At 38.4% G+C, this 72,089-nt stretch overlaps 1 protein-coding gene and 1 long non-coding RNA gene across 2 annotated transcripts; one reads left to right on the forward strand and one right to left on the reverse strand.

The window, feature by feature from the left end:
- Positions 1 to 9,984: 9,984 nt before the first annotated feature.
- On the forward strand, positions 9,985 to 31,818 carry Sptssa (serine palmitoyltransferase small subunit A). Its single transcript, XM_015491623.2, has 2 exons — positions 9,985 to 10,238; positions 29,888 to 31,818. Exons 1-2 carry the CDS (start codon positions 10,127 to 10,129, stop codon positions 29,989 to 29,991), a joined length of 216 nt encoding a protein of 71 aa, XP_015347109.1. The 5' UTR covers positions 9,985 to 10,126; the 3' UTR covers positions 29,992 to 31,818.
- On the reverse strand, positions 12,959 to 38,611 carry LOC125615251. The gene is made up of 3 exons (XR_007345818.1): positions 38,602 to 38,611; positions 27,141 to 27,152; positions 12,959 to 13,128 (listed from the first exon to the last, which is right to left on the reverse strand). It is a non-coding gene; the product is annotated as an uncharacterized LOC125615251 (long non-coding RNA).
- Positions 38,612 to 72,089: the final 33,478 nt, after the last annotated feature.

Genomic DNA, 72,089 nt, shown 5'->3' on the forward strand with positions numbered 1-72,089 from the left:
GTTGCTGAGGCTGGTCTTGAACTTGTGTTCCTCTTGTCTCAACCTCCTGAGTTGCTGGGAATACAGGCATACACTACCACGCTTGGCTGTTTTCAGCTTCTTGACTTTTCTTGAGTGTTTACTGTGAGCAGAACATGGGAGGTGCTATCAGAAAAATTGGTTTTATTCTTGATAACAGTGACTTTTGGGAAACTGCTTATTTTTCTGATGCAATTCTTGCTAAAACATTCTTGGAACTCTTCATTATTTATTCATCTAACAACTATTTATTAAGGATATATTTTATTTCAGGCAATGCTGGGAACATAGAAAGGAAAGGTGTAAGCTTGTCTTCCAGGAACTTGCTGAATGGTAGGCTCAGCCTCCAACCAGACAGTGACAAACACAGGAAGTAGGTGCTGTAGGGAGGGGTATGCTAGGACTTGTGTCCTTTTTGGGGGAATTGAAGGAAGCATGAAGAAGAAACAGTGGGGCAATTCTTGAAAGATGAGCTGGGATTCATCAGGAGGAGCAGCAGAAGGAATAATAGTTCTTCTATTTAGGCACAGGGGAATGGGAAAGTACATTTCACAAAGAGTAGTAATATTTCAGTGTATGTGGGGAAGAGAGGCCAGAGTATAATCATGAAGAACCTGTCCTGTCCTGATGAGATGTGTCCTGACAAATTGTGGTAAGATTCTTGGAGGAGTCTCTTCAATAACAATGAGGAAGAATGGGTTAGGGGACAAGATAGGAAGATAAGGGAAGAGGCTAAAGCAGCTTATCTGTTCAACATGGGTAGATGCCTGAGATTGACTAGCCCCTCCCCCTCAATTTCTAGAGGGAGTCGAATAACTTTTATAGTGTTCAGAAATGTGATTAAACTATGTGACAGTATGTGTCATGGTTTGGGTCTTAAATGTCCCCCCAAATCTCACATGTTGAAGACTTAGTCCCAATGCAACAATACTTAGAGGTGGGACCTTTGGGAAGTGATTGAATAATGAGGGCTCTGAACTCACGAATAGAGTAATCCATTTACAGATCTATAGCTTAAGGGAGATTGTCATCAAAGTGAACTCATTCTTTGCTTCCTGGCCAACATGAGGTGAACAACCTCCTCTGCCAGAAATTCCTGTTGCCATTGTCTCCCTTATCATAGACACCAAAGCACCTGGTCCAAACATGAATTGAAATTGTAAGCAAAAATAAACCTTTCATCTTTTTAAGTTGTTAGTGTCAGGTATTTTGTTTCAACAATGGAAAGCTGACAAACACACTGCATATATATATGGCATAATGTAGCTATGTTAGTTTTCTGTTTCACTGATCAAATACCTGAGATAATCAACTTAAAAGAAAGAAAGGTTTATGGTTTATAATTCTGGAGTTTCAGTTTATGGTTGATTGACCCCATTACTTTGAGCCTGTGGCAAGGCAGTACCTCATGGTGGAAATGTGTGATGAAGAAAGCTGTCCACCTCATGGAGGCCAGGAAGCAAAGAGACAGGAAGAGGTCAGGATCCAAATATCTCATCCAAAGGCACACCCTGAATGACTTAACTTCCTCTCACTAGACCCTGCCTACTAAATTCTCCACCACCTCTCCATAGTGCCACAGGATAGGGACCAAGTCTTTAACATGTGGGCCTTTTTTTTTTTTTTTTTTTTGAGTGTGTGTGGGGAGGTATTCCAGATCCAAACCCTAGCAGGAGCCTATAGTCCAACATGGTCTGCAAGAGCATGATCATTGAATATTTTCCATCAAGATAGAAAATCATAATCTAGTTTCTCTCACTCTCAACCCAATCAAAGTATGTGTTTAATCACCTGCACCTGTGGTTTGTACAAGCAAGAACCCATGATCAACCTCTGATATGGACCGGGAAAGAAAGGAGGAAGGTGGCAAGGACAATGGTGTCACTCAATTGTTAGGGAAATGATTATACATCTTGGTCAGTAACGTAAGGTGAGGGTAGGGGTTTAGGGGAGAATCTAAGATAATTCCTACATTTCTGGCTTGGTGATTAACTTTCTCTCTCTTTTTACCTTCTATACTAGGGATTGAACCCAGAGGTGCTTAACCTCTGGGCCACATCCCAGTCCTTTTTAGTTTTTATTTTGAGACAGGGTCTCACTAAGTTGCTTAGGGCCTTGCTAAGTTTACTTGTGATCCTTCTGCCTCAGCCTTCTGAGCCACTAGGATTACAGGCATTTGTAACAATGCCCAGGGATGATTGACTTTTGGGGGGGCTGGGAGGATTGAACTAAGGGGCACTTGGCCACTGAGCCACATACCCAGCCCTATTTTTTATTTTATTTAGAGACAGGGTCTCACTGAGTTGCTTAGTGCCTTGCCATTGCTGAGGCTGGCTTTGAACTTGCAATCCTCCTGTCTCTGCCTCCCAGGCACTGGGATTTCAGGCGTGTGCCACCACGCCAGACTAATTAACTTTTAAAATGGTCTTTAAAGTTGTTTTATGGGGTAAAGTGGTTGGCTTCATTGCTTCATCTTTTTTACTGATTCCATACAGCATGAAACAGTTTGGTAAGCTACATGCATCATGAGATTACTCTTTAATTGACTTTGGGATATTTACAAAAAAGGACCTACTTTCAAAGGATAAATTTCGTTCCCAGTATGAATTTGCAAGACAGCATGCCTAAGTTCTGTCTTATTCAAAATGTTTTCTTCTTTCATTTGGAACTAGGAAAATATTTCATAATTGGAAAAAAATCTAGTGAAAACTCAATCTTCAACTGAGCCACTGTGCTTACCAATCTAAAGAGGTTGGGCCTCTGTGTCTTTGATGCCTCTGGCTCATGCAGTTTTCTCTGGAATGTCTCCACATGATCCCTTGCTTTCTATTTCCAACTTTCAGTTGAGAAGACATATACCTTTCAAGATTCGGGTCAAATGTCACTTTTTCTACCAGGCTGTCCTGGCACCTTCATCTCTCAGGCAGCAAAACTCACCACCTCTTCTAAACTGTTTTTCCCATTGGACCTTTTTGTTTTTGGCACCGGGGATTGAACTCAGGGGCACTCAGCCACTGAGCCACATCTCCAGCCCTGTTTTGTATTTTATTCAGAGACAAGGTCTCACTGAGTTGTTTAGTACCTCACCACTGCATTGCTGAGGCTGGCTTTGAACTCACGATCCTCCTGTCTCAGCCTCCTGAGTGCTGGGATTATAGGCATGCAGCACTGTGCCCTGCTGGACTGTGCATTCTTATGAGGAGGCCCCACATGCCTATCTTTGAATTGTCATCATTTACATACCTGCAGTCACAGCATATATTTATTTTTTGAGTTGTAGAAAATTAGAAAGAGTGGTAAATGGTGTTCCATCCTCCTAAGAAGGTTGAAACATAGAACCTACCATCAGGAGGCTAGAAGACAGTGCGCAGACCAGGGGCAGAATCTCCTTTCTGGCACCTGGCACCAGAAATAGGTGTGGGTCAGGGAGGTCTGAAATACAAACAGGATGGGCTGAGGCTCAGGGCTAGGATTACTACCCCTAGAAGGCCTGGAGGAACAGAGAAAATAGGCACCAAGAACAGGCTAGGCATAGATAAAGGAATGCTTGGATAGTTAGGAAGGGGCTTAGGGAGCAGAGATAAGGCATTACCCAAAATGTGAGGGGAAAAAAAATCATGTGTTGATCCATATTGTTGGCACAGAGCTGATGCTATTATTGCCAAGAGGTAGATCACTTTTGTTGTTAAAGGTTTAGAGAAAGCTTTATTTATTTTTTCTTGGCTTGCTTGGCTTATCTAAAGACTTTGAGACAACTCAGACATCTTCAAAATATATTGACACTGGTTGAATTTAAATATTGGTAGTCAGTTAGCACAAAGAGTTATTTTGGGATGTTATCAATGATACTGATTCCGAGAACTTGTTAGGACAATAACAGATAATCTGGCCTTTGTTGTATACATAATTTATAAAATTAGGATGAATTAGAGTGGTGTCAGATAATCCAGTTTTTTAAAAATATATTTTTTAGTTGTAGATGAACATAATAACTTTGTTTTATTTATTTATTTTTATGTGGTACTAAGGATTGAACCCAGTGCCTCACACATGCTAGGCAAGCTCTGAACCACTAAGCTGCAACCCCAGCCCTAATCCATCTTTTGTTGTACATATATCTTATTAAATTATAATGAGATTAATATATAATATGATATAATGATATTGGGCAGCTGCTCCTGAGTCCGAGGCCTGTGTGATAAACAATCTAGATGGGATTGAAATTTAGTAGTAGGAAGCTCAGCCTTTTATCATCAGTAACAGAAAACACTAATTTGCTTTAATGAGCATATGTGCAATTTAAACAAATAGTTGGAAACCACCTCTACCTTAAATTTGGGATAAGTGCTTTCAGAATCTTAATTGGATTAAATTATGTCCAGATCAAAAATTGCAATCCAAAACCTATTTGATATAACTTTTAGAATCATTTTGTTTTATTTTACCCGAGTGCTCACCTAGCACATCTGAGGCTCTGGGTTTGATCTTCAGCACCACATAAAAATAAATAAATAAAATAAAGGTATTGTGTCTAACTACAACTAAAAAAATATTTAAAAAAAGACCCAAATTGCTGGCAACAAAGTCTACTATAGCACACTGGTTGTTTACCCTCTTGATCATATGACTGAATGGGACATACAGCTTGCTGTCACTGTCCAGCCTTGTGAGAAAGTAGCACAGGATGGCCTATTGTTAGCTAGGGAAAAGATCAAAATTCAAAATTTGAAGTATGGTTATCTACTGAATATCATTGTAAAGTAAAATAATCCTAAATTGAAGCATCATAAATTGGGACTGTCTGTATAAGAAATCAGATCTCAGGGTCTACTATATGGCAGAGATTTGATAATGATTTACTAAATGTAGTATGAATGAATGTAGTGGTTAATAAACTTTCTTGTAGCACCTTTACCTTGAATTAAACGACTTGTCATGTTAGCTGTATTCAGTGGATTTACCTTTACACATAACACTGTGAGGGAAACTTCAGTTTTGATTCTGTCCCATTTTGAGGCCCGTGCATTTACTGAACTCTGTTCTTATTCCACAGTGGGAGTCTATTTGATTAAAATATGTATAAAAATTTTGATAGCAGTTCTATTATGAGTGCTTATTCTCATTTTTATGTGCCTGTCAGTATTTTCTCTAATAAAAAGTTCAACAAGTTTCATCAAGCATTTACTGTGTTTTGAGACACTGCATAATGTATTTTGAGGATTTTTTTTTAGTTTATAGTTATGTTTACTAGCCTTGCTTGATCCTTTTCTTCCTATACCAAACTATAGGATTAGCATTCTTTTTACTCAACTCTTACCCCTCTAGTCTTGTCTCTAGCCCCAGAGTTCCCCTGTGTGTCACCTTCTTTACCTTATACATTCCCTTCATTACCCCTAGAACAGCTCTGTTGTCAGTACCCTGCCCATCCCCTAAAGGGGCTCAGGCCTAGAACCCAGAGGATATTCTGACTGCCAGTCTAGGAATTTCATGAAAACCGAGTAGGCGAGAGGAATCTCATATTTTTTCCACCCTAACATCAAGGGCTGACTCTGTGTGACCTACACTACCACTCCTACAGCACCTGGCAAAGGTTGGCACTTGATGTAATTTTAAACTTAATTATGCCTTTCTGTGAGACATGTAGGCACATTTCTTTTCAGATCACACAGACTCTGAGGACAGAGGTCATGTCACATTGTTCTTTCTGTGACTTGGCACTGGCACAGCCGCCATATTTGGGGCACAGGGTAATGAGTAGTAAGTGAATGGGTTGGTGTAATAATCGGGTCATTTGAGTGGAAAAGAATTTAAGTGAGGGCTGGGGTTGTGGCTCAGAGGTAGAGCGCTTACCTTTTATGTTCAAGACCCTGGGTTTGATCCTCAGCACCACATAAAAATAAATAAATAAAATAAAGGTATTATGTCCAACTACAACTAAAAAATAATAAAAAAAATTAAGTGAAAGCTTTCAGGAGACAAAACGTGTTATTCTTTTCTTATAAACTAGAAGTGTAGTATGAGAGTTTTTATTTTTATTTTTTTAACTAAAAGTACAAAGAGATCTATGGTTAACAAACAGGAATAGCCAGTGGTAGCGGGTAAGCCAAGTTTGGGTAACAATAGCCAGCTTGTTAACTAGGTAAGAATGAGGTTGTGTGGGTAGTATAAAATGGCAGATCCTAACAAGGCAAACCTGAGACACTTGAAAGAATGACTTGGTCAGTTAGAAACAAAAATAAGAGGGAAGGTGGCAGGGGGAGAGAAGGAATTAAAACTGGTATAAGATTTCTGTCTGGAAACTTGAGATATTTTGTACCACTAAGAGAAATGAGAAAAGTGGAAATAAAATTGATTTTGGGTGCAAGATTAGTTTGGTCTTAATCAATCCTTCTTTTCTTTCTTCTTTCCTTCGTATCAGGGATTGAACCCAGGAGCGCTTAACCACTGAGCCATATCCCCACCCCCTTTTTATTTTTAATTTTAAGACAGGGTCCCAATAGGTTGCTTACAGCCTCGCTAAGTTGCTGAGGCTAGCTTTGAACCTGTGATCCTCCTGTCTCAGCCTCCTGTGCCTCTGGAATTATAATTGTGTGCCATCATGCACAGATGGTCTTGATTATTTCAACTCCAGTGTCCATAATTATTAAATCGAGGTTTTACTTGCTCTTTATGAGGAAATGAGATGATGAAAACACTTTGTTAACTGGAAAGGACTAGGCAATTGTAATGTGTTTAAAGATACCTTTATCATCAGTGTATGTGTGTGGTTTTCACATTCATCTTTAAAGTGAGCCTACACCACATTATGATATATATATGGTATAGGCTCACCTTTAAAGATATATATACACACACACACACACATCTATATATAAATATTTTCTGTAGTAGTCAGAATAAATGCCTGAAGTGATGTGTTTGGGATCCAAAGGGAAGAAAGAACAAACCGAGAAGCAGGCATGAATGGGAGAGACAGAGGAGCCAACAGATCTTTAGGAATGGGGAAGAAAATAGGCTTTATCAAAGGAATCAAAGGAGGAGAAAGTTGGATAGTACAGTGTGGCAAAAATCAAGACTGAGAGAATTTTTAGAAGATGAAAACTCTTGGTGTCAAATGCTATAAACAGGTTGAGTAACAAGAACAATTTTTTTTTTTAAATAAAATAAAAGACCTTTTTGAGACAGGGTCTCACTGTGTTGCCCAGAATGACCTTGAACTCCTGGGCTCAAGTCATCCTCTTGCGGGGCTGGGGATGCAGCTCAAGTGGTAGCGCGCTCGCCTGGCATGCCTGCGGCCTGGGTTCAATCCTCAGCACCACATACAAACAAAGATGTTGTGTCCGCCGAAAACTTAAAAAAAGTCATCCTCTTGCCTCAGCCTCCGAAGTAGCTGGGACTACAGGTGTGTCCCACCATGCACAGCTAAGAGCAATGACTAAAACTTCATGGGAGGCTGGGGGTATGGCTCATGGGTAGAACACTTTCCTAGCATGTGTAAGGCTCAGGATTTGGTTCCCAGCACCACAAAAACAACAACAAAAACAACTTTATTGAATTTGGCTTGAAGGACATTTTGGTAAATTTGAGTAAATGGTTTCAGTGCAGGGTTGAGAGAGCACTCAGAGTTTGTATATTTTGGAGGGGTGACTGGGACTGTGTCAAGATACCTGGAAAGAGGAGTGGCTATAGGTATCACCACAGCTGTTAAGTACTTAACAGCAAGAGGACGATAGCTTGGTAATTTTTTTTCTAATTCCCAAAAGGATTTGAGTCAGCAAATGGGGTGGGGAAGGGAGTGCAGGAGGAAGTTGAATGGGGACAGAAGATTGGCTGAGAGTGTTTGGAGAGTGTAGAAAGTGGAGGTGGAGGGAGGGGAGACTTTTTAGGACTTGTAACAGAAGGTGATATCTACTGTCTAAGGGAGGGAGTAACTGCCTTATAGATTAGAGATAACTCCAGAGGCTAGAAGGAAATGCAAGATGCTAAGTATAGGATCCTGATACTTGTGAATGAGGGAAGGCTCATGAAGACTCTTTGGAGGATCTCCGAGTATTGGTCCAGGAGAAGAGAGGCAGAACAGGAGGGTTTGAGAAGCTCTGAAACTGTTGTGGAACAAAGTGCTAGATATTTAACAATTGTTTCTTCTGGTATAAAAAACATACAAAAATTGGTAAATACTAGTGTTTGTTTTACCCAAATAAGAACTATTTGATTCACCCAAATGCAAAAATATATAGCAACCAGGTACTTAATAAATGCTGCTTGAATTAAGTTATATTTATTAGATGTGAGTTAGGCACTGACTTAATTTATGAATACAGCTATGTAGCTCTGTAGGTGTGTGTTTCTTTTAAGGGTATGATAGTTTGCATTCTGTTTTTTTTCTACACACAAACCCAGAACTAATTGTGCCACTAGCTTTTACCTAAGGCTCCACTTTTCAGAGGCCAGAGCATCGGGCTAATATGCTTTCCTATGCCCTTTTCCTCTCTGGGAAGAAGGCTGGAGGTTGGGTGGTCTGCATAGACTTAGGTTGCTTCCAAAATCTGCATCACTCAATCACTCAGGGCTGAACTTTGCTCAGGCACAGATTACTTCTTATTAACATGTATTTGAAAGACAAACCGAGAAACTTGAGTGAAAGTCCTGGCTTTCTTACTGGACTGCAATCAGTGGTTGCCTCAGCCCTGGACAACAAAAATTAGGCTTTCATACAGGTGTGCCACATACCTGAACTTGGAATATGGCACCCTTTTCTCTCCCACCTCATTCATTCTTCTACTTACCTTCAATGCTCAGTTCAAACACTATTTCCCAGAAATCTTTTACAATCCCAATCTGATGTTCTCTAGGCTATTCAGACAACAAAAATACCCTTTACTGTAGCTGGTTAATTTGTCTCTCTTCCCTAGTAGACTGGGTAGGTACTTAATGAAGGCAGATCTCAGTCTATCTGCCTTGTTATTCCTAACATTTAGTTCATAAACAGCACCTGATATTTCTAAGTGAATAAAGAGTTATCAATCATGAAAGTTTTAAAGTTTAAGCAGTTGACTATTGAACCTAGAAACTCTCAACGTTTAAACAGCAGTCCATTTATTGTGTCAGTCTGCATGCTAACAGTGCATGGCATTTCTGATGGAGAATGGAACGTTCCCAGTCTATTTGCCAGTAAGAAAATCAGGACATTTAAGAGTGTATCTCTAGGAGATATAACCACACACGTACTGATCTCAAACTGCCTATTAATTGCAGAACCCACTAGATCAGCGTGCTTTTCTTGATCTTGACCTACATACACTGTCCGTCCCAATAGCCGCTAAAGAGGTGGTCAGAAAAATTTTTATGACGAACTGTTGTTTTTAGGTTAAGCAGTGTATGGGTATGTTGGCCTACGTGAGTGTGTCTTCATGCCCGTGCATGGGTGGAGGAAGTAGGAGGAGGTGATCTATGCATCACTTCTAGAGAGACGCCTTTCCAGACCTCCTTGACATTGATCTCTTATTCTCCTTATTCTCCTCCTTTGCACAGATCACTGCTTTGCTTGCATTTCTGTGCTAGAACTAGATTGTAAATTGCACAAGGTAAGGAACTGAATGCATTCCCATTCAGCCCTGTAATCCTGCTGTCCAGAAAGATGTCTGAGGTATAACAAGTATTCCACAAATTCTTTTCTCTCATAAGCGCTTCTGGGAGAGTCTATAGGGACCGACCACCAGAGGGCTGGCCTCCGCTAGCTCCCGCAGCCGGATTCAAGGCCATGGCAGGCCCAGGCCTAGGAGGGGCGGGACGCGGGGCGTAGCGCTGCGCGTTGCGTGTACCGGGTGCGGTCGCGTAGACCGTTCTTCGGCTCGCGGGGGCGCGGTCTGGGGGGAGACTGGTGGGTGAGGGAGCGAAGGTAGCAACCTGGCCAATGGGCGCCAGCCGGGCGGGGCTCGCAGCGACTGCTCGGGCGCGCGCAGGGCTGGGCGTGCCATGGGTGACGCGCAGGGCGGGACAGGCCAATGGGCTCCGGATGGCGAGCGGGCGGGCCTGGAGGCCTGGGTTTTAGGACGCTGGCAAGCAGCCGGCGGGGCAGACTGACGTGTGGTTGCATCGCAGGAGGCACATGGCGGGGATGGCGCTGGCACGGGCCTGGAAGCAGATGTCCTGGTTCTACTACCAGTACCTGCTAGTCACGGCGCTTTACATGCTGGAGCCCTGGGAGCGGACTGTGTTCAGTATCCTGCCGGGGCCGCTGGAGCGGGAGCCGGGGTGGGGCGCGGGCCTCATCCTCCCGGGCCCAGGGCTTGGAGTTGGGGGCGGAGAGGCTGGATCCGCTGGGGACTCGTTTCCTCGCCGCGGGCTCGGGGTGGTGGTGGCTTGGAGGTCGGGGACGGTGCTCGCGCGGTTAAGGAAAGGCAAGAACTCTTGAGATCTGGGGTCTCCCATGAAGTCATTGGACTCTAGGTAGAATCGTCTTTATTTCTGGAGGAAATCCCCGAGGGCGATGTCTAACCCGGTCTGTCCTCGCCTCTACTTCGGCCGCGCCTGCCTTGATTCAGTCCCCAGTTCTTGTGGGAGGCAGAAACCGCGTAAGTGAAGCTGGTCGCGCCCGGCTTGGACGCATTTGACCTTTAACTGTCCCTGATTTAGCTGGCTTTGGTCCCATTAACAATTCTAATTAGTTTACCACCTTTTTAACCAGGTTGTGAATTTGTGCCTTTGGCACTCCAATACAATTTTTGGAAAGAGTTTTTAAGTTATTGTACCTTTATGGTCTTCAAGATGGCAGTTTTAAAAGTGTTGTATTCATTACTTCTCTGCACCTTAGGTAGAAGTCGTGCCCGAAAAGGAATTTGTTTAGAAAAGGATTTTGTAGTTTGAAACTGTTTTGGTGGATAGGAAATAAATTCTTATTAAGGACTATTAAGTGAAGCAACTGTGCTAAGCACTTTAGGTGTCTTACCTCATCTAATTTTCACAACCCCAGTGAGTAACTCAAGGTTGTGAAGGTAGGTTCTCTGAAGTCTGTGCTGTTTTTGTCTCCAGTTGTAAATGCTGACAGCCCTTGGTGATATTATTCTTGCAAAGTAAATACTAATAATGAGATCTGATTTTTTTTTTCCCAACTCAGGGGCTAGTATGAATTAAATATTTTACGTTACGTATTTATTTCATTCAGGCTCTTTCCTTTCCGTTGTGTTTTAGTTGGAGTAGCTTACTTCAGAACAGCTTTCAAAATGCATTCTTTCATTCCAATGATTAGCTGAGGCAATTTAATTCCAAGTCCTATAAAATGTTTTGATATTGAAATAGTATACCATTGTAGTCAAATTTGTCTTTTGTTTCAGCACTTTTGCAGAATTTTAGCTGCTTTCAGGACGGTTTGTTTATTTATTACTGTTGACATTTCTTTCTAAACCTGGAACTTCATAAACAGGATGCATATTTTGAGTTTAGACTTTGAATATAAAATCTGCTCTGATTTCTAGCACCATTTATTTCTAGCTGCAGTTTGATCTCTATCTTTAGGTTTGATCTCTAGGTTTGATCTCTATCTGTAGGTCAGGGCCTATGAGATCATGCTTGTAAAGTGTATGTTTATTCAAATGCACATTTATTTTATTTTATTTTATTTTTTTAAATATTTTTTTAGATGTTGATGGACCTTTTTTTTTTTTTATTTTTATTCATTCTTATTATTTATATGTGGTGCTGAGAATCGAACCCAGGGCCTCACACATGCTAGGCAAGTGCTCTACCACTGAGCCACAACCCCAGCCCCTCAAATGCACATTTAATTGAAATATCTCAGTAGAAGCAGGTATCTTGACTCACTTAAAATTATCTTACAGTTTAAAATTTAAGCCATGTTGGGATTAAATCAAAATTCTTTAAATTCGAGGTAGAATGTAGAACCAAGTTATAGAGTCTCGTATAGATTTTAATATGTAAAATCTTTTGTTGGCATACAGATAAATGCTACAGTATCAATGGTGTTGTTTTTTTCTGATTATGTTCCAGTAGTAATAGTGTCCCTATTACTTACCTGTGCTGTTTTGGAGATGCAGAAATAAATTATGAAGGGACATGTAGTGCTTCTGTAGATTTTTGCCTTTGATGTTTTTGACTTCTCATTGATTTATGGGGTCAAATGATTAATTTTTTAAAAAAGTAGAACTGTAGTCAGCTGGCATCTAGTACTGTAAAATGTTAGGATTTTAAAGCTAAGGTTCAAAACATTTATTTCAAAGATAATATTATTGAAGTTAACAGTGTAGAAATGCAGTCCTTTGATATAAGCCAATCTTAAATTACTGTCAGCTGTTGTATTTATTGTATTCCATGTCAACTTCTAGAGTTATTTTAGTGGGGTATTTCATTGTTTTGTAGCTTGGAACAGCAATTTGAGATTGAATCCTCATTCTAGCTCAGAGGAAGGAACAGAATGAGAAAGCTGGATTGTTTCCCCACTTATCCGAAGACTTAACTGTGAAGTGGTTTGAATTTCATAAGTTTACTAATAATTAGTAAGAACTATTTTGGGGCCACTTACATGGTTTTGGAAAAAGGCATACTTTCTATAACTTTAAAAAAAATTATTTTGGGGACTGGGGTGTAGATCAGTAACAGAGTCTATGCTTAGCATGTGTGAGGCCTTGGGTTTAATTCCCAGCACCAAAAACAAAACAAAAAATTATATGGAACATGATCATGACTACTGTGAACCTAAAATTTAATGTAGGAGAAATTTGCTTCTATCTCTCAGAAGGTTGGTGTGTGAGTTAGAAGTCCTGGACAATGGAAACTAATTTCTTAAAGAAGTTAAATGTATTTGTTTACATTTTAACTCTATAACTCCTTTAATAATTTGAAGTTGCTATTTTAGGTAAAACTGATAGTCTACTACAATTATTTCTGCATACTTTCTAGAGGCATCATAGAATATCTGCTTGGATGTTTAGAAATTATTTATATCTCTGTTTTTTCCTAAATCAAAGAGTTAGAAGTTAGTTAAAAGCTGTTATAATTTGAAAGTCAACCCCAATCAAATGTGTTTGAATTTATTTATAAAATTGTGATAAAAAAGAAGTTTAGGGGCTGGGGTTGTAGCTCAGCGGTAGAGCGCTCACCAAGCACATTGAGGTGCTGGGTTCGATCCTCAGCACTACATAAAAATAAATAAATAAAATAAAGGTATTCTGTCCAACTACAACTAAAAAAATATTTTAAAAAAGTTTAAATGTTAAAAAAAGAGAAAAAAACAACAACTTCAAAATGTAATATTTATTTATTGTGTAGCTGAGGCTCAAATCCAGGACCTCACATATATTAGGCAAGCCCTCTACTATTGTGTTGCACCCCCAGCCCTAAAAATATGTTTTCAGAAATGTATCAATTGTGTCAAGTCAGACACACTGTAAGTAGTTCTTAAAACAATAAGATTTGTAAGTGAATTTTAAAAATCCTTCCATGATAGGGACTGTATCCTAAATTTTTATTTCCTGTCTTTTGATACTACGTTTAAAATGAAAAGTTAATAAACTTTTGGCTTGTCAAAAATATTTTAACTTTTTAATGTGCAATAGTTTTTTATTTTATGAAGAAGCGGGCCATGACTCCTGCATTAAGACAGAAGATACCAATAAAAAAAATCCCAGTGCCTCTAATAGGGAGGTTGAGGCAAGTTCAAGTTTGGCTGAGGCAACTTAGCTAGACCTTGTTTCAAAATTAAAAAAAGAAAAAGAAATAAAGAAAGAAAAGATCTGGGAACTTGGCTTGGTGGTAAAGCTTTCCTGGCTTCAATCAAACAAACACACAGCCACTTTTACATATAGCAGTGACTAGTGTAGGAGTCCTGCCACAGTTCCAGAGCTACTGATCTTTCAGGAGGGAAAATTTTTAACTTTGAAACTTTTAAATGTTTCAAGCCTCCCTTCCTTCCTGGCAGCCAAAGACAGGAAGGGAAAAGACCAGGTTTTGTAACAAAGACAACTTTTTCTAACTGGTAAGAATAGAAGCCTCCTCCACATACCCCCATGTAGAGCCTCATGGAAGGAATAACATTGTAACCATGCCTGTTGAGAGAGAGGTGGACAAATTAAAAATAGCTTGTCAATATAATTTCAATCTTAAGTATGTTATTTTAACCTTGTTAAGAAATAAAGTCACATTAATCTGTAATTTATTACTGGGTTCTATTTGTCATTTCTCTGCTACTGTTTGTTTTCATGGCTTGTTTTTTCTTTTCTTTCTTTTTGTGGTGCTGGTGATTAAACTCAGGGCTTGTTTATGCAATGCAAGTGCACCACTGAGCTACAGCCCCTTCCCTTCTGTGACATTTTGTATTTCTATTTATTTTAAGCAAAACATGGTCAGCTTCTTTTTGGTTTATTGTTGAGAACTAGAAAGACAGTCCTTGTTTCTTCAAAAGATTAAAAAAAAATCACAATGTTGAGTATTTGCTTGAAAATCATTTGTTATTTATTTTGTGCTAGGAATTGAACCCAGGGCCTCATGCATGCTAGGTATTTTATTAGTTAGCTTTTTTGATGCTGTGACTAAAAAGACTTGACAAGAAAAATTAGAAGAGGAAATGTTTATTTTGGGGGTCACAGTTTCAGAGGTCTGATTTCATAGATAGCTAGCTCTATATCTTTGGGCTTGAGGTAGGCAGAACATTATAGCAGAAGGGTGTGGTGGAAACCGCAAGTCTGGACATGGCCACCAAGAAGCAGAGAGAGCTCTCTTTACCATCACAAAGTATAAACCCTAAAGGTTCACCCCCAGGGACCCACCTCCTCCAGCCACACCCTCGCCTTCTATTACCACTCAGTTGATTCCTATCTGGGGATTAATTCACTGATTATGTTAAGGCTCTCATAACCCAATCATATGAACTCTAAACCTTATATTGTCTCACACATGAACTTTTTGGGGACACATATCTAAACCATATACTAGATAAGTGCTCTACCACTGAGCTACAGTCCCCATTCTTTTTTTTTTTTTAATCTTATTTTTAGTTGTAGTTGGACACAATACTTTTATTTTATTTATTTATTTTTATGTGGTACTGAGGATCGAACCCAGTGCCTTGCACATGCTAGACGAGTGAGTGCTCTACCGCTGAGTCACAACCCCAGCCCCCCAGTCCCCATTCCTTTTTAAACTTTTATTTTGAAACAGGGTCTCACTAAAATGTCTGGACTGATCTTGAACTTTTAGTTCTCCTGGCTGAGCCTCCTGAGTAACTGGGATTGTAGATCTGAGCCACTGCACTTGCCTGAAAAACATTTGTTTATATTATTGGTTTGTCGTTTTAAAGTAATTGCAAAAGTATCTGGGGGTGGGGAAGAGACCTGATCCCCTCCCCACCCCTATCCCCCAGTCCTGAGGATTGAACCCAGAACATTGAGCATGCTAGGAAAATACTCTACCACCAAGAGACCTGATTTTGAACCACTTTTAGAATCTCTTTGGAACTTGGCTGATTAACAGAATTCGGTTCTCAGAATTCAAATTTAAAAAAACCTAGAAACTACTATGGATTAGAAAAACTTCTTTGATGTATCAAAGCTGTTAACAAAATTTGCATTGCTCTGTTTTTCATTAATAAAATAGGTATGTTTGCTGGATTTTGTATTCTACAAATATTATGTGCCTTCTCTTTGCCAGATGCTATTCTCAATCCTGGAACTATAACTGTGAATAAAACGTATTTTCTTCTACTGCTTCTAAAAAAGTAAATAAGTCTGTTAGTTGTTTGTTGTAATTATTATGGATAAAAATAAATCAGAAAGTGATGAGAAGTAAGGAAGAGGGAGTGTTTTTTAATTTTAGCTAGAATGGTTAGGAAGGGACATTTGGAAATATTTAATCAGGGAGAGAATTTCAGAGGAATGCTGAAGCATTCCAGGTAGAGGGCACAGTTAGTGCAAATACCCCAAGGCATGAGCAAGTCTGGCCTGTTTCAGGAATAGCAAGAATAATGTGGCTGGAGCCTGGTGAAGAGCTGTGTGTGTGTGTGTGTGTGTGTGTGTGTGTGTGAATGAATATAACTAAACAAGGTCCTGTTAGCTGCCACCTAATAGAGTCAAGGAATCAAGTGTGAGGGAGAAGGAAAGAACTTTATCAGCAATAATCAGCATTTTGAAAGATAGTTGGTTCTTGCCTTCCAATGATCCTATTACCCCTTAGGGAGATTCTCCTTAGGGAGAATCTTTTTTTATGATTTTTCAAGGGAAGATATATGGGTACCAGACAGGTGGGTACCTCTGTTGTTCAGTGTTTCAAAAGTAGCCTCTTCTGGAAGGTAGGCTGTGTACTTTTTATTCACTATGTCGGTGGGAGTTGCAGTACAGTAGATCCAAAGAAGGAATCAGTGATCAAACTTTCTGTGTTTTTGATTAAAGTGGCATTTGTCTGGTTTTGTTGTTGCATTTGTGGACATTTGCCCTTCCCAGGTGTGACCTGTAACTTGGGATTAGGGAGTGTTTGGGGAGGGAGGACTTTATGCATTTCTAATTGACTTTAGTGTGCAGTTAATCTGTAAGAGATCGGGCAAGAAGAAGACAAGAGAAACTTCTGAGAATTGGGTCTTGATGAGGTGGAAGACTAATGTATGCATTCAGGTACTTAATCTGGAGAAGATTTAAAGTATGCTGGAGAATGTGTGTAGATTATATGCATATAGTGTGCCATTTTGTATAAGGAATTTGAACATTCTCAGACTTTGGTATTTGAGGAGGTCCTGGAACCAGTTCCCTACATTTAGGGAGGGATGATTGTAGTTCTTTTTCTATGAGACTCAAAGCTGTTTTCATCTTAAGTGGGGAAAAAAAATACAACCAATAGACAAAGTTTTTCCCCCTTCATTTTTTGGTGTACTGTCCAGAGATTGTGGTATGTTTCCAGGAAGATACATGTTCTTAGATATGCGTTCTTAGATGGACCCTTCTGTGTTGTTGGCTAAGGGACCTGGGCAGCAGGTGCTTTGTGATGCAGGGCAGGAAGAGCATGATGTACTGGGAGTGCACAGAGAACTTGCAGTGAGGTGTGTGTGTGTGTGTGTGTGTGTGTTTTGCAGATAGGGAAGAAGGTGCAGACTGGGCTGTAGAGGTGCTTTGGGATAGCAAGAACTTCAGTCTGTGTAGCTGGAGCATGCATTCTTTAAGGCAGAATAGATGGGAAATAAGGTTGAAAAAGTAGTTTGGGCCATTCATCAATTTAACAAATACAGTTGGCCCTTTGTATCTGTGGGTCCTATAACCATGGATTCAGCCAACTACAGATTGAAGAGGTAGCTGGTGACAGTCTTTTTTCTGCCTCAATCTGAGCCACCCTGGGTTGGCTAATGATACCAGTTTTTTTGTGCATCTCTCCTGAGACACTTTGTGAATACATGGAAAATATATTCTTTTTTTAAAATTTTTTCATTTTTTTGGTTCCAGGAATTGAACCCAGGAGCACTTAACCACTGAGCCATATCCCAACCTTTTTATATTTTATTTAGAGACTGGGTCTCACTAGGTTGCTTAGGGCCTCGCTAAGTTGCTGAGACTGGCTTTGAATTCATGTTCCTCCTGCCTCAGCCTCCCGAGCTACTGGGATTACAGGCTTGTGCCATTGCACCCAGCTGTAAAATATACTTAATAGATGTTTTGGTGTATGTGGTTTGGTGAAATCAGTTTTTATAAGTCAAAAAAGAGATGTTTGAGGAATACATTTTGCTGTGCTATCATTGGAAGTACTGATAATGATTGGCATAATTTCCTACAATTAAATTAGTATCTCTGCCTATTTTCTGTTTATACGCTATTTGTAAATAGGCTCAGCAAACAAAACTGATGAAGAAAACCCCACATTCGGCTAGTGGGCACTTTTCAGTCACAATATGATGTTTCTGTCTGTATCAAAGCTTCCCTTGAGCTAGTCAATAACGGGAATTATTAAAACCTCAATTCACCAGAGACTTGCTAGAACTTCTCTCTTAATGAACTCCTATTTTGAAGAAAACATATATATGGAATTATCTGAGACTTTAATAGAGTTCCAGTAAAAATCAGTGTGTGATAATTAGGCTGAATTCTCAGTATCATAGAAAGTTCCTTCTAGAAAAAAATATTCTTAGTAAACTTAATGCCTTTTAGACTTTTATCAAGATACTTTTAATCAAAATGTGATTTCAGAATAACCTTAAAATAATCTGAACATTTTGTATTACCTTCAGACTTGAATAGAAAAAGATTCCTCTCCCTCCCCCAGAGATCTTTACTCTTTCTTCCATTTTTTTCTGCCTGTGCTTTTGGACCTTCCCTTTGTAGAAACAAATGCAGCTTTCTGTGGACTGAGTGGGGGAAGCAGAGGCAGGAATATTGTAACTGATAAATTAATGTTCTCAATCTTCCAGCCCCAGTGGTCTTCAGGCTTTTTTTTTTTTTTAAAAACCTCCTCAAAGAACAAAAAAGCGCCGACTGTGCATTGCCTTGGGTGTTTAAGTTGACAAGTGAATCTTGGCTTGAACTTTCTCTGATAGAAATTAAGGTTGTGTTTGCCTATTTGACTTCACAATGAGGACTGGCTTTGCCAACTGGTTACATGCTGAATATTTTTTTTTTTTTAATGACCTGTATGAGGAAAAAAAATATGGCTTCAAGTTTTAACAAAATGTACATTTTTAAAATACATTTATGAATGCCACATGTCTCACAAATTTCTAGACGGATATGTAGACAAAGCTTGGTGTTAAAATAGATGAGGCTTGGTGCTATCCCAGAAACTTGTTATCTGAATGAAACAAAGTGCAATCCAAGTTAGTTATTATCCTTCTGTGTGGTGTCCCAGAGGTTATTTTATACCCCAGGAAAATGTTCCATTGTGAGATTCAGGAAATAAAGTGGGAAAAGTACAATTATAAGGGGGGTTGGGTAGGAGAACTAGCAGTGCCACAGCAGTTCTCAGATCTGCTTTAGGAGAGGATAGTGGGAGCACTGAGTAGATTCTCAAACTACCATAACATCTCGTGTTGTCAACTCCATGACTCTGGAGCTTTAATTTAAAGACACCTGCTCTAACTCATTTCATAGTGCTTTTATATTTGGCTGGACAAGTGAGAAGGTTAGATTATCCCTTAACTGTATTCCGTAGAATATTATAACTTTTTCTTTAGTAATTTTCAGCAAAGGTGAGAAATAATGAAAACCATGTTAGCAAGGTCTATACCAGGACAGGCAGGGAAGGTCCTGGTGATTAATGGTGGTAGGGACTGAACACACATCCATATTCTACCTCTACTACTTCACTTTAGAAATCCTATGTAATCTTTTAAAATATTTATAGACTCTAGACTTTGAGTGTTGTAACATTATGGCACTTAGGAGATAGGTAAGACAGATTCTTTTGATATATATATATCAAAATATTTTATATATAAAATATATATATATATATATATATATATACACACACNTATATATATATATATATATATATATATATATATATATATATATATATATATATATATATTTTAAAGAACAGACTCAGAATTCTTAAATTTAATATTTAAAACTCTGTTCCAGAAGATCTACTTGGTAGAGTGTATACATTCACATATAGGAATGCTTAAACATGGTTATAGAATGATAGAAAGATAATATTTATGATCAGTCGTTATGAGAAGTGGAAGTTTTACTGAAACAAGAATTTTGGTCATCATGAATGAGTTATATGTGTTTCTGGAAAATTCCAAAATAATAGGGCTTATGGGAAAACAGTATTGAGGCAGACCACTGAAAATCTGTGCAACTTGGTAACCAAGCAATAACAGAAACAATAATTGGCATCTTGGGGGAAACATAGATAACTCAGGCAGGCAGCTCAGTGTGGCTGGAAGCTGCCCTAGGGGACATTAAAAATGCATTGGACCAAGTTGATTGGGAATGTTGATGGTAGATGCTGATGTAATGCATAGTGTGGGCTGCCACTGAGACTACACAGGAGGCAGTGCCACCAGCCATTAACAGAGCTGTGCTGGCCTGGAGGTATGTACCTCTCTGGAGAGGGGCCCAGGTGAAATGCTAATTTCTGATTTTCTAAAACAGAATTGAAAAGACTTCTGCCTGGACAGCAACTGAGCTGAGAGGTGTTTCCTGCTGAATGTTATAAATCTTTTCCCATTCATCTGGCTTCCCTAGCTGATGCAAAATTCCATGTGAAACAGTACAGTTCCTATACCATACCAGTTATAAGTGAGCTAATGGTGTTCCAGAATCAGATACTGCAGCAGAACATATTGTGTATTTCATTGTAGACTGGGATTTTTCCCCCCCTTGACACTGGGACTTCAAGTCTTCATGAAGGTGGTAGAAATAATCAATAAAATTATACATCCGTTTTTAACCTTGGTGTCCCTGGAATCGGAGCTATAAACTATTTCCGGGATTTCAATTCAGAATGAAAATTTCAGTTCGTGATCATTGCTCATTTCAGCAGCATGCTTTTTTTGTTTGCATAGTTTTTTTAAAAGTTTGTCATCAAGTTGTGATTACTAAAAATAATATCCTTACTTAGGCTTGTACAGTCAACACACTACAGAAAGTCCAGAGACTGGGCTTGCTAAAGTGACATCCTTTAATATGATTTAAGAATAGCAGATTGGTTAACATGCACAGGACTGTAACAGGGTCAGTATATTCCATTTGCTTTAATATAAGGCAAACAGAAAAGTCAAGAGATAGGCAATATATTTGGGAAAAATAACTTTGTTAATGTTTCTGTTGGGGGTGATCTCATTTTTTTTTTTTTTTAAGTCAAGGAAAAGAATTATAGTAATAAAGATTTCCTGTTTGGAGCTTCATTCAGTAGCCAGCAATAGCTTTCACTTTTTTGTTGTTTTTTGAAGTACCGGGAATTGAACCAAGGAGTTCTCTACTAATGAGAAACTACATCCCCAACTCTTTTTATTTTTATTTTGAGCAGGGTCTGCCTAAAGTTCCCAGACTGGCCCTGACTTTCCATCTTCCTTCCTCCTGAGTTGCTGGGATTACAAGCATGTGTCACTGGCCCAGCTAGGGCATTATTTGCTTTAGAGTAAACTGCCTCTGATAATACTTTGTTAACTGCTGTTCTTTTTTTTTTTTTTTCCCCATTAAATTGGTTCCTTGTGAGGTATGGTGGTACACACCTCTAAGTCCAGAGACCTAGGAGGCTGAGCTAGAGGATCACAAATTGTAGTCTAGCCTGGCCAACTTAGCCAGACCTTGAAAATAATAAGGACTTCGAAGGTAGCTCCGTGGTAAAGTGCCCCTTGATTTCAATCCCAGTTCTGCTCCCCTGCTACAAAAAAGAAGTGGTTCTTTAAGATAAATCATATTTATAAAAATTGTTGAGTATTTCTAAGGATAAATAGCATCTTAGATTTGATTTTACAAAGGGAAGTTGACTAATACCAAATTACTTTTAATGTCATTTTAGCTTTTCTAGGTGACCAATTCAATCAGAGACTTAAAGCATTGAATTTTTTTTTACAGTAGTGAAGAAGTATAACTTCTACCATTGGAACAGCCCCTACCCTTTTCCCAATTAGAAACTACTTTAAATTTTCCAAAATCTTATGAAATACTAAAATCAAGTTTGGAGTTACTGTTTGGGACAGGAAATATTAGTTGCTGTGATCTTACTTCTGTTGTACTAAACTTAACTTTTTAAAGCATTTCCTTTCTTTGTTATAGGATTTTTTTTTTTTTTAAATTTTTTTTTTTATTTGAAGTTGCTGGGACAAGAGCTGAAGACAGCTCTTTTATGGGCAAAACAACAACAAAGCCTTTATTTTTTCTTATCCAGCTGGATAACTTATTAGCTTATTAGTAGTTGGGGATCTCTCTTAAAGAAATGGCAAACAACATACAATTATATGGTTTCATATCTATTTGTTTCTATAACCAGTCACCTGATAAAATATTTATGTTATGTTCAGGTTGTAAATAACCTCTGATTGTTCATTCAGCCCTTGAACAAACATTTATCTTCAGTGCCTGCACATACCCTGGCACATTATCTGTTTAGTTGTGAAGTGATTTATGAAGCATCTACTTTATCAAACAATGCAGCACAGGTGGAAGCACAGGCTCTCTCTTGCTCTCAAACACTTACAACTCAGCACTGGAGATGGGTCATAACCACACTAGAACAGTCCATTTTTTTAGTTTTTGAGAATATTTTTTTTGTTATATTCTAGATTGTACTGTTATTCTCTATTGCTTGAATCTTAGAGCCCCCTCCTGAAAATAAATCTGACTAAATTATATGTAGCTACTGTAATTTATATAAAGAACAGTAAGGATTTGGTAAATAAATTATTTCTTTGTGTATTACATTTTACTGGGTGTGTCTTATATAACACTGTTTGATTTTTACATTTTGTCTTTGTGAATGTCTAGAATGAATAGGAAGATTCCTTTAGGGATGAATGAGAGGTGCTACCCAAATGTCCTCTCCAGACACACGAGATTCTGAAATGTCTGTAAAGGAAGGGACTTCATTATATGAAGACACTTAGGCCCTGAGAAAATTTGACATCCCACGATTAAATTATAAACCAATAACAAATTAGTAACAGTGTAACCTTGGGCAATTCCCCAGCAGAGGTCTGAGTCATGATGGTAATGCTGAAACCCTGGGAGAGCAGTTTTAGGAAGGGTTATATTGTCTTCTTTTGCAGAATAGATCCAATTCCAAATTCTCACACCAACCCTGAGAGATAGGTGAAGTATGTCTACTTTTTTTTTAGATAGGAGACTGATGACCCAGAGTTTTTGGTATATGCAAGGATGAACAGATCATGATTCAAATCTAGGTGTCCTCCAGTGCCATGTTGTTCTTGGTATTCATTTCTTGTACTTCACAGAATGTTGAGAATACTTAAAACTTTGAGAGGGAGGTTATAGAATGAGATGGACCGAGAAATCCACTTAAGTTCCAGGGAGCAAATTATAACCAGTGAACTATAAATGGTGTATCTTTATCTCTGTAAGAATGCTTCTAAGGAGATGAAGGTCACATGTTCCCCAATCTTACAAATGTCACAATAAAACCATTGTCTAAGAGTGTCAATAGAAACTACCACTTTAAATGGTGCCAAGCATAAGCCTAGGGAATATTCAACCCAGTGTATTGGAGCTGTTTCAACTACATGACTGAGATTGCTTAAATTGATTTGTAGTAAGTTACTTATCTCTGGGCTGGGACTGGGGCTCAGTGGTGGAGCGCTTGCCTAGCACATATGGGGCACTGAGTTTGATCCTCAGCACCACATATAAATAAATAAATAAAATAAAGGTATTGTGTCCATGTACAACTAACAAAAATATTTAAAAAAAAAGGAAGTTACTTATCTGAAGTGCCTTCTTTTTCATTTTTTTTGCAAGGTGATTTTTAAGGCTTGTAGAAATTCCTTACTGTTCCCTTCCTTGTCTACTTGTTTACCTGGTGTGTGTTGCTATATATAGTTGAGTCAATTTTAAGTATTCTGTTATGGAGGAGAGTTTTAGGATAATTCTTTAGAATAATTTTGAAGTTTAACTTGTAGAAAACTTCCTTTTGTAGACTTAGGTTATTATGATTCTGGAATAATCAAGATAAATAGGGTCAGACTATAAAAAATTTTTTTTGGGGGTACTGAGGATTATGTCTGAACTGAACTACATTTCCTCTCTCTCTCTCTCTCTCTCTCTCTCTTTCTCTCTCTCTCTCTCTCTCTCTCTCTCTCTATATATATATATATATATATATATATATTTTTTTTTAATTTATTTTTTTGGCACTTAGGATTGAACCTACAGGTGCTTTGCCACATCCCCAGCCTTTGTTTTTTGGGGACAGGTTCTCACTAAGTTGCTTAGGGTCTTGCTAAGTTCCTGAGGCTGGCCTTTTGATTCTCCTGTCTCAACTTCCAGAGTCAGTGAGATTATAGACATGTGCTGCTGCATCCAGCTTATAGAAATACTCTTGAGGGGACACAGATGAGCATTCATTTCTCTGGATAAAGGTTTAGGTTAAGTTTTTGTTTTATTTATTTATTTACTTATTTTAGCAGGATATGAGTTGGTATTTGGATTCAGATTCAGGTGACTTTCAATAACTTCTCTTTGCCTTATTCAAAATTGATAGTTCTTTGTTCTGTTCCCAAGAGTGAAGACTTTCTGTTTATTTTGCAGTAATAAACTAGGTCCAAATGTATCTACCCTAAATTTTGTAAAGGAAGAGGATAATTCACACACAACAGTTTTCAGACTAGTACCACGTGCTTTTTCATTTTTCCTTTATAGTTCTTATTAAGGAAACTAGGCATACCAAAACAACAACAACAAAACAAACAAAAAAACTGATAAAGATAATATAATGAATGTGTACTAACTAGCTAAAGAAAAACATATATTACTATATATTTGAAGTCGCCTGTATCTCCCTTTTCAGTTGCTTCTCTCTCCCTGTTCACCTCACCAAGTAACCACTCTCCTCAATTTATCATTTATTTCTTATAACTTTTACTCCATATGCATGCTTCACAACATAATGCCATATACAATCTTGAACTCTAGTATCTTAGCTAAAAATCTTTTCAAGTTCTGATAAGTTCTTGTTTTGCTTAGAAAAAAACATGATGTTTATATGCATATAAAAAATTTAAAAGCCTGATAATTTAGTGTTCACAAAATTGAGTTTAAATTTCAGATTCTTATGTTATAGTGGGGTAATCTCTATTTAGCTAATTTATGCATGTTCTTTAGTGGATATATTCTCCAAACTAAATTAAAGAATGGTAGTGCCAAAAAAGTTATGTAGTTTAACTATTCAAGTGACTGTCTTATAGTAATCAGTCCACCATTCTGTTAAATTCGAGCCTATGACCTGAGGCTTATTACTACATTACTTTCATTTGCTCAGTGTTTATATTTAAAGACTTACATAAAAGTCTTTAAAAAGCTAAAAAGTATATTTTTAAAAACTTCTTTTCTGTAGTTGTAGATGGACAGCATGCCTTTATTTTATTTGTTTATTTTTTTATGTGATGCTAAGGATTGAACCCAGTGTCTTACACATGCTAGGTAAGTGCTATGCCACTGAGCCACAGCCCTAGCCCCCCAAAGTATTCTTAAATACAATATTGCCTAGACACTGATTTGTTTTCTTTTTTTGTAGTCATTATCAAGTTTGCCAGCCACAAAAATATATGGATTATGGGCTGGGCATGGTGGTGCATGCCTATAATCCTTGTGGCTTGGAAGACTGAGGCAGGAGGATTGTGAGTTCAAAGCCAGCCTCAACAACTGCAAGGCACTAAGCCATTCATTGAGACCCTGTCTCTGAATAAAATACAAAATAGGGCTGGGGATGTGGCTCAGTGGTCGAGGGTCCCTGAGTTCAATCCCTAGTACCCACCCCCCCAAAAAAATGTATGGATTATGTAGAACGTATAATCCATATAATTCATAATAGTGAACATAGGATCAAGTGAATATTTCTTGAGAAATTTCTTATTCATAAAATATTTATTAAGCATGTATTACTTTAGATGCTAAAGATACAAAAATAATATGTTTCTGTGTTCAAAGAACTGCTAATTTAGGTAAGATAAATATACTTGCAAATAGGTCATGAGGGGTAATAAGTGCTGTTTTTCATGAATAAAGAGCTATGTAAACATAAGGAAGTAATTAGTTCTGCCAGGAGGTTGGGGTAAGGATGGAAAAATTTTGAGTGGTTGGGAAGGCCTCACAACAGGAGTTAGCTAACTGAGTTCTAAGAATTACTGGGTTTACCTAAGGGGATTAGGACTTTTCAGAAGTAGGAAGGTAGTATAGTTTAGTTGTTAAGAGCACAGATATTTGGAATCTAACTGATTTTTTGGAACTGGCTTCATTACTTACTTTGACATTGAGGATGTTACTTGAATTGAATGAAGTGCTTAACACATGTTAGACAGTCATGGAATGAAATGTCTGTTCTACTCTACTTGCTCCTCTTCTTCTGAGATGAGTTCCTCAGTCTCTTCTGTTGCTACTACTGTTATTCATTATGATTAGATTGTAAGCAAAGTCAGAGGAGTATGAAAATATATTGAGGCCAGGTGTGGTGGCACAAGCCTTTGATCCTAGTGGCTTGGGACACTGTGGAAGGAGGATTGCAAATTTGAGATCAACTTTAGCAACTTAGTGAGCCCTATGAAACTTAGCAAGACCTTGTCTCAAAATAAAAATTAAAAAAAAAAAAAAAAGTTGTAGCTCAGTGGTAAAGCACCCCTGGGTTCACTCCCTAGCACCAAAACAAAAAAGAAAATGCATTGAGATTCATATGCTATGAGTAGGATGTGTATCTCAAAATAAAAAAAAAACAACAAAAAGGACTGGGGATGGCTCAGTGATTCAATCCGTGGTTCCAAAAGAAAAAAAAGAAAAGCAGCATGGTAGATGTGATTGGCCTGATCCCCCTTTACCAGCTGATGTACCTATCCCCCAGCTCCTATGAGTGTTGTCTGCTCATGTCTTATAGCTGACTCTTCTCAGGCATTGTCTTCTGCTAAGTCAGCTTTCTTGCTCAAGTGGATTTTCCTTACCTCATTCTGTAGTTAATGATTCATAGAAAAGGGATCCAAAAGTTCAGGCCCCTCACTTGAGGCCATGCCAACTTAGTAGCACAGTGCATGCTCTTGAGTGCCCTGCAGAAACTAAGACCCCAACCCAGCTTAGTTTATTTCCCTTGTTCTATTCTACTCTACTTGCTCCTCTTCTTCTGAGATGAGTTCCTCAGTCTCTTCTATTGCTGTGAACTTCCACATAAGATAAATACCTGGGACTAGATTGTAAAGGTTCTTGAATGCTTGCTTTAGAATTCTAGGTGCCATCCTCTAGGCAATGGGAAGCCTCATGAATTTCACAAGGTTCACTTTAGTAAAGAGGGGCAAGAAGCCAAAAATGGGAGAATTTTTTTTTTTTTTTGTCCTGGGGATTGAGATTTGGAAGCACCAGTCCTTTTTATTCTTTGAGAGAGGGTCTCCCTAAGTTGCTAGGGCTTCACTAAGTTGCTAATGCTGGCCTTGAACTTGTGATCTTCCTGCCTCAGCCTCCATGTACCACCACTCCTGGTGGGAACTTTTAAGTAAGGAATGATAAATGTCTCAAATCAGTTGTCATTGATTGGGGGCGGGGAGATAAGATATAAGAGTCACTCGTAGGGGTTACGGAAGAAATGAGGTCTTAGACAATTTAAATATAAGAAGAAGAAATCAAAGATGCCTCTGAGCAAATGAGTAGATAAATAGTTATATGAACTGAAAAAATAGAACTCATAGGAACTGGTAGTTTTGGAGTTAATGAGTTTAGTTTTGGCTGTCTTGAATTTAAGGTATCCTGTGGAATGTCATATGGTGGAAATGTTCAGTAAGTTAAGTAGGAAATATCTGCCAGTTGTGTGGAAGATGGGATCAGGTCAACAACACTAAGGTGGTGGTTTTAGTTGTAAGGGAGTACAGGGCTCAAGGCAAAATCCTGGAAGCCCCATTTTTATCATTTAGAATGCTTTCAGCTCTGTGTAACAAAGAAAAATCTAATGTTCTGAGTCTTCTTTCCTCATGAAGGAAAGGTGATTCCATTGATTCCAGAATTCCATTTGCAAACTGCATATTCTAGAGGGGGAGAGAGCAGCTGGTTCCTGAATTCCTGGCAGAAGTCCTAAGCTTTGAGCTAATCAGTTTTGAGGAAGCTATTGCTGTCAAGAGAAGGGGATATTCTAATTGGTTAAGATCAATCAGGGGGCTGGGGTTGTGGCTCAGGAATAGAGCACTTGCCTTGCACATGTGAGGTACTGGGTTAGATCCTAAGGAAGGAAGGAAGGAAGGAAGGAAGGAAGGAAGGAAGGAATTGTGTCCATCTATAACTAAAAAAAAATTAAAAAAATAAAAAGATCAATCAGGGCTTTTCCCCAAAGATGCAATAGGGTTAGGCATGATTAGCTGCATGCCTATAATCCAGCTACTTGGGTGGCTGAGACAGGAGGATCTCAAGTTTGAGGCCAGCCTTGGCACCTTGGTGAGACTCTATCTCAAAACAAAAAATTAAAAGGGCTGGAGATATAGTTCAGTGGCAGAGGGCCACAGGGTTCATTTCTTGGTACCATGAGCAAACCCCTGCCCTACCCCCAAACAAAAACAAAAGCATGATTGTGTTCAAGGAGGAGGGTGCAGTGTATGGAAGAAAGGTACAAACTTCACTCCAATCTTATACGTAAGAGACAGTCAGGAGAAAAGAGCCAGTGACACAGGAAAAATGGTGATAGAGAGGGGAAGAGAGACCTAGAGAAGTGCCTAGTGTTAATTCAGAAAGCCACTGGATTTGACAGTAGGTCACTGGTGATCTTAGAGCGATGTCCACAGCCTGGAAGGGCAGAACTCAAATGGTTGTCCAGCTAAATATGTGATAATGATAGGGAAGCAGCAAGTGTATAATTTTTTGTATGTTTGTTTTAAGGTGGCAAATAGAAGGAGTAGTTAATGAAGAACTGGATTAGGACAAATTAAAGTATAAATTTTGATTATGGACTTGGCGTGTTTTCTGAATGAGGTGAAGAATTTAGGGTTTGAACCTTGGTTTGACCTCTAAACACACTTTTCTGCATGCCCTGAGATAAGTCACTCTGTTTTCTCAACCTCTGGAGAGTAATAACCATAATAAACATTTCATAGGAACGCCATAGAGTTAAGCACGATAATGTTATGTGAAGAATATTTGTCAATGAAACTGTTATACAAATATTAGCTAGTAGTAAGCACATTGTTTATTTAAAACCTATCTTCTTATAAGAATGTAAGTTATTATAGAATACTAGTATGTAGAACTGAAAGGCTTATGAGGGAGAGAGGGAAAAAAGGAGAGAATAAATGAGTATGAATGAGTGAATTAATGAAACATGGCCATAGTTCAGAAGCATTTATTTCTTTTAGTATTCCTTCTTGATTTTGAAAAGTCAAAAGCCCTTAGGTTTTACATGATTTGTTTTTACACAATATCTTATTTATTTATTTATTTTAGTTGTAGATGAACACACAGTATCTTTATTTATTTTTATGTGATGCTGAGGATCGAACCCAGGGCCTCACGCGTGCAAAGCAAGCATTTTACCACTGTAGGTACAACCCCAGCCCAGATTTTACATGATTTTTGTTATCAATATTTTGTGTGGCTCTGGAAAGGGGACCCTTGTTGACTTGCTACTTTTTAGTTCCTTCCGAAATGAGCAGAAACAAAGTGAATAATGGTTATTGTATAGGTTACCAAGATGACTTTAAATTTTTTTTTTGGGTGATTGTAGATGAACAACATGCTTTTATTTTATTTTATTTTTATGTGGTGCTAAGGATCAAATCCAGTACCTCACACGTGCCAGGCAATCTCCCCTGCCCCCAACGTGATTTTTGTTTGAAGCTGTTGCAGATAGTAGCAATAGTAATAACAATGTTTAATAGTGATAATAATAAGTGATTGATGGTAACTGGTGCTATCACTTTGTTATGTCACTAAGTATATAATTGACTTGTAGCTTTTTCTAACTCCATTGTCAGTACTTTCAGTCATGTTATCTGTCTTCTTCTTTCTTCCTCCTTCTCTCCTTCCCTTTCTTCTCTCTCCTTCTTTTCTCTTCCTCTGTCTTGGCATTGAACCTAAGGACACTTTACTACCAGGTGGGGTCTCACTAAGTTGCTGAGGCTGGCATAGAAATGAGAAGTACTAAGCGAATGATTACTTCAACATGAAATGGTTATTGAAGAAGTTGTGTGATTTTGTTTTAAATAAACTAAGAAAAATAATAAGTTTCCTTAACTACAACTCAGATTCCATGCTGGTTTCCGTTGTGGGGATGGCACTGTACACTGGATACGTCTTCATGCCCCAGCACATCATGGCGATTTTACACTACTTTGAGATTGTACAATGACCACGATGTAACCAGGATCTAGAGGTTCCTTGGGGAAGATCCACCCTATGAAGTTGGAATGAGACTTCATCAGATGTCATAAGAAACTCTACCAGATGTCAACATAACCAACCTTATAAATACAGAGACTAAGATCCATGAGTAGAACAGGAAAATCATCCTGACTCATGTGTTGTGTTCTTTATTTTTAATTTTAAAAGAGGCTCTTGTATAGTAGTTTTTGTCTATTTTAACATTGTAGTCATTTGTACTTTGATATCAGTATTTTCTTAACCTTTGTGACTGTTTCAATATTATTCTGTGAAAGCTTTTCTTAATGTAACTTTGAGTACATTTTAATTGCCTTCTATTTTTAAAACCCAAAGTCATTAGTTGGGCTCTACTGTTCTTGCTATTGTATGGCATATACATCTGCCTGGATATATTTTTACTCTTGACCAAAGTTTTGTAAGAAACAATACACGATTTGGGGCCAGGGGCTTGGGAGGGAGGATATTTTATTGAAGAACTACTTACAAAAGACTTCTCTGTAAGCTTGAACTCAGGAGTACAGTTTAGCTATCTAGACTCTTAACAGCTTTTGCTTTAAAACTATTCAAGTGTTTCTTAGCAATGAAAAGTAAAAGATCTTGCTAAAATTAAAATAAGGAACACTTTACCTTTTAGATATTTATTCATTATGTAGACTTATTTCTAGAAAACTTTGGTGATGATTCTTGACAACAGATGGTTAAGTAGCATTATTATGTAATGCTTGTATATACTGTAGAGTTTTTAATAGAAGGTAAATCAGTTTCCTCCAAGGGCCACTATTAACAGTATATGTACTTCCTTGAATTTAGTTTTCATGATTGTAATGGGTGCTGCAAATGCATTTGCACATTGCAATAAGATGTGATGAGATGAATTGTTAAAAACTATAGCAGCAAAAAGAAGTGTAAATTTGGTTAAAATTCTTTCACTCTTTGTATTTTTTTTTAAGATTTTTATTCCTTAAATGTAAAATGACTACCTAATTTTTTGATGTAAGCTCATTAAATTCAAAGAGAAGAAAAATCAGCTAATGTAGTGGCATGTCTTTTTTCCATGGTTTAATATTGATCTAGTAGTTGTATTTCTGAGTGATTGCTGTGGAGGATCAGAGAAGCAAGTGAGTATAAGTTAGATTATATATTTTAAGATAGCATAAGTTTTGCTAATTTTAAAGACTGCAGGTATTGTTGGCCCTAGATTTTAAAGGCTAGAATTTTGAAGTGCTTTCCAATCCAGAGGCCTCAAATAATATGCAACACTTGAGGTTTTTTTTTTTTTTTAAGAGCTCATCTGTATCATCCCAATTAGATTGGGTAATATAATATAAACCAAATATGGATTATATGTTACTATTTAGTTTTGAAGTAGTTAAAATTGGTTAAGGTTTTATGAGCTGTATTCATACTCTTTCAGGTCAAATAATGAATTTGAAGATTTAACTTGGGATTTGTTGAATTAATGTTCAAATTTGCCATTCCTCTATTGTCTTCCCAAAAGAACTACTGATAGGGCTAGGGTTGTAGCTCAGTCGGGGAGCAATTGCCTGGCATGTGTGAGGCACTGGGTTCAATTCTCAGCATCACATATAAATAAATAAATAAAGGTTAATCAACAACTTATTAAAAAAAAAAGAACTACTGATAAGTGGATACCTAATATCCCTTGGTGTGTCGAAGATAGGATAAAGTGAGAATCACTAGTTTAGGTGGGTACTGGATTCTCTACCTGGTCCTCAGAACTTTTTAATTTGTCCTCACTCTGCTGAAATCCATTAAATTTCTGTTGCATAGCTGATGATTGAGTTTTTTTTTTTTTTTTTTTTTTGCCTGTGAGATATGTGGAAGATCAGTTTAGTCTTACATGAAATCCTGAGAAAGTTTAGACAGAAATAGAAGACTGTCCATTGAAAGGTGATCAGGGAAGTATATTCTCAAATGGCTAGTTTGTTGGTTGGTAAATAAAAAAATGGGGAGATAATTTCCACTTTCTTTGTTTAAAATAAAGTATTTATTAGATAATTTTCTTCATGGCCTGCTTGTCTTTCTGAATATCTTGTAAGAAGAGGTACTGAATACCTTAATTCAGGTGTTTTTTCAAGGATAAAGATGAATAAGATGGATACAGATGGTGTCTCCCTCCAGAGCAAAGGGCAGGTTTGCTTAGATCCTTGTAAGATAGAGGATTTCTCTTCTTGGAGGAAAGGATATTTAAAAAGATTTAGGTTCCCTGTACTCAGAATTCTTTTCCTGTAATGCAACCTTCTGCTTATGCAGGTTATATTGCCCCTTGGGAATTGGGGCTTGGGAACCAAAAATAAGAACATTTTAATACTTTGGCTATTGCTCTGATTAATAAAGTCCTTTGTCTTTGACCTTGGAATCTCACATTTTCTGCCAGCATATACAAAACTTGTCAGGCTAACTTGTTAGCTTGTGAGTAGAGTAAAATTTCTGACCCTCCACAATTGTTGGTTTTGGTGGTGAGGATGGGATATCGAAAGATATGGTCATCTGGAAGAGGAAGAATAACAAATGAGATTTGGAGAGGAGACAACTCTTAGGATTCAGTGCTAAATGCTTTTGTCCAAGTATTGGGTGGGTTAGGAGAAAAAGGATCCCCCAATAGTCTGCTTGTTGTAGTGAGAAGGAAGGAAACAAGCTTCCTAAACGGTGCCTTGGTGGCTGCTCATTCTTTGCTGGTAGAAGGGATCTTATCACAGTGGGACAATAGGCTCTACTGTCTTTGACTAAGGGAAGTGTGTCTATGGCTGCTCAGCCAAAGAATTCTGAAAGTTGAAGTAAATAGTGTCTGCAGGGAGGACCATACTATTCAGCAAAGACCTTGGGTGTTCTGAAAACCTTGGAAGCTAATTCAGGTAAGCCATGAATGAGTGGCAATTTGAAACGGAAATTGAACTTGAAACTTAAGTTTCATTAAAGAGAGCTGCTCTTTTTCTCTGTCCTCCCAATCTCTCCCTTGCCTTCTACCCTAACCTGAGCTTCATGAAGGAGAAAGATGGTTACAAATGAGACCCAATGCATACCTGCTCAAATGTGTTGAAGAATTTTTGCAAAGGGGAGAAATTAAAACTTATGGCTCTATTGGATATAGCTATACAAGGCACTAGCTTTCCCTGTGGGATGATGGGGCATCTTCGTTCAATTGATTGGATTTGAGCAACAGTTGCAGTAGCAAAGGGAAATTAGTGTGACCTTGTTGCTTGAGGCCTTAGTGTACTATAGCTTTTACATGAATGCATAATTGTTATTTGTTTTACATGCTTATACTTTGAATGACTGTAAGTGCCAGAGATGATCCTTATAATTCTCTATGTACATAGAGAAATGTTTGTACCTTTGGATCCCAACAACTAGAACAACTCCTTTGAGCTACAAGTTTTTGACTATGACTTTACCATTTTGCTGGTAAAAAAAGAAGCATCCTTTATCTGGAGGCACCCTTTGAAGATTTTGACTCCTTGTCCCTCTTATATGTCTTTGAAATATCCCCCCCCCTTTTTTTTTTTTTTAAAAAAAAAACTCTCTCTTTATTTATTTTAGTTTTTTTTCGGCAGACACAACATCTTTGTTTGTATGTGGTGCTGAGGATCGAACCTGGGCCGCACGCATGCCAGGCGGACGTGCTACCGCTTGAGCCACATCCCCAGCCTGAAATATCCCCCTTTTGAAAAGCATCTATTAGCATGCCTCCGGGCTCTTCTCCAAACTGATGCATGGAGGTTTTGTCACTCTGGCATGATAGTCCCATTTTTTAAGTGAGTCAACTGGACTCAAGACAGGGTGAGCAAGGGCCAAAGAAAGTCATTGTCAAATGGAAATGTCATATTCAAGAATATAGCTGATCTGGTTCTAGCAACTTCTCAGTTTTATATGAAAAAGTGGCCACTGTTCTGCTGGGGATATTTCATTGCTTATTCTGCTGCCTGAGGCAAAATTGCTGGTTCAATAGGGACTTCAATTCATAAAGTTTACCATAAATGCCTGGGACTAGTTTACTGTTAGTTCAGAAGCTCAACCCTGATGTTGTCCACTGAGCTGTAGCCACTGCTCAGCCTTAGAGCTATGTCAGCAGAATCAAATGTGGGCATTGTTCTGTTCACTATGCAGAACTTGAAACTGTTCTCACAGTCCTGGCCTATATACCTTTTTGCAAAAGTTTGTTATATTTTTACGACTACTAGGCTATAGCCAATGGCCTAGGATTTGGTTTCAGACTGGTAGGTTAAAGATGCCCTTCTTTTGGGTCCCAAAATGAGATAAGAATATTACATAATACATTAATTAAACTGTTTGTTACTCATGTAAGTGCCCCCCCATAGTAAGGATCAATTCTCTGGTACTAGCTGCTGATAAGCTGTACTAGCCATCATTACTGCCTAGATCCATCATCCTACTGGACACGGCAACCTGTCCACCGTTGTAGGTATGGCACAAAGGACCTAGTTTGTGATTCAAGGCTACCTGTGCACCAGACCTGTGAAAGTGTTGCCGTGTGTGGGGTGTGTAGGAGGATGGCGGTGGTTGTGTGTGTCACATAGAGAGCCATCACCTCCATTTCCCTATACTGTGCTCACTGATATATCAGTCCTTTGACCTCTCAGTAGCATTCCTTGTGCATCACTGCTGTTGACACTTTTTCAGATGACCCTTTTTTCAGGTTACAATATTGCTGTTCCAGACTGCAGTAGATCCTAGCTATACTATTGTAGTCCTTAAGTGGCCCAATTCCGCCACGCGACCAGCACGCTGGCTTCATACAAGAGGTTCGTAGCATAGAAGTTAACTAGTGAGATCAAAATAAACACACAAACTCAATTTACCTTTTTCTTTGACCAGGTCTGAGACTGCACTCCCTCTGGCTCCTGCCTCGAGCCACCCGGTGGGGCAGCGAGGCTTACTCAGGACTAGCAGGAGAGAGAGAGAGCACGCCAGGGAGTGGCCTTTTATTGGGGAACAAGAAATTCAGGGGAAAATTCCATCCAATGAAGGTCGAGGGGGACAGCATTCCAAGGTCAGGGTCAGTGATTGGTCTCAGGGTCAATGGTCAGTCACACCCCCACACGGAAGGGCTCTTGCACCTAGAGAGGGTGGGGATTAGTTCCGACACAGTTTAGCCAGAACGCCTCACACCCAATCAGGGAGGTGCCCAATCACGTGTGAGAATGGCTTCCCACAGCCCTAGAACTGAAAAATAAAAATTTCCCTTCTTTCTTTCCCTGGGAATTGAACTCAGGACACTCTACCACTGAGCTACATCCCTAGCCCTTTTTATATTTTATTTTGAAGTAGGTTCTTGTTACATTTTCTAGGCTGGGCTGGAACTTGGCAACCCTCCTGCCTCAGCCTCCTGAGTTGTTGGGATTATATGTGTGTGCTACCACTCCTGAAATCAAATAGATTTCTGATTGTGGATCCCTCATCTGATTATGGAATGTGGTTGTGCTTAGCCATTTCATGGTTAATGATCAGGATGATCTATTGCTATTTTAAAATTTGGGATTTCTTCCTGACCATTCCTGGGTATGATGCTTTTCAATTCACTAAGGGCATCCTCAGACCAGTGGATTGGAAATCTAGTCAAAAGAGACCTAGGAATTTCACACTCAAATTCTGGTTCAACCATTTGGAATCTTGTTGGATTTGTATGACCCAATATCATGAGGCTAGTCACTACTTGGTAAGTACACTGCTTTGTGAACTGCTGAGTTGTTCATGCAGGCCAAAGTGGGTAGCATAATGAATCTCTAAGTTTTATAAAAATGGCTTATCCCTTTTACATTGGACTCTGGGATTAAAGGTCTAAGTGTGAACAGAGATGCTTAGGAAAAGGTGATTTATAGTTACTGAAATGAGGCAAACTGGTTTCGTGGGATAGAAAGCAAACCCAGCATCTGGGGTGAGAACACCTGAGACACCAGGAGGTGGGAGGAAGGATCTCTAACAATCTTTTGTCTTTCAGTGTGACACCTGGATTCTTCTTCAGGAAGGAATACGCCTGAGTACTCTCCTAAAATGTTGCAAATACCTTAAATGGTGAAACTGCTGAATCTGCCTTTCTTTCTGAATGGTTCCATCCATGATCTTGATTGTCATTTCTCTTCACTTTAGCAAGACTCTACCAGAAAAAGCAATGGATAACCCAGCTTCCATATCTTCCATTCAAAACACTGGTTAATACTACCAGATGTCTTCCACACCTCCATTCCCATAGCTATTGCTTAGTCATTCTATGGGGTGATCAGTACCACCTACCTGATGGCAAAGACAAATAGAATAGTTTGGACAGGCAACCCTGAGGCAATCCCTTCAAAAACAGGGATTAGATTTCAATTTTTCAAACTGAACTAGGGGTTCTAAGGCTCATCAGCTTGCCTAGAGTCCACGTTGAAGGAACTGTCACCTCTGCTCTCTGAATGAGTATGTCCTACTTGGGAAGGCTGAGCATTGTAAATAATGTTTTCTTTCTAGGGGTACCTTGTGTGTCCTTAGGACTTTATTTCCTGGGTGGAAGCCAAGAGTTAATCTGTCTCTCCTGATAACACCCTTAAGAGCAAACATAAGATCTTCAAATCTTTAAGGAAATAGATCATGTGACCTTCAGATAACCCTAGAATTTTTTTTTTTTTTCCCCAAAGTGAGGCAATTCTTAGTTGCTGGAGGAATCTCCCTAGAATGATAATGGATGCATTATTTATGTACACTTTCAGGGCAGTTATTCTTATAACAGAAGTTATCCAATTAGGAAGAGTAGTAAAATTTAGCTGTAGTTATAAGTTACACTACCTTGGCCTTGGAAGGAATTAAGGTCAGCTTCAGCTTACTAAACAGGGTTGTTATGGATGAAAGAATTGCCTTAGACTTCCTCCTCAGGTGACATCTGTGCAGTATCTGATATATCTTGCTATGCCTGGATTAATGACTCAGGCCAAATGAAAAGGTCAATAGAACTTTAAAGGGAAAGCTACTTGGCCTTCTAAGTAGACCCCAATGGTGTGTGGGATAGTTAAACTGGTTGGGTCCAGGACTTTGCAGTTTGGCCTCATCTTGCTATACAGAGTTCTATTGGTGGTAACCTTAATTAAATGTTGTGTGAGACAAATTGATTTGGTCCTACCCTCTGTTGGTCAGATTAATTAGAGTGGCTGATGGGAGTGGCATATCATGGGAAAAATTTTCCAAAAGTAAAGACTGTAGAAACTATAAAGTAGAGGAAATCACACAATTTTGTGGATCTTGTTGGGAGATTGTCCATGGTGTTGGGAGACAGTTCTCTGTAGCCCTCTCATATTCCACATATCTCTTTTGAGCAATGGGCACTGATTGTCTATGTTCCAGACTGTTTCTTTAAGGATGTTTGCAAGGGAATATCATTGGCAGAAAGAGATAGTGTTTCCTTCCAGGGCAAGGGACAGGTGTGTTTGGAATCTTGGAAGATGTAGTGTCTACTTTTGGAACAAAGTGTAGTCATGCTTACTGTCCCATGATAGTTAGGTTTTCTAAGCTTGGTGTGGGGGGGTCTTTCTTATAATGTAACTCATTGTATGCGTAGATGTCATCTAGGTCCTCTTTGTGCAACCCTGTGGGAGTTAGAGATTGAAGGACTACAACAAGAAAATGTTAGTATTTTATTCCAGTTACTGCTGTTGCTGAAGACAATAACAACTTTTATCTCTGATCCTAGACTCTTATGTCTTTTGCCAGCATCCAGCAACAGTCAGTAGGCTGTGTTACTTTGTAAACAGGATAAAAATCTCAGATTCTTCCCAGTTCTTTATTGCATTTACCTTGAATAAAATAGTACCAAGGTTTAATTAAAGCATTATTATTATTTTTTTGCCTTCTTACTTTGATAGTTTTCAAAATCTTTGAGTGTATAAAAATGCCTTGATCCTGTGTTTTCCTCTAGTTTAGTGGGAAATTCTATAGCTTCTACAATTATTAAAAATTCAGTAGGGGCTTCAAGAGTATATCAGATGTTCTTATACATAAAACATTTTATAGTACAAAATTGAGCATGTTGATCAAGCTATTCATGAGGGTCATGTTTTGCTTCTTCCTCAGGCTAGTTTAGCAGTCCAGATGAGAAAAAATTGTGACTGGGACCAAGTGGTGGTACTGAGGGTAGGATATGATGACTAATTAGATAAAGAGGAGGAAGGGAAGGGGAGAATCCAGGTTTATGGGCTTAAACAAATTGGTAAATGGTAACATTCAGTAATCCAGGTACTGGGGCAAAAGGATCAATGATAGGGGAGATCATGTAACAAGTAGGTTGTAGATTATAAAGGATTTTGAAGGCCACATTAAGGAGTATAGACTTCATCCTAAGAGTAATAGGGACCCTTTGAAGAGTTTTAAGTGAGGGAGTGATACTGGATTTGCATTTTATTTTATTTTTTTATTACTGGGAATTGCATTCAGGTATGCTCTATCACTGAGTTACATCTCCAACCTTTTGAAAAAAAATTATATTTTGAGACAGGGACTTGCTAAATTGTTCAGTCTGGCCTTGAACTTGCAGTCTTTCTGTTTCAGCCTCTGCAGGAGTTGGGATTACAGGTGTATGTCACCATACCTGCCTCAGATTTACATTTTAGAAAGATCTCCCTGGTTGAAATGTGAAAGATGGATTGGAGGGAATAAAGGCCCTCTTAGGAAAACTGTTTAGGAAGCGGTTAGAATAATTTAGGCAATGAATGATAGGTGTATTAGTCAAGATCCTTTAGAGAAGTAGCCAAAAGGAGATATGTATACACACACACACATATATGCATGTACATGTATATACACACATATACATAAAGAGATTTACTATGTGAAATTAACTCATATGACTCTGGAGGAAGGCAATTCTAAAATCTGCAGAGCCAATGTCCCATTTCGAGTCTAAAGGCTAGAAATTTTTATAGAATTTGGAAAAGTCAATGTATCAGTTTGAAAGTCATCAGACAAGAAGGACTGATGTTTACATTCAAGTTTAAAGGCCATCAGTAGGAGAATTCTCTCTTATTTGGGGAGTGTCACTATTTTGTTCACTTCTGTTGATTTCAGGTGAGGCCCAACCACTTTAGAGAGGGCAATCTGCTTTTACTCAGTCTACCAATTTAAATATTAGTTTCACTCAGAAGCACCTAGAATAATGTTTGACACAATATCTGGACAGCCTGTGGCCCAGTCTTGTTGACATAAAATTAGCCATCACAAGGGCTTAAACTAAGTTTGTTGCCATGGAAATGAGAAATGGATAAAATTAAGAGCAAGGATATAGGAGAGATTAAAGTCATGATTGCTGACCAGATTCTTAGTTGAGTGGCTAATGATTCCAATCAATAAAAATTAATATAAATAGACGAATAGGTTTGACATAAGAGAAAATGATTTCAGTTTTTGATGTGTTGATGGTACGTGCTAAACATTCCCAGTGAGGCTCAGGGCAGCATGCAGTTAATCAAATACATTTTTAGTTTATATATTTATTCAAATATATGAATGTTCATTCTAAATGGGGTAAATAAAATTTAAAATAGCTTCACATCAGTTCAGGAACTGAACTGACTTCTGTCAGTTGCACAACTGTGCTGACAACTGACTTCAAGTCAAGATTGGTTATGCTATCAAAACGGCTGCAGATAAGTCACAAAAGAAGAGATAGAAAATATCCAGTAAACATATTGAAAGCTAAATATATATTTAGTTTCACTGGTAACCAGAGAATGCCACGTTTGAAAAAGCTGAAGGCCAAATGTTCTCTCTAATATTCAGATTCACAATAAGAGGAGGAAGGAAGAGTAGAAGATCATTGAATTAGACAAAGGGGACTGAGGGAAGGGAGGGGGAATGGGAATAGAAAAGACACTAGATTGAATTGGATATAACTTTCCTATGCTCATATATGAATATACGCAACCAGTGTAACTCCACATCATGTACAACCAAACGAATGGGATCCTAATTAGAATAAGTTATACTCCATGTATTTATAATATGTCAAAACATACTGTCAAGTATACCTAAAAAGAACAAATACAAATTAAAATGACAATAACTAGGTTGTTGAGAACTATTATATGCAAGTGTTTTACACACAGAAAGTAGCCTCATTTGGTAGGTGTCATTTCTGTTTTACAGATAAAGATTCCTTACAGAGATTTTTCAAGTTCACATATTAATAAAATATGGTTGGGTGGGTTGGGGTTGCATATTTATGCTTAGGGCTATTAGTCTGGAAATAGTGGTTCCTGATAAGGATGATCATCCTTGATGTTCTGATCAGGAGATCTACTATGAGGCCGGGAATTCCTCACTAGTTAATCACACTGAGGGGTATGTAGTTCTACAGTACCAGTTTCCTCCCTTCCTCCCTTCCCCCTATTTTTTTCTGTAAAGGTTTTATTATGTACAGAGGAAAAAGGGGACTTAGTCCTCCTTGGCAGTTAGGACATTACTCAGTTCCTCTCTCTTCTTGTTGGCATGGATGTGTATCACACTCTTCTCTTTCTTGGTACTGGGGATTGAACCTAGGTTTACTTTGCCACTGAGCTACATCCCCAGTCCTTTTTACTTTTTATTTTGAGACAGGTCTTACTAAGTTACTGAGGCTGGTCTCAAACTTGCAATCTTCTTGATTTAGCCTGCCTTCTGTCAAGTCACTGGGATTACAGGTGTGCGCCATTGCGCCCAGCTCCCACTTTTTTAAAATTAATTTTTAATTTACATATGACACCAGAATACATTATAATTTATATTACATATATAGAGCACAATTTTTCACATCTCTGGTTGTATACAAAGTATGTTGACACCAATTCGTGTCTTCATACATGTACTTTGGATAATGATGTCCATCACATTCCACCATCCTTGCTAATCCCCTGTCCCCTCCCTTTGCCTCTCACCCCTCTGCCCTATCTAGAGTTTGTCTATTCTTCCCACGCTCCCCCTCCCTACCCCGCTATGAACCATCAGCCTCCTTATATCAGAAAACATTTGGCATTTGGACTTTTGGGATTGGTTAACTTCACTTAGCACTATCTTCTCTAACTCCCTCCATTTACCTGCAAATAACATGATTTTATTCTTTTATTGCTGAGTAATATTCCATTGTGTATATATGCCACATTTTTTATCCATTCATCTATTGAAGGGCATCTAGGTTGGTTCCACAGTTTATCTATTGTGAATTGTGCTGCTATAAACATTGATATGGCTGTGCCCTTGTAGTATGCTGTTTTTAAGACTGAGGAGAGGGATAGCTGGGTCAAATGGTGGTTCCATTCCCAATTTTCCAAGAAATGTCCATACTACTTTCCATATTGGCTGCACCAATTTGCAGTCCCACCAGCAGTGTATGAGTATACCTTTCCCCCCACATCCTTGCCAATACTTATTGTTGTTTGTATGCATAATAGCTGCCATTCTGACTGGAGTGAGATGAAATGTTAGAGTAGTTTTGAATTGCATTTCTCTGATTACTAGTGATAATGAACATTTTTTTCATTTATTTGTTGATTGATTGTATATCCTCTTTTGAGAAGTGTCTGTTCAGGTCCTTGGCCCATTTGTTGATTCGGTTATTTTGGTGCTTAGCTTTTTGAGTTCTTTATATACCCTAGAGATTAGTGCTCTATCTGATGTGTGAGGGGTAAAGATTTGCTCCCAAGATGTAGGCTCTCTATTCACCTCACAGATTGTTTCTTTTGCTGAGAAGAAACTTTTTAGTTTGAATCCATCCCATTTATTGATTCTTGATTTTAATTCTTACACTATAGAAGTCTTATTAAGGAAGTTGGGGCCTAATCCCACACGATGGAGATTAGGGCCTACTTTTTCTTCTATTAGACACAGGATCTCTGGTTTTATTCCTAGGTCCTTGATCCATTTTGAGTTGAGTTTTGTGCATGGTGAGAAATAGGGGTTTAATTTCATTTTGTTGCATATGGATTTCCAGTTTTCCCAGCATCATTTGTTGAATCCCACTTTTCTTGATGAACTTACAGAACTGTTTAATCTTTGGAGAACTTGAGCAGCTCCACAGTTTACTATTCATACAGAACAAAGCCACACAACTCTTGGGGTCATGTCCGATGTGAATGTGGTGTGCTTGGTAAGGTGCCTCAGCTGTGCCTTGACTGGCTCATGCTCTTCGTCACCTTATTGTCCTTGTTGAGGCCCGTGGCCACAGAGGGGCCACACCGCCATGGCTATTGTACTTCCGCAGATCTGCTTGCTAATGCTCTGGATAAGTCTTTCTACAGTTAAGGTCTCAATGTGTCTCTGGGGTCCCTTGCTCTTCTGCTGTCTACCTTCTAATGGTCCTGGGGTGTCTTGGTTGTGGAGACTCTGGATACTCAAGCTATGGGTTCAAACTGAAGAGAAAGAAGAGAGGTCAGAACTAAGCAAAGAAATATTAGGAAATAAAAGAGGGAAGGAAGGAAGGAAAGAAGGAGAAGAAGAAGAGAAGAGGAGAGAAGGAAAGGGAAAGAATCTGGCAAATGAAGGAACGTTTTGTGATGATAGAGTAATACAACCTTTTTTCTTGTGTGACTAAAAATCCATCTCTGAAGACAGTTTAATTAGGGTAGCACCAAACATAAATTTTAAACATGGAAAATTTTCTGATAAAAGGAAACTGGACTATGACACATTTGGGGAGAAAGATTGGACTACAAAAATTTGCATTCTGAGGAATCAGGATCCTCTTTGGCTTTGAAATTTTTGCATTCTGCCACTACTCAAGTCAAAGTCTAACAGTGAGGATAGCCCTGAGGTGAAGGGTCACAGGCTAAACTGTTCAGTCAGGATGAGGGTTGGTTTTTGTTTGCATGTTAAAAGGAAGGATATTCACATACTATCTAGCTTTGAGGTGAAGTTGTGGTGCAGAGCAATGGTAGCCTAAGAATGTAGGTGCCCCATCTATTTCAGAGGCATGGGAAGGATCAACCATTCACCTGATCATTAATGTCTCCAAAGCTAGAGGAGAATTTGTAATGGAAGGAATATTTTATAATTTCTTGAAGTAGTCATTGAATGAACCTAACTCTCCAAATATCTTATTATACATAACTGTCAAAAATATCTAAAACTGGCTGGGCACGGTGGCCTGTAATCCCAGTGGCTTGCGAGGCTGAGACAGGAGGATCGTGAGTTCAAAGCCAGCCTCANTTAATGCATTAATTATAAAGAATAATGAGTTTCATTGTGGCATATTTGTACATGTATACAACAAATTTTGATCATTTCTGTCCCCTATCATCCTCCTCTTACTCTCTCATCCCTCCCCTCTGATCCTCTTCTAGAGGTAAGCTCTTTTCTCATTTTCATATCTGCTAGAACTGGGCTGTTCAGTGTGGTAGCCACTAGCCACATGTGGCTATTGAGCACTTCTAGTGTGGTTAGTCTGCATTAAGATATGCTGTAAAGTCTGGGCACGGTGGCATGCACCTGTAATCCCAGTGGCTCAGGAGGAGGAGGCAGGAGGATCACAAGTTCAAAGCCAGCCTCAGCAATTTAGAGAGGCGCTAAGCAACTCAGTGAGACCCTGTCTCTAATAAAATACAAAATAGGGCTAGGGATATGGCTCAGTGGTCGAGTGCCCCTGAGTTCAATCCCTTGTACCAAAATAAATAAATAAATAAATAAATAAATAAATTTAAAAAATTTAAAAAAAGATGTGCTGTAAGTGTAAAATTCACACTGAATTTTGGAGACTTAGTGTGAAAAACCTTAAAGCATCTCAGCAATACATTTTTATATTGCTTACACATTGAAATTTTTGAGTATATTAGGCTAAATAAAATAGATTATTGATTTCACCTGTTTATTTTTGTTTCATTTAATGTGACTACTAACTTTTAATTTAAAATTAATTTAATTTTAAATTACACATACAGCTTACTTTTGTGGATCACATTATATTTATATGGGGCAGCACCGCTCTGCAGGTATCACCATCTTGACTTTTTTCTTTTCTTTTTTTCTTTTGGAATATTTATCATGCTGGTCTTAAATTTGTGGGCTCAAGAGGATCCTCCTATCTTGGCTTCCTGAGTCACTGGGATTACAGGCATGCACCAAGCACCTGACTTAAGTTTTTGATAATGATGTTCTTCCTTTAGATTTTTTGCCACTTGTGCATGCATCCATAAAACAGCATTGTTTAATTTTCTTATTTTTAAAATTTATATGAATGGAAAGTGCTTTATGTATTCTTTTGCATCTTTCTTTTATTGCTTATGTTTGTATAGTTAACCCTGCTTTTATATATAAATATAATTCATTCATTTCCATTGCTGTGTTTCATATTCCATTTTGTGAATATGCACAGCAATTTATTTATTCATTCTACTGTGTTAATTTATACTCCTATCACAATGTATGAGTTACAGCCTTGCCTTTAATAGTGAAAAATGGAAAACTTCCCAAATGCCCACCAGTAGGAATTGGCAAGTAAATTATAGTACATCTATGCAATGAAATGCCATATAAGTGTTTAAAAAAACAAGCTAATAACTTGAAAATAACTTTAAAAGATGTCTAAAATATATTGCAAGATTTAAACAATTTCTTGGCATTTCATTGTTTATAATAGTTATTTGTGATCCTTCATATTTCTGTGGTATCATTTGTAATACTTCCTTTTTCATTTCTGATTTTATTTTTCTTCTTTTTTATTATTCTAGCTATGAGTTTATCATTTTATCATTAAAAAAAAACCCTGAATTTTCTTGATCTTTTCTATTGTCTTTCTGGTTTCTATTTCATTTTTTTCTGTTCTGATCTTTATCATTTCCTTCCTTGTGCTGACTTTGGGCTTAGTTTGTTCTTTTTATAGTTCCTTGAAGTGTAAAATTAGGTTGTTTATTTGCAGTCTCTCTTTTTTCTTTACGTAAGCATTTATCACTATAAACCTCTCTCAGAAATGCTTTTTCTGTGTCCCATAAGTTTTGCTATGTTGTGTTTCTGTGTTCACTTGTTTTGATGTTTATTTTATTTTGATTTTTTTCTTTGACCTTTGGTTGTTCAGGAGTGTTTTACTTAATTGCCATTTATTAGTGAATTTTCTTCCTGCTATTGATTTCTAGTTTCTTACCATTGTGGTAAAAAGAGAGACCGGAAATGTAATTTCAGTCTTCTTAAATTTTTAAGATTTATTTTGTGGACTAATATATAATCCATCCTGGAAAATGTTCCATGTCCCCCCAAGAAGAATGTGAGATCTTATGCTGTTGGATAGAATGTTCTGTGAGTATATATAGTATATATATATATATATATATATATATATATATATATATGGCTCATTTGGTCTGTAGTGTTTAACTCCACTGTTTATCTATAGATTTTCTGTTTAGATAATCTGCCCATTGTTGAAAGTAGAATATTGAAATCCCCTACTAAAGTATTGCTGACTATTTTTCTCTTCAGTTCTGTTAATATTTGTTTTGTATATTTAGGTGTTACAGTGTTGAGTGTATCATATTTATAATTATGTCCTCTTGATGAATTGACCCTTTTATCATTATATAATGACCTTCTTAGTTTCTTTTTACATTTTAACTTAAAACCTATTTTGTGTAAGAATAGCCACCCCCCATCCCCTTTGTGTGTGTGTGTGTGTGTGTGTGTGTGTGTGGTGGGTGTGCACAGGAGTGCCCTGGGGATTGAACTCAGGGCCTCACACATGCTAGGCAAACACTCTACCAATGAGCTACACCCACCGGCCTGATTATTATTTTCATAGAATATCTTTTTCAATTCCTTTAAGCCTGTGTGAGTCTTTAAAGCTAAACTGAGTCAGTTTATAGATGGATTTTGTTTTTAAAATCCATTCAGCCAATCTGTATCTTGATTAGAGAACATAATCCACCTACCTTGAAAGTAATTATTGATAGGTAAGGGCTTACCATTGCCATTTTTATAATTGTTTTCTGACTATTTGGCATTTCTTCTTCTCTTGCTGTCTTCCTTTGTGATTGTTTTTTTTTTTTTTTTGTAGTGGTATGCTTTGATTTATTTTTCTTTCTCTTTTGTGTATCTACTACAGGTTCCACAGGATTTTTTCTTTGTGGTTATCATAATGCTTACATAAAGCGTCTTAGAGTTACAGTAGTTTAAGTTGATAAAAACTTAACTTTGCATAAAAATCTCTACCTTAACAGATTTTACAATTTATGTCTTTTTAAGTTGCATGTTCTTTATAACAAATTGTAGTTATTTTTTATACTATTGTCTTTTAACTTTTATTTTGTGATTCTGGGGATTGAGCCTAGGGTGCTCTGTCACTGAGCTACATCCCAGCCCTTTTTTTATTTTTCATGTTTTGAGGTAGGTTCTTGCTAAATTGCTGAACCTTGAACTTAATATCTTCCTGCCTTTGCTTCTGAAGTCTATAGGATTATAGGTGTGTATCACCACATCTGGCTGTCTTTTAACTTTTATACTAGAGTTAAAAGTGATTTACACTTCACCAGTGCAGTATGGTGAATTTGATTATGTTTTTACCTTAACAGTGAATTTTATACTTCATATGTTTTCGTGTTGTTAGTTAGCATCTTTTTAATTCAATTTGAAAAACTTTTTTGGCATTTTTTTTAAGTCAGGTATAATGGTGATGAACTCCTTCCACTTTTGTTTGTCTGGGAAAGTCTATTTCTCCTTCATTTATTAAAAGGGAAACTTTGCTGGGTGTAGAATTCTTGGTTCGAAGTGTTTTTCTTTCAGAACTTTGAATACATCATCCTACCTTTTCCTGGCCTGTAAGATTTTTCCTAAGAAATCCAATAGTCTTATGGAGATTTCCTTGTATATGACTAGTTGCTTCTCTCTGGCTATTTTCCAAGTTCTCTTTGTCTTTGACTTTCAAGACTTTAATTGTAAATACACATAGATGAAGATCTCTTTATACTTAATCTACTCAGGGATCCCTGGGATTCATGAATCTGGATTTTTTTTTCTCTGCATTTGGGAAGATTTGTTATTATTTTTTAAAATAGATTTTTAATTTCTTTCTCTTTCTCTGCTTTACCATAATATATATTGTGGCTCACTTGATGGTGTCCTGTAAATTCTTTAGGCTTTCTTCACTTTTTTTAAAAATTCTTTTTGCATTTTGTTCTTCCGATTGGGTGTTATATTTTGGATTTGGACTGTGTTCCAAAGTTTCATGTGTTGAAATCTTGGTCCTCAATGTAGCTGTGTTCAGAGGATAATGATACTGCTTATCATTATTATAATTACCCTTTTGGATAATGATTGAATCATGAGAATGATAACCTCATCAATCCATTGATGATCATGTTTATAAGTTGTATGTGTTGGTCACTGGGAAATTTTGAAGGATATGTTTTTCCCTGGACCTTTTCTCTTACTTTGCTTCCCAGCCACCATGAGGGAAGCAGCTCTAGTTAGATTGTCAGAGATTCTGGGCTACTGAAGTTTGTGGGTAGACTTGCTGCTGGAATCCTTGAGTAAGCTGGCGAGATACCTGTGTCAATGGGCAGATGGATAGGTTCTTGCTAAATTGCTGAACCTGGTGCTTAGTTTTACAGAGCCTGTGCTGGTGATTGCAACCATGGAGGTGGGCTTGGAGCCTGAGTCTGTGGGGCTGAGCATAAAGCCTACTTTGCAGGGGCTCGTCTGATGCTTATGTGAGCCTGAGTTCTGGGTCCACAAGAGCTAGCCTGAAGCAACTGGAGGTGGCCTGTTACCTAAGTTGTCCTGGAACCTAAATTCACAAATACCAAGCCTGGACTTTTGCTTGATTGGTGCCAGTCCAATACCTAGAGTCATGAGGGCCAGCCTGATATGGAACTGGCCTGGAATCTAGGTCCACAGGGGCTAGCCTTGAGTCTGGGCCCACATGGGCTGGTCTGGAACCAGGGTTCACTGGGATGGGCTTAGTGCTAAATCCACAGTGAAGCCAGGTGCTCACTTTACTCTCTTTCCCCACATGGAGGCTATCTCTGTCCACACTTCTATTCAGATTTAGGGTAGTGATGAAGTAAATAATATGAAACTATCCTTCCTACCCTCTGCAATGCATCTTATTTCTATGATCTATACATGTGTAGTAAAGTCTCATTTGAATTCCATAGCTCTTGGGAAGGAATTTCCATTTGTGGATGGTTGTTCAAATTGATATTTCTGTGAGGAGATGAGCTTTAGAAACTTCTTTCATTTTGCTGATACTGCTTGTGGAAATCAAGATAGTAAATTTTATGGTATATATATTTTGTCACATAAAAATTGAAAAAATTGATGGTTTAAAAAAGAAATGTAAGAGAAAAATGCTATAGGGTCTTGATTTAACATCTGAGCAGCCATCTTAAATGTTAACCGCCATCTTAGGAGATAAGTTTTGCTTTCTTGTACTTCCTCTTAACAACCTCTTCCTGTGAGGATGGCCTTAGGCCTTAGCCTAAGCAACTCCATTTTAAAAACTCAGTTTGAAACCTGAAGTCTCACCAGGCATGCCTAATGCAGCCCTCTAGTATGGCCCTCAGACACAAACAAGTCACTTTCCCCCACCCTGATAAACTCAGAGTGAAGCCTCTGGCAGGCTGTTCTGGCCTGATAAGAGGGAAAGGCCAAAATATGGTGGGGACCATCATACCAGATATTTTAACCCGAGGGTAAATGATGTCACTGAGAAATCCAATGGTAGCTGATAAGGATTGAAAGGGGAGTCAAAAGCCCCCTAATTTAGTATAAATAATAGAGCAAATAAACAGCCCATATTGATGCATATAAGCCTGAGAGCCTGAAAGGACCTGAACTGACATCCCAACTCTTCTCATCTGCCTGAACCTCTGTGTTGTTCTCACCGCTTTCAAACTCTACAGCCACATCTTGACCCTGGTGAGAGCCACAACTCCTCCCTAGAATCGCCTCCTCAGCCTGCTGTCAGCTCCACCCCAGGAGAAGCCTGCCTTGGTTCCTGATCTCATCACCGCAGCCTCTGCTGCACTTAAAGCCTAAGGCTTGAGACTTTCGATCTGACACTTGAACTTAGCATGCAGAGGGAATGTCTGTCATGTTAAGTGTGTTTGCAGTGCTTATAATTAATCTAGAATTGTTTATTTGTCTATTGCAGTGCCCAGCATTAAGGATTGTCATTTTCTTGATTAAGAACCCTAGAATGAAATTGTACTGAGTGATTTGAGTGAATAAAGCATTGAAAAGGGCAGAAGCGTGTGGACATTCTTTATTTCTCCCCCTCAACTACATAAATCGAAACTTTTGGCCATGGGGACAGCCCCCCACTCCCATTAGTGACCTACCCCATGGTACTATAACCCTAAGCCAGTCTCAGAAGGATAGACCCCTTTGCTCTGGAAAGCCCCATGGTGCCATCTACCTAAGCCAATCCCATGCTATTCCCACCCACCTAGATCTGATGCAAGCACCCCTGAGCCTATCCCATAGCGCCACAACTACAAGTCCAAACCCCTACCCCGCAAAAGCTGAACACCTGAACGTCTAGGTTGCTTCTCTCTCCTATAGAGAGATGGCCTTTATTTGTCAGCTCTGACAAATAAACTCTCATGTGTATCTCTGCCTAGTCTCTGTCTTTCATTTCTCGATCACTTGTCTCTCATTCTTTGCTTTCTCTTCAAGTGCTAATTTAAAAAAAAGCGTTTACACAGATAATTTAACTTCTCACTCTTCATTTCTTCCTGCAGTACTAGATTTCCATTACATTTTATTTCTCTTCAGCCTGAAGATTCAGCCTGAAGAACCACCTTCCACATTTCAAAGTAAAAGACAAATTTTCTCAGATTTTATCTTTATAAGACTATCTTGAGTTTTTCTTCATTTTGAAATATATTTTCACTGAATATACAATTCTAGTTTGGCATTTTTTTCCTAGAAACCTCCCCTCCCCCAATTCCTGGGCCCTGATAGTCATCATTTTATGATTTCATTATGTTGACAATAGAGGATAACAATATTTTTAACATAAAAATGTGGTAAAAAATTATACAACATCAGAAAGGATGCTGGAACAGGCATAAATTGGTATTTTTCATTGTCTTCTGACTTTTATGGATATCTGAGAAGTCATCCTTCATTTCTATGTACATGATTTGTTTACCAGACCCCTCCTTTGGCTGTACTATTTTTTTACTTTTGCTTTTCAAAAGTTTAATTTTGATGTGTTAAAATGAGTTCTTTGTATGTATCCTGCTTAGAATTCACCAAGATTCTTTATTCTTTGGGTATTATTATTCCTTTAATCAATTTTAAAAAGCTTGGGCTGGGGATGTGGCTCAAGCGGTAACGCACTCGCCTGGCATGTGCGGGGCGCTGGGTTCGATCCTCAGCACCACATAAAAAAAATAAAATAAAATGAAGATGTTGTGTCCACCGAAAAACTGAAAAATAAATATTAAAAAAATTCTCTCTCTCTCTCTCTCTCTCTCTCTCTCTCTATCTTTAAAAAAAGTTTCTTGCAAATATTTTTTCAAATAATTATTTTTTTTAAGGACTTTTTCCCACAATATCTTTATTCTCTTTATTTATTTTTATGTGGTGCTGAGGATCAAACCCAGGGCCTCACACATGCTAGGCAAGCGCTCTACCTCTGAGCTACAGCCCCAGGCCTCAAATATTTTTTATACCACATTTTCTCTCTACTTCTAAGACTCAAATTACATGTATTATAGGCCATTAGATATTATCTCACAGATTTGTTGTTGTTGTTGTTTTTCCCTTCACACTTACTTTTAAGTTTTAGTACATGTTTTCTGGCTCCATGATCCTGTCCTCTGCTTTGTTTAATATGTTGTTACACACCTCTAATGAATCTTTGCTTCTGCTATCATATTTTTCATTGCTAGCATCTTTGATTTTTAAAAATAATTTCAATGTCTCCGTTGAAATTCTCCATCTCTTTAAATATATTGTCCATCTTTCTCACTAGATCCTTTGACATTTTAATCACAGTTCTCTTAACTCAGTCTGAAAATTTCAACATCTGAGACATATCTGTGTCTGTTTCTATTGACTATTTCTTTTTATGACAATGTTTCACATTTTCTTGATATTACATATTTCTTGTGATTTTTAAACTGGGCACATTTTATAAAGGAATAGTATGAACTGAAGCAAACAACATTGGCTTTCAGAAAGGGGCACACCATTTTTGTGTATCAGCCTACTAGAAGGGGGCAGAATCAATTTGATCTCTTATTGAACTGGAAGGGCAGTATTTTTGCAATTTGATTTGGTTCACCACTGGCCTTAGATCTTTTGAAGGTGGGATCTAACTTTCTCTTTAGCAGGCCCTATATCTTGATACTGTTGATTTTCCTAGGAATCTTCTTTGGCTTCACAGCTCATTATCACTATTGGATATCTCTCTGTGCATTATGAACTGGCTGCTCACTTTTTGAGTTTTGGGGGATTTTTCTTCTTTTCTCCATTTCTGCTATCTCTTATCCTAATTTTGAAAAAAGAGGCTTCTATGAAACAACCCTTTATTTAGGAGCCTAGAAAGTAAAAATCCACTATTATTATTTACTATAAAACGTTGACTATAAAATTGCTAGCAGAGGAAACTATATTTCCTGGACAATTTTTTTCCTTTAACTTCTTTATGTTTACTATTATTCTTCAGTATAAGTAATGTGAAAAAAGTAAGCAAGTCTAGAATATTTTTATACCTTACCAAAATATTCTAAAAGTTTTTTTTTTTTTTTAATATTTATTTTTTTAATTTTCGGCAGACACAACATCTTTATTTGTATGTGGTGCTGAGGATCGAACCCAGGCCGCACGCATGGCAGGCGAGCGCGCTACCGCTTGAGCCACATCCCCAGCCCTCTAAAAGTTTTTATGATTAACAGTGAAACTAGGATTTTTTTTTTTACTTGATAAATAAAAATTGTGTGAATCTATTGTGTGTTAGCTGGTGTTGTGAAATATGTATACAATGTGCTCAATGGAACTAATTGGTATATGCATTACCTCATATTCTTATTATTTTTTTGTGGTAAAAATACTTAAAAATCCACCTTTATACTGGGCACAGTGGTGCATGCCTGTAATCTCAGCAGCACTGGAGACTGAGGCAAGAGGATAGTGAGTTCAAAGCCAGCCTCAATAAAAGAGAAAAACTAAGCAACTCAGTGAGATCCTGTCTCTAAATAAAATACAAAATCAGGCTGGGGATGTGGTTCAGTGGTTGAGTGTTCCTGAGTTCAATCTCTGGTACACTCCTCCTGTCTACTTTTTTTTTTTTTAGTTGAAGAGGGACAGTATGCCTTTATTTTATTTGTTTATTTTTATGTGATGTTGAGGATTGAACCCAGTGCCTCACACATGCTAGGCAAGTACTCTGCCACTGAGCTACAGCCCCAGCCCACCCCCTATCTACTTTTATAGTGTTTTTCAAAATACATTATTATTAACTATAGTTACAATATTATACAATGTTTCTCTTGAACTTTTCCTCCTATTTAACAGAAATTTTGAATCCTTTGACCAATATCTCCTCACCCGCCTACCTACTACTCCCAGCCCCTGGTAATCATCATTCTATAAATGCATGTGAGTGATAGAGAATAGCATTTTAAATACAAAATGCTGACCAAAAATTATACTTATAACTGAAAGAATACTGGAGCAGACATAAATTGTTAGTGAGTAATTAGAAATATCTGTAGGTAGTAAGACTTTGGGTATGGTAAAAAATAATAAGTCTAGCATTTCTAATGGATTACTTTAGGAGATAATAGAATCTACCAGTAGTGGGGAAAAGCAGAGGGAGATTGCAAAGTAGGATATTTTGAACATATGAAAGTTTTCACACCCACTTGTTTCTGAAGCTTCCTGATTTTTATATCTATAGAAAAATTCAGTTTTGATTTCAAAAAATTTGATGTAGGAATAAGGGTTGTTTAACAAGTAGAGGTCAATCCAGAGATAATTTTAGATTTAGCATTGTTTAGATTTACATTTAGCATTGTTTCCTTTCTGGGTCTAAAGAATTTATCAGTTCATTCCCATTGCCCATCGATTTTACTTCCAAATTCTTTTCAATGTGGTAAAATGTATGTAACATAAAGTTTACTATTAGCTATTTTTAAATATACAGTTTAATAGTATTAAGTGCATTCATAATGTCATGCATTTATCACTACCATCAATCTTCATAACTCTTTTATTCTTGTAAAACAGAGACTCGCTTTCCTCCAACTCCTGGAAACTGCCATTCTACAGTCTTTATGGTTTTGCCATTCTGAGTATTTCATATATGTGGGATTATACAGTAGTTGTTTTTTTGTGACTGGCTTATTTTACTTAGCATTGTTCACCAAGATTCATCCATCTTATTGTGTATGTCAGAATTTTCTCCTTCCTTAAGGTTGAGTAATGTTGCATATATATGCCACATTTTGCTTATACTTTCATCTGTGAATGGACAGTTGTGCTGCTTATACAATTTAGTTATTGTGAATAATGCTATGAATAAGTAAGTACAAATATTTCTTTGAGACTTGTGCTGAGTTTTTTGGGTATATATTTAGAAGTGGAGTTGCTGGACCATTTGGTAATTCTACTTTTAATTTTTTGAGGAACTCCAATAACAGCTCCATTTTCAGCGTATCCTCACCAACACTTGGTATTTCTATTTGATTGTGGATATTTTATTGGGTGTGAGGTGGTATCATTATAGTTTTGACTTGTATTTCCCTAGTAATTAGTGATGTTGAACATCTTTTTACATATTGCCCACTGACTTTTTTTTATAGAGTTTTTTTTTTAAATATCTTCACTTTTATTTATTTATTTTTATGTGGTGCTGAGGATCGAACCCAGGGCCTCATGCATGTGAGGCAAGCGCTCTACCGCTGAGCCACAACCCCAGCCCCCCCCACCACTGACTTTTTAAAAAAGCATAATTTTCATTTTATTTGTTTCCAGAGAATATATATATTTTTAATCTTTAAGAGTCCAGCTTCACACCTGGCTTTGGCAGCAGTTGTGGGGTTCAACTCAAGGTGGGTCTTCTTAGTCCTTTCAACTTTCATGTGAATGATCCCTGTCGACTTTGCTGTGATGGCACAACCCCTGCAGTAATGTAGTTTCAAAAACAGCTTGGAGGCACATTGGCATCAAAATCACTCAGTTGAGAAATGCCCTTGATGCCCCTATGGCTGCCTGTGTATTTTGAATGATGAACTTAATGGCCTTGTCCTTGGGCACTCATGGGGCATGATTCTTATAGTGAATGGGTGGCATATGGCCATTTTTGACAGGATTGCTTATTGCTCCTTCTTTTCTTTGTTATCTCAGAAGTGAGGACCTGAGAGAAATTGCCCACTGACTTTTATAAATAATCTTTAACTTCTGACATATCTAAACAAAATTCATTTTAGAAATATTTATCATTTTTTTCACAGACTAAATAAAACTCTGCTTTTTCAGTTGTGTATTGTTTAGAAAGCTGACTCCTTTTAAAAAATTTTATTGGTGCATTATAATTGTAATTATATGTGATAGTAGATTTCACTATGGCATAGTTGTGCATGCACATATTGTTTTTTCATATTTTTATTGTAATAGTTATATATAATAGTGGGGTTCATTTTGACATATTCATAAATGCACATAACATAAATTCCCAGCGCTATCTCCTTCCCTCTCCTCCTCCCTCCCCTTTCTCTACTCCATTGTCCATCTTTCTATTTATTTATTTATTTATTAGTTAATGCATTGTAGTTATATATAAAATTGGAATTCATTGTGATACATTCATAATTGACTCCTATTTCCTTACTTGATTCAACTATGTTAAAAACAAATCATCAGTGATAACATTAAGTTTTGTCTTTTTGCCTTAACTTTTTCAAAGTTTTTAAAAATTGCTAAATGAGAACAGATAGGATCATTTAATGAATATTTGTTGTGACCAATATAAAAATACTGACTTACAGATATTTCTGGTTGGGACAATATTAGGTAGAAAAACTTCAGTCTACACAAAAATAGAAACCATTGATTGTGCCAGTAAAAATGCAAGTAACTATTCTATACAAGAAACAAAAATACAAGGAGTACACAGAATTATTTATGAATTAAACCACAGCTACTTTTACCGTATTACTAATTATAATAAGATTTCTTCCCACTTTTAAAATTAGAATATTTTCAGACATTCAGCATAGTTGAAAAATGGTCCAACTTAGCCTTAATCTAGATTTATTAATTGTTAATATTTTCTGATAGTTCTGAACGATTATGATACATTTTTATTTGGGAAGCTGAGGATTTTATTTTGTATGTTTATTTCTTTTCTTTCTTTCTTTTTTTTTTTTTTGGTAGTTTTCTTTTTGGCAATTAGGTAGAGACAAAAAAAAAAAAAAAAAAAAAAAAAANNAAAAAAAAAAAAAAAAAAAAAAAAAAACAACCTGTGACAGAATTAATCAATATCAACCTCATGGTATCTGCTACTTTTGACCCTTTCTTTATTCATTTAGGACATAGAGTTAGTTGAATCAGAGCAAGAGAAGAAGAGGAAAAGAAATAAGAAAATCTTTCTTCTATGAAGTATCTTTTCATCTTTTTTTGATGAGTAGTTGCTGCTCTGAAGAATTAACCATGTGCATCAAGGCAGGGTGAATTCCTTTTTCTTCTTATCAAGTGAAGAAAATTCAATCTTTTCTAGGTTATTCTATTTTATCCATCAGAAAATTCACTATGATTTTGGATTCTGATATATTTCCCACAAGCCTGTCTTTAGGGCTGATAGTTTACAGCACTCTTGTTCAAATAAAAAGGATTGGTACCGGAGGATTTATGATATCTAACCTAATTTTCCATCACCATACCTTGACCTTAGCCTTATGAGTTGTAGCCCATACAAAGCAATTGATTGCTACCCTTTAGAGGCAAATGACCCTCTTTAACTCTAGGGCAATAGCTAATAAGGTCTTGATAATTGTGATTTACCCACTGTCAGCTGTGAGCATGCACCTCTCTCAAGCTGCCTTGGATTGACGGGTGCAACTTGTATGATAGGAAGCCAGTTCCAGTGGCTTTCTTCTTTTATTCTTAGCCTCACCAGGGCTCCTAGAATGGGATTGATGAAGTCATTTTTCTTTCATTGTGGTCTTCTATAATGAAATACGGTCAAAATTCATCTTCTCTTGAGCGTGCCATTTTTTTCTTGTCAGATCTGCAGTCTTCCCTTGACCGAACCAATTTGTTATCTACAAAAGCAGTGGCTTTGTATTTCCCTTTTGACTCAAGGAGCTCTGGATTGGCCAAAAAGCATTTTCATCTGAAATTTAGTAGGGGCTCAGCTCTTCCCTCAACCAAGACATTTGGTCTCCCTTTTAATGAATTTGAGAGAAAACTAAATGTTTGTTATTGGCAACCCTTTGGAATACTTCAGACTATCTCATTCTTCCATCATAGTTGATCAGACTTCTATGCAAAGCTAATTTTTCTAGGATTTATGGATGCCTTAGTTATTAGTAGACAGGAGAATAGGACAGTTTGGATTCCCCTCATTTAAATGAATCATCACTTAGGAATTTGTGGAACTCTCAGAGTCTCTTAGTGTTTCTGGCTTATCTAAAGCAAGAGCCTATGAGCATGTGCTATAAAATACTGGATCATAAATAATGCTGGATTTCATATTAATGTGAAAGTAGCTAAAGTGGGAAAAGAAGATATTATTTTCTGATGCCTGGCTCTACTATAGTTGCCCATTTTTATATATTTTTCTCACTAACTTTTGCTTGGGAGTACTTGAAATAGTACAATCTGAATCAATACTTGCTTTTGTGTTTGTATGGATTTATTGCCTAAATAAAATTGTACTAAATGTTTCTTGGACACAGGAAAATGAAGACTTCTTTATATTCCAACAAAGAAGCATGTTTTGGTTGTCATATTAAATGTAGGACCTCTTATTGCAAAGATGATGTTGATGGCAACATGATGATAATTGGTTCTTAGGCAATATCTCCCAAGATAACTTACTATTAGTACAAATGGGATCATATCAATCATAATGACTTGAATAGCTCTTTCCCACCCACTCCAGCAGGTCTTCACCCTGTAAAGTATTTCTGGGAGTCTTCAGGAGGCATCTGCTGAGTGCTCATAAATTAACACTCTCCAGCCTGACACTGCTATTGCTTTGCCACCTCCACACAGTACTATTTGGGTCCTAGTGCCATGTGTCTGAGTCCTGCATCCTGTTATTGCCTCTGGTGCCCAAAATTTTCACAGAGCCACAACTGTGTGGCATTTGTGGGGAAGAAGCCTGATCACCCTAGAGCTTGGTGTTGCACTCAGCTAGAAAGATCACAACCCATTAACTTCCCAAGCTTCCCATCTGTGCTTTTTCCTTTTATGGCACCTGCTCTTCATAGAACTCAGGTAGGGATCCTTGGGGCCTGGGGAGCACCATCATTATTATAGTTTATCAACAATCATTGAGCTTTTACTATATGCTTAAAAGTGTGATAAGCCCTTTAACAATTCTTCTTTAAGACTTATGCTATAGGCCCTTAAGCAGAATCCTTTAAATTTTTTACAAAGTAGTTCCTATTACTATGTTCATTTTATAGAGGAAACTGAGGTTTCGCAAGTTAATTTACTCAATGTTACTCAGGATTTATGGATGCCTTAGTTATTAGTAGACAGGAGAATACTAACACATGCAGTCCTCTCTCAAAGCCTGGTGTTTTTTAAAAAAATATTTATATTTTAGTTTTAGGTGGATACAATATCTTTATTTTATTTTTATGTGGTGCTGAGGATCGAACTCAGTGCCTCATGCATGGTAGATGAGCATTCTACCTCTGAGCCACAACCCCAGTCCTCAAAGCCTGGTATTTTAATCCCAGAATTCAAAGGTCTGACATTGTTCTTCCCCTCCATTACTCCCCTCACCCCCCCAATAATCAAAGCTTCTTTTGTGCATCATGGTCTCCTAGAATAGCAAAAGCAATTCTAAGCAGGAAGTGTGATTCAGGAGGTATAGCGATACCAGATTTCAAACTGTACTACAAAGCAATAGTAACAAAAACAGCATGGTACTGGTACCAAAATAGGCAGGTGGACCAATGGTATAGAATAGAGGACATAGAAACCAATCCACAAAATTACAACTATCTTATATTCGATAAAGGGGCTAAAAGCATGCAATGGAGGAAGGAAGGATAGCATCTTCAACAAATGGTGCTGGGAAAACTGGAAATCCATATGCAACAAAATGAAACTGAATCCCTTTCTCTCACCATGCACAAAAGTTAACTCAAAATGGATCAAGGAGCTTGATATCAAATCAGAGACTCTGCGTCAGACAGAAGAAAAAGTTGGCTCCGATATACATATTGTGGGGTCGGGCTCCAAATTCCTTAATAGGACACCCATAGCACAAGAGTTAAAAACAAGAATCAACAAATGGACTTACTCAAACTAAAAAGTTTTTTCTCAGCAAGAGAAACAATAAGAGAGGTAAATAGGGAGCCTACACCCTGGGAACAAATCTTTACTCCTCACACTTCAGATAGAGCCCTAATATCCAGAGTATACAAAGAACTCAAAAAATTAGACAATAAGAGAACAAACAACCCAATCAACAAATGGGCCAAGGACCTGAACAGACACTTCTCAGAGGAGGACATACAATCAATCAACAAGTACATGAAAAAATGCTCACCATCTCTAGCAGTCAGAGAAATGCAAATCAAAACCACCCTAAGATACCATCTCACTCCAGTAAGATTGGCAGCCATTATGAAGTCAAACAACAACAAGTGCTGGCGAGGATGTGGGGAAAAGGGTACACTTGTACATTGCTGGTGGGACTGCAAATTGGTGCAGCCAATTTGGAAAGCAGTATGGAGATTTCTTGGAAAGCTGGGAATGGAACCACCATTTGACCCAGTTATTGCCCTTCTCGGACTATTCCCTGAAGTCCTTAAAAGAGCGTACTATAGGGATACTGCTACATCGATGTTCATAGCAGCACAATTCACAATAGCTAGACTGTGGAACCAACTTAGATGCCCTTCAATAGATGAATGGATTAAAAAATGTGGCATTTATACACAATGGAGTATTACTCAGCACTAAAAAATGACAAAATCATGGAATCTGCAGGGAAATGGATGGCATTAGAGCAGATTATGCTAAGTGAAGCTAGCCAATCCCTAAAAAACAAATGCCAAATGTCTTCTTTGATATAAGGAGAGCAACTAAGAACAGCAGGGAGGAAGAGCATGAGAAAAAGACTAACATTAAACAGGGATGAGAGGTGGGAGGGAAAGGGAGAGAGAAGGGAAATTGCATGGAAATGGAAGGTGACCCTCATTGTTATACAAAATTACATATAAGAGGATGTGAGGGGAAAGGGGAAAAATATCAAGGGAGAGAAATGAATTACAGTAGAAGGGGTAGAGATAGAAGATGGGAGGGGAGGGGAGGGGAGGGGGGATAGTAGAGGATAGGAAAGATAGCAGAATACAACAGTCACTAGTATGGCAATATGTAAAAACGTGGATGTGTAACTGATGTGATTCTGCAATCTGTATACGGGGTAAAAATGGGAGTTCATAACCCACTTGAATCAAATGTATGAAATATGTTCATGGTCTCTTCTCCCTTTTTTTAGGGGAAGTTTTCTTGCAAGTGGATCTTCAGTCTTTCAGAAAATAAGTTTCAGTTTGGTTATTCCACACATTGTTCAGAAAGATACACATTTATGTGAATTTGGCAATTAAACACAGCATAATTTTCCCCCAGAAGGCACTTTGGTCTTTTTATTTTTAATAAATTGACTTATCCTTACCTACATTTCTGCCAATTCCCAAATTAGGTTTAAAGTGAGTCACTGACCACTCACTGCCTTCCTTGTGCACACGGGTTTATGATTCGTGTCATTATTTCAAAAGAAGGCACTGTTTATAACTCAATTTTCTAGACCAAATTAGAAATGTGTTTTCAACTATCCATAATATGGTTTTACTTAGATCACCCTCTTTTGCCTCATGTAATATGTATAAGATGAGTCTTATTCCACAATCTTATTTTTGTGGGTCAAACTTTCATTCTACCTTTTCCTAAGAATGAAAATTCTGAGAAGTCTTTGACTCTTCCCTTACCTTTATTGCTTATGTCTGGCCAACCACCCAGCCTTCTGTAAGGTCAGGCAACAGCGGCAACCAAAAGGAGGCAGATTTAAAAAGGCTGTTGAAGGAGGCTTTATTGAGATTCCACTCCTGGTCAGAACTCTATCAGACCCACAGAGCAGATAGGAAGAGGGTCTGAGGAGAAACCAAGTGGGGGCTCAACCGGACTGGAACTTTATGGGGCTTAGGGCAGGAAGGGAGGGCTTGGGACAGGAAAAGGGGTTTTAGAGTCCCTTGTCCTGCTGGAGTTGGTTGGGGGAACTGGCTGAAATCCAGGATTGGCCAGGAGACCCCGCTGATTGACAGGCGGTTCTGTTGGTGCCTGATGAATGTTTCTTTTGCGGGTGCCGGCTGCTTGGTGCTTTGTTCCTAAGTCATCTTCATCGTCTTGACACCTTCCACACAAGTTTTCTGTCCCTTCTAATACATAATACTATTAAAGTGAAGTTCAAGGTCCATTTAAACAATCACTTAACATTCTAGCTTGGAAAATCTTTGATTCAGTCCCAGGTTTAGTAAGTTTATGTTTACTACTCTAGTCACTCACTCTATGCCACATCTGGACCTTGTCATGTGAAAATGCTCTATCTTAGAAATCTTAAGCTCTGAGACATGTTCTTTGTCCTTTTATTTCCTTATACCTTAATTTTATTTACTTATTTTTATGTAGTACTGAGAATCAAACCCAGTGCCTCACACATGCTAGGTGAGCGCTGTACCATTGAGCCACAATCCCAACCTCTCCTTCTTTTTTATTTTTTTAAGCTTCCTCGGGCCCTCTCACCTCTATATCCTGTGTTCTACATGAATCACTTCCCATGCTTAGGATGCTAGTTTCCTTCAATATCCATTTTCTCCTTTTTGTGCAAAGATAGGATTTCTAGTTTTTAGCTCAGCATATGGCTGTCCCTAGAATAAAGGATTTATTTCCCTTTGCAGACAGTTGTGACCATGTGACTATATTCTGACCAGTGTGATCTGAGGCAGAGCAATTTCCAGACTGTGACTTTAAAAGAAGAGGGTGAGTTCCTTCTTCTTCATTTCTTCTACTCTATTGATTGGAGCGTGAACATGACAATCGCCTTAGACTTTGTAGACAATGACAACCATCAAGGGATGGTGGTGTGACAAGATAGGAAAAGCCTTGTCTCTTAGCAACCTCATGGAATAGGGCAGCCTTGCCGGTTCTCAGATTATGGATGGACTGTTTTATGAGAAACTTCTTATTTAACTCACTTCCCTGTCTCTGCAGCTGAACTTGTAACCTAATTAGAAACCTATTGTCTGTCTTCCCCAGTTGACTGACACTCTGACAGAGTAGGTACTGTGTCTTAGTCACCTTGTACTTGTGTTAGTCTAATTCAGAGCTAATTTGTTAGTTCTGGAGGTGGAACTGGAAACAGATTAGTTTTCTTCCTCCAAATTAAAGAAACTCAACGAGATGCAAATATACACAGTATGGTAAAACATAAACTCTAATGCTGCCCCTGTTTCCTAGAACTCAATAGGGAAGGAAGGTGAAGGCCCCTGGGCAGAAGGCCAAGGGTATACAGGGCAAGGTTCCACCACACTGACGGCAAGAAGGAAGACGTGGTAACGTCACAACAAACCACAGGTACTAGACAGAACTCAGTTATTTCTTATCCTGACAGTGGAAGGAGAGAACCCTGTCAGCAGGGTTCTGGAAGCTGGCACAATAGCCAGATTCAGGTCCCGTTGCCTTAGGCTATTCCTTTGGGTGGGGTCCAGATGCTGAAAAGAACTCATGCCTGTGGTCTCAGCATCCTCATTACATCATGAGCAGTTAGGTATCTAAGAATTGAACTCCATAATCACATTAAATGTGAGCAGACATTTAGGAGCTGGGCTCCCCAGATAAAAATTACTCAATTCTATGAAATATAAGGATAAAAACCAATAACACACTTACATTAAAAAATTTTTTGTAGGGCTAGGGATGTGGCTCAAGTGGTAGTGCGCTCGCCTGGCATGTGCGTGGCACTGGGTTCGATCCCCAGCACCACATAAAAATAAAGATGTTGTATCCACCGAAAACTAAAAAATAAATATTAAAAAAAATTCTCTCTCTCTCTCTTTAAATTTTTTTTTTTTTTTTTTTGTGCCGGCATTGCCCAACCAGAAGATCGAAACCAAACCAGTTATTTGAACAAAGAGAATTTTGTAGAATTATTAACTAGGCCTAAAGTTGTTAACTAGGCAACTGAAAAGGCAGAAAAAGAACACCAGGATATTACAGAGATGGCAACTGCAGGAAGCAGCCACCACCCACAGAACCTGAGAACAAAGGTTGGGATCATTAAAACTTAGAAATATGGGGAGGGGCCTGTGAGAAGGAGCTGTTGGTGCTTTCCTGGGGCTGTTGATTTTGAACTTCCAGAATGGGATCTATAGCTTTGGGAACCAGACCTCTAGGAAGGAGGCACCACATGAATAAAAACAGTACTACATGTGATCTGCCTCTGATTTAGTGGTGGCACCATTTTGGTTCACTTGAGTGTAATGCAGACACCTGGTGGCTTCATTTTTTTTGTGCTGGAATGAACATGTGATGACTCCTTTGGATATTGATTCTGTGTGCTTTTTTTCTAGGTCTTGCTCCTTTGTTCCTGCCGGCCTTCTTTTCTTTTGTTTGAAGGATTGAGTGAGCCACATCCCCAGCCCTTTTTATATTTTTATTTAAATATAAAATAAATAAGGGTCTCTCTGAATTGATTTAGAACCTTGCTAAGTTGCTGAAGCTGACTTTGAACTCTTGATCCTCCTGCCTCAGCCTCCTGAGCCACTGGGGTTATGGGCATGCGCCACTGCATCCGCTCTTTCCTTCCTTATTTATTTTTATTTTTAGTGGTAATTGGGATTGAATCCAGGACTTCATGCATGCTGAAAAAACAAAACAAAACAAAATAAATAAACCCTGAGAACTAGATTTGAATATTTCTTGGCAAAGCCTAACAAGGAAACTGTTGACCAAACAGACGTTTGGTTTGTAGAGTCCCACCCAGCTCCAGCACTGCAGGGTAGACCATTGAAAGATGGGCTGAAGCTAAGAGATTATAGGTTTGTAATCTGTATACACTTCAGTGGTATTTAAATTCAGACTGTTTCACTTGGGTCAGTCAGCATTTTAGGCAAGGCCTACATACCTCAACTACTTAAGGGATAATATGGTGACTAGAGGAAGAGCATCTTTTTAATAAAATGGCATTTGGATTGTTCCAGGAGTTTGAGGCAGACAGAGATTATAGGATTGGTGACAAGAAGTACCTTGAAGGATGAGAAGGAGTTTGTTAGGTGAACAGGGAAGAACAGAAAGAATAATAGATGCAAAGGCCAGAAAGTGAACCCAAGCTTAAATGGGCTGAGTTTCTCAGGGTAAAGCCTAAGATACTCTAGTCTGTGAGCTTTCCAAGGACAAAGCAGGACTTAGAGCACAGGGGCCTAGAGAGAGCAGAGGCTTCCCAGGATAGTGTTCTTACCCATTATAATGATTAGGACCTTATCACTCCTTTCTGTTTAAGGATAATGTTGTATGTTGGAAAAACTTAGACAAGTTAGTTAAACCTCTGAGAAAAGAATATTATTCTCATTTGACAAATAAGGAGACAAAGGCTTTAATAAGGTAAAGTAGCACACCTGTGATCACGGAGTCATCCTAATTCCCTAATTTCCAACTGGACATCTCTACCTGGGGATTCTTATGGATTCTCCAACTAAGCCTGTTCTAATAAGACCTCTTTCCCTTCCTTTGCTCCTAGCTCCAGACCTTTCTGGAACTCTGAAATCAATTGGTAATCTCTGGAATCCCTGGATTCCTTCTGTTCTGCTGCCATATCACTACCTCACCCCATATAATCAGTCACCAAATCTTGTAAATTTGACCTGCTGAATATTCATCTTTCTACTCTCTATCATTTTTGGTTTGTCTTAATTCAAATCTTACTTGATTGCTGTGAAAATTCCCCTATGGTCTCTCTGCTTCCAAGGCCCTGTCCTCTTCCAATCTGGGCATCATTCTGAGGCCAGAGAAATGTTTCGAAACTGCAAATCTGACCACTTCATTCGCCTTCTTAAGACTTTCTGATCGCTCTCATGGCCTAATGGATAAAACCTAAGCTTCTTAATTCGTAGTAAGACCACTGTAATGTGGTTCCTACCAATTTCTCCAGCTTCACTGACCACTGTCTATCTTAACATGGGGCAAGAGGATAATCCTGGCCAGGAAAACGAGATCAGAGTTCAAGTTCCTCCCTCTACTGACTAAGCTATGGACAGGAAGTTGCAATGATGCCATACTGTCTTCTGCCTTTGGGCAGGTGATCTGCCTCTAATTTAGTGGTTGCACCACTTTGGTTCACTTGAGTGCAGCTGTAATGCAGACACCTGGTGGCTTCATTTTTTTTTTTGTGTGTGTGCCAGAATAAACATGTGATGACTCCTTTAGATATTGTTTCTGTGTTCTTTTTCTAGGTCCTGCTCCTTTTTTTCTTCCTTCTTATTTATTTTTTATTTTTAGTGGTGATTAGAATTGAACCTAGGACTTCATGCATGCTAGGCAAGAACTCTACCACTGAACTACATCCCCAGTTCCTCCTCCTCCTTCTTCCATGTATTTATTTGATAAGAATCTTTTCATGCAAAGGGTAAAGATCCATTCCAAACTGACTTAAGCTCACAAGAGGAATTTATTGACTTATTTAACTGGGAAATCTGAGTGGAGCTGGATCCAGGGATACAAATACCTGCCCCCTCCCCCACTTCCCTTTCTGTTTTGCTGCTTTCTCTGTGTGTCAGATATACTCTTTCCTATTTCAAGATGTGCTTCCTGTGGGCAGGGGTGAAGTGTGGCATGTCTGCAAGAGTACTAAACCCATGTCATCCCAGCCCAGGCAGCCCAGAGGAATAGAGAGTGTTTCTTAACATCTTTTAATAAAATCCTGAGGGAAGACTGGTTCTTCTTTCCTCACAGTGCCCCCCCAGCACTCCCCTCCCCTAATCCCTAGAACCAGGAGGAAGGGAAGCAATAATTACACAGCCTGGGTCAGAAACCTATTTCTGTGGTCAAGGTATGGGGCACTGGGAGTGGGTAGTTACCCAAATAAAAGGTGGGTACTATTAGAATTTAAAGGAAATGAATGCTGGTACTATTAGAAAAACATGTATTTATCTTAAGTCTCCGAGCTACAAATGGTTACTGGTACTATTAGAATATTAGAATGTGGGTACTATTAGAATTTAAAGGAAATGAATGCATCCCCACCCCCAGGCCCTGCAAAAGGAAGAAAGCAAGAAAGACAACCAAGGAACTTCTTAGGCACAGGGCAGTTCCTTTATGTACATAGCCTCTTTCAGAAAACTACATATGACACTGGCTGCTATAGTTTGGATCTGGGATGTTCCCACAAGGCTCTTGTATTAAAGGCTTTTTCCCCAGTGGGGCACCATGGAGAAGTGGTGGAAAGTTTAAGAAGTGGGGCCTAGTAGCTAGGTGGTCTAAGGTCATTTAGGGTGTACCCTTGAAGGGAATAGTGAGGCCTAATCTCCTCAGCTTCTCCCACCATGCTCTCCCACCTCACGTGCTGCCTCACCACAGGCCCAAGAGCATGGGGCCAACTGAGTGTGGACTGAAACCCCTAAAGCTGTAAGCCAAAATAAAACTTTTCTATTTTTAAGATAATTAGTCTAGATATTTTGTAACAATAATGGAAAGTTGACAAACACTGTTTTATAGAAGAGGAAACAAAGGCTTAGAAAATTTAAATTACTCAAAGTCACCAGCTAGTCAGTCTGACTCCAGGCCCATGCACTTTACATTATGCTATGCTTTATGCTTCACCAACCTTTTCCTCACTGGGGAATCTTCTGTCTTGGTGTTATTCACAAATGACCCCGCGTGACTTTTCAAATTGACCTTCAGTCACATTGGCTGACTTATGTTTTCCCAACATTGAAGGTGTACTTTTATGAGCTTATATGTAGAATGAGGTTAATGAACCAGTACTTTCCACACATGGAGCTTAATATGATTGCTGAGGTGAAAATGAAGGAGGCTGAACCGTTTTATAGAAACAGGGCTGACAAGTATACACTAAGAAGACCAAAGCACACCTATTTATGTTTTTAATCAGTGTTGCAAGTATTCGTTTTAGAAAAGCAAAAGCCTATAAATATATTTGCATTTATTCTTTTAATTTTTATTGTTTAAGTTAAAAATCATTAACTTTGGCTTGTCACCGTTAAAAATTTTAAGCATATGGGTAAATAACAGTCAAAAATTCTGAAATATAATTTAGCCTTGACATATGAGCTACATAGTATACATACTGTGCTAAGGAAAGAGGTCAATGTGTCTGCTATATATAATTAAAATTGACTCACCTATTCAGTGAAGAAAAACTGAGAAAAGGAATTAATATGGATGCTAGTCTCATTTTGGTCACAGAATACTTCAGTAGGCTGGGGGTGACTCTTAAGACACTTGAAAAACACGTCTTTATCTTAAGTATCCGAGCTACAAATGGTTAGATTCCTCCAGGGTTATAAGCCCAGTCAGGAAGCTTTCAGAATTTCAGGGGGGTATAGGGACTGATTCCTGTTTCATTTTGGTGTTTATTATTGTTCTGTGGGCTGGCTGCCACAAAGGGGCCAGAGAGACTGCCGTGCTTATAGGCTGGTCAATTATGGTGCTCTTCCCTTAGAACCATCTGCTAGGGGTGGGAGAGTCACAATTGATTCCACTCTCTTGGTCAGGGGTGCACATCCATTCCAAAATTAGGCTGTAAGTTGGTCAATGGCTTATAAGATGTTTTAATGCCAAGAATTTGCCCAAATTATTATGATAATGCGCATACTGGAATAAGCCACTTCTTTGTCTTAAGACAACCAAGATACATAGTGAGTTGATTGTGGGAGCAGGTGATGAAAAGTCATACAGATAGAGGGCAGTTTGCAGATGTCATGAGCCCTCAAAGCTACAAGTAAGCTCATGTCAAGAGGAAGGAAAAAGGCATTTAGTGCTCCTAGCAGTGTAGCCTCAGCTGTGTCTGGCCAGTGGTTAACACTTGTTCCTTAAATGGGGTTTCCTAGGCAAGCACATTTGGGAAATACCACATCCGTGTTCCCCTTCTGGAGAGTTCCACAATGCTTTGGCACAATAAAGAATTACTAATCTTATAGACAGACATTGGGTCTGTTTTACACTCTTAATATTAACTCAGTGTTTTCTAGACCTATTGGATGACTGAACTCTCACCTGTTAACATATTTTTATGGCACTTGTGTTCCACGGAACAGAGCAGGAGCAGGCCTATATGGATGGGAGCAAAAGGAGGGGTGGTAGCAGAAACAGAGGTTGCTCTGTCCCTATGTCAGGGGAGTCCCAGAAGTCCTTTGCTAAGGGGGTGATAAACATGTCTGGTCATTGGGTCTGTTTTACACTCTGAGCTGCCAAATAGTCATTGTGAGGTCTAGGGTGGTAGCCCTTGGGCTGCCATCGTATTTTAGTGTTTCTTATCTCTGGGGGTATCCTTATCTCCAACCTCCACTAATTAAGATGCATTGAGTGAGTCTTTTCCCTTGTAACTTAGAGTCTGAGTAGTTTGTAACAGGATTTTAAATGTGACTTTCTAGCTGTCTCCTCAGAATACTACGACAGGTGACAAATGTCCCTACTTCCTCAGGAGATGCTGAAACAAGTGTGGCATTTGTTAAGAGATTATGGAACTGGTATTGCCAGCATTAGCTCCTGATGTGCTCCAGGTGAGGTGAAGAGGGTAGAGAATTCATCCTGGGTATGGACAGTGAGAATTCTTTGGAGAGAGGGTTGTCAGTGTATCTTCCTGAGGGTAGGGAGATTGCTCCCCTAGGGTTGTAAGCCAAGTGAGGAAGCCTTTGGGGTTTCAGGGCTGTTGTGACTTGTACCTGATTTGTTCTGAGTAGAGTTGGCAGAGTGAGATGAGGAGGTAGGGTGGAGAAATTGTGCTCCTACTGGTGGAGGGTTAAAGTGTGAACAGGTGAGGACCCAGGGCAAGAAGTGAGACTTGGGTTATCTTAACAAAGAGGATCTTCTGGAGGGCAAGAAAGACCCAGCATCAGGTAGCTAAAGGAAAACAGTAGGAAACTACAGCTGAGGGGAACGTACTGGGGGCCAATTAGGGGAGGTCCCACCCATACTGGTGATTATAGTAGGGTCCTCGTGAGGAGGAGGGTACCCTAATGAGGGCGGAAGAACCAGTAATTTAGTATTTGCGCACAGAAGCCTGCTTTCAACTAACAACTCCTCTGGCACAGGAAGACTTCAATGTCCCTGCCTTTCCCTCTCCACCACTCTCTCAACCTGGGGGGAAACCAGGGGCAGCAGAGAGCATGGGAAAGGATTGATGTTGCTGTACTTATCCCCATTTACATAGCAGATTTCCCAGCTCAGGTGGGTCCCAACTAGGGGCATGGAGATATTTTAATTGATAAGAGTTGGAGGTTGAGCTGTAGGGCCAGACTAGATGTTTTGCTTAAAAAATTAGGCAAGTGGCTGGAGAATCAATAAGACTGAGGCTGGGAAGTAGGAGGTCCACATGCAAATTCTGCAGGACTGGTCATGCTTTGCCTTATTTAATTCTGTACTCCATACTATGGGAATAGGGCAAAGCTAAAAATCAGTTTGAAGAGTTTGTACTGTGTCCTAAGTAATTAATCCACATGAACTAACTCTAACATAGAACATCATGGACATGTAATATAATTAACACCAATTAATATGTATTTCATTAATGAACATTTATGAAGCACCTTGGCTGGGTTCTGGAGCTACAGGATGACTAAGAGCTGCTTCCTGTCTTTAAAAACACACAGTCTAGTTGTAAAAGTCCAAGTCTTGGTGCTGGGGATTGAACATAGGACCACATGCATGCTAGGCAAGAGCTCTACCAATTAGGTGCACCCCACAGCCCTAGGTGGGTTTTTTACTTCAGATTGCCAAAGAATAAGACATGTTAGTTTTGACACTGGTTTAAATGCATTTTCACCTTAAAGTCTGATTCAGTAGGTCTAAGTTAGGACCCATGAATTTGTATTTTCGTAAGCATCTTGTTCTACAGGATGGAAATAATAATGTAGCTCTCTAAACAGCACCACACACCAAAGCAGCTCCTACTGTATTAGGTCATGTGTTATTGATCAACACAGAATTTGCCTCAGAATCCAGGACAGTATTAGTCAATCATGTGGAGAAAGCAACATTTCTGCCTGCTCTTTATTACATCAAATGAAAACAACTAGACAGATTCTCACCAAATTAGAAGAGCTTGTTTGTGTTTGTCTGATGTAAAATAAGGGACAAAGGAAATTTATTTTAGGAATGCCTGAGGAGTGTCCTTCAAAGACATACAGCCATATTGAGAGCTGTGCCTAGTGCTGATTTCTAAAGACACTGTTACTTCTCCCATGCGCAAACTAGGCTCAGGGTGGAAGCAGCAGAGGTTTATTGATTTGATGATGGTTAATGATTGATATGAGCAGCCTAGGGGAGACCAGGTACCTGATAACAGAATCTTCACAAAAACACATGCAGGAGAAAATGGACTCTACACGTATGAACAGAAAATTTTAATCCCTCCTCTTCTATTTGTCACAGATGTTTGGACAGGATCTTGCCTTCTGGTTTTTTTTTTTTAATTTTTTTTGTAGTTATAGATAGACAGAATGTCTTTATTTTATTTGTATGTGGTGCTAAGGATCAAATCCAGTGCCTCACATTTGGTAGGCAAGTGCTTTGCCACTGAACTATAAGTTCAGCCCCCGTTTGCTTCCCTAATTTTATAATTAGGACAGTGTGGACCTTTTTTCATAAGATTGTTGTAAGGAATAGTGACTGAAAGCTTCTGTTAATCACCTGGAAACTTTATAAAGAAGAGTTTAGTTGTATGTTAAAAATGTAGAATAAGCTAGGTGCGTTGGCATATGCCTGTAATCCCAGCGGCTCGGGAGGTTGAGGCAGAAGCATTGTGAGTTCAAAGCCAGCCTCAGCAATTTAGCCAGGCCCTAAGCAACTTAGTGAGACCTTGTCTCTAAATAAAGAATATAAAAAAGGTCTGAGATTGTGGCTCAGTGGTTGAGTGCCCCTGCACAAAAGAAAAAAATAAAAAAGTAGAATAAGCTAAATTTTACTGCATGATTTCAGACTTGGTTTAATCTGTCATTTCCATACAGAGTATTGTTTCATCTTGTTTTCTTCACTGCTGATTTAGATGATCCAGTGTACAAGTGTGATGTGATTTTAAAATCACGTGCGATTAGATTTTAAAAATCTAAGATAGGAAATAAGGGCAATTGGAAAACAGGTTGGGCATGTTTTTAGAAAGCAGAATAGATTTTTAGGGCTAAAACAAGTGGGGAGATGTATGCTAAGCAACAGACTGTGGACTTAAAATCACAGAAGTCTATATTCTTTTGGTTATTAATTTGCTAAGGCCCTTGAACCAAGAATACAGATGGAAATCTATGAAAAATTGACACGTGTACTCAAATTGAGGCAATACATCACCATAGCCAAGATATGGTGCAGTAGCATAGCCTTAAATATTTAACATAAAGCTCTGCCATATAATTACATGTGTGGCATTATCTTTAATGGGAGCTGATTAATGAGGGTAACAATAAAGCAAGGATGAATATTAGCTCTTCAGACACTGATGTTCAGATAGCCCCTGAAAAGTCATTTTTCTCAAAGCCCCATTCCTTAAGGATTGTGGAAATGTCAATTGTTTTTGCAGTTTCCAGTTCAAGAAGCAGTTATTCAAAATCCCCAGAGAACTCTTCTCTAACAGACTACAATAAAACTTAGAATTAATGGTGGTGACATTTTAGACCTAAATTACTGCCTTCATGCTTTAAATAATTATCTTGCTATCCCTATGCAAGGGACTTGCAAATTTTTCACTTTATTTCAGCCTTATCTGTCATCTTCACTGCTTGACTAATCCTTTGTCCCTTACAAATGAATACAGGAAGCTGAATTTCTAATTTTTTCCCCTCAAAAATTCTGCTTTTAAACATTACTTTCATGGTAATTTATCTAATGTAGATTTTCAACATACTCTTCTCAAAGGCCTTCTCAAAGTTGACTGGATATTCTGAATCATCCTTAGGGTAGTTCCCCAACCCTGTGTACCCTTTTGTTCTTGCTGCCCTTCTCACTCTACTCTAGGTCCTGGGGTTCTGCCTCTCCGATTCTGTCCTTTAAAGATCACTAAGGAGGTTCTCTTCAGGAACTTGTTCTCTTTTTTTGCATGGTTCTGGGATCAAACCCAGAACCTAGATAAGCATTCTACCATGGAGCTACACCACCAGCAGTTACTTATTCTTGATAAAGTAAGGATAGAGTTCTGAGAAAGGAAAACCTTTTTTTTTTTTAAAGTATATTTTTTCAGTTGTATACAGACACAATATCTTTATTTTATTTATTTTTATGAAGTGCTGTGGATTGAACCCGATACCTCACATTGGATAGTCAAGTGCTCTATCACTGAGCCACAACCCTAGTCCCAGGGAAAACTTAAGCAAGACCTTGAAAACCTTGGCCAGACACTGGGAAGTCTGTTACTCTGAGCCTGTCAGCTCCTGAGGACTCCTGTCTTCCACTGCTGTGCATAAGTGGCACTGAGGAGAGGCAGCTGCAGTCACTCAAGGAACACCCCAACTTTGCCAGCCAGGTGAGAACACCAAGAATGAAAGGTGAGCATTCTTCTGGTGTGCATGGGAAGTGTCTTTCACAGAATTTCTCAGTGGCCCCTGGAATCAAGCTCCCAGTGTTCTCCAGATCAGGCTCTTCCTTTGAGGCTTCCTAAGCACCAGCCACAATGGAATTGACTCTGAATAATCC

Source organism: Marmota marmota, unplaced genomic scaffold (genome assembly GCF_001458135.2).
Source record: "Marmota marmota marmota unplaced genomic scaffold, marMar, whole genome shotgun sequence".
Classification (NCBI taxonomy): Eukaryota; Metazoa; Chordata; class Mammalia; order Rodentia; family Sciuridae; genus Marmota; species Marmota marmota.

What these genes read in the sequence shown, in the direction of transcription:
- Sptssa (XM_015491623.2), top strand. Translation starts at nt 10,127, where the DNA reads ATGGCGGGGATGGCGCTGGCACGGGCCTGGAAGCAGATGTCCTGGTTC. An exon ending in CTGGGAGCGGACTGTGTTCA is followed by an intron (nt 10,239 to 29,887) that starts GTATCCTGCCGG and finishes ACTACAACTCAG; the next exon opens with ATTCCATGCTGGTTTCCGTT.